Source organism: Scyliorhinus torazame, chromosome 12 (assembly GCF_047496885.1).
Source record: "Scyliorhinus torazame isolate Kashiwa2021f chromosome 12, sScyTor2.1, whole genome shotgun sequence".
Taxonomy (NCBI): Eukaryota; Metazoa; Chordata; class Chondrichthyes; order Carcharhiniformes; family Scyliorhinidae; genus Scyliorhinus; species Scyliorhinus torazame.
Window position 1 is genome coordinate 202,001,841 of NC_092718.1, and position 52,301 is coordinate 202,054,141.

A 52,301-nucleotide genomic window follows, 5' to 3' on the forward strand; every position below is an offset into this window, starting at 1 on the left:
AATCGTGCCCATGGTGCCAGGACCAGGCCGTTGAAGCTCGTGAGTCGCCACTCGCAAGATTTGCGGCACTCGAAACGCCTCACGAGATGTAACGAAATCTCGCAAGACGTTGTGATTTGTATCTCGCCCTCTTTGGGCGTGATCCAGATCTGCATATCCAAATGAGTCATTAGGCTCATTTACATATGCATTTGCAGGATTCTCCCGGTGCCCGAGACATACCGGCCATACCTGGGAAACCTTGCCAGGGCTTTGATAAATACTGGTTTCCACAAACATGGACCAGTTGGAATGGCACCTGTGGGGGTCCCCCAGGCTATTAGACACCTCCGGTGGTTGGGGACAGGGCAGGGTGGCACCCTGGCATTCTCTTTGGCACCTGCGCAACTTGGCACTGTCAGCTTGGCACCCTAGCAGTGCTACCTGGCACACTGTCTGGGTGCCAGGGAGCCTTAGCCAGGTGGAAATTGCCAGGTAGGCTTGCCAGCAGGAGATGACTCAAGTGCAGCCTAGGCGGAGAGAAACTCCCCGAGCTCAAAAAAGCGGCAAAGTGCCATCGAACAGTAGGGTGTTTCTCGGCGTTGCAGACACCAAGAAACACCCCGTTAAGCATGCCCAACATCAGACATAATTTTTTTTCCATTGAACCGCACCCATGGGGACCGCCTCTGAGACACCTTTTGGTCTGCACATATTATTTCTCTTCTCTTTGCTGGTTTTCCCGTGGCATTTTTTACATAACATAAGAACATAAGAACTAGGAGCAGGAGTAGGCATTCTGGCCCTCGAAACTGCTCCACCATTCGATACGATCATGGCTGATCTCATCTCGGCCTCATCTCCGCCTTCCAGCCCGTTCCCCATAACCCTTCACCCCATTACTAATTAAAAACCTATCCATCTCCTCCGTAAATTTGTTTAGTGTCCCGGCGTCCACTGCACTCTGGGGTAGAGAATTCCACAGGTTCATGAACCTTTGAGTGAAGTAATTCTTCCTCATTTCTGTTCTAAATCTGCCACCCCTTAGCCTAAAACTATGGCCCCTTGTTCTAGAACGTTCAACAAGAGGAAACATCTGCGTTACGCCTACCCTGTCAGTCCCCTTTAGCATCTTGTATACCTCAACTAGATCTCTACTCATTCTTCCAAACTCCATAATAAAGCTGTATTTATACTGGTAAGGCAAAAGCTAACTACTGCGGATAGTGAATATTTAAATAACAACAGAAAATGCTGGAAAAACTCAAGCCGGGTCAGGCAGCACCTGTCTAATGAGAAACAGAGTAAAAATAACAGGAATGGGTGAGTTGTCTTGTGAGGAAAAGTTGGAGAGGTTGCTTGTAGTCACTAGAGTTTCGAAGAATAAGTGGCGAATTGGTCAAAACCTTTAAGATCCTGAGGGGTATTGACAGGGAGGATTTGGAGAGAATGTTTCCGCTTGTCAGCGAACCTAGAACCATTTAACAATAAGGGGTCACACATTTAAGACACAGATGAGGAGAAATGTTTTCTCTCAGTAATGTGTGGGTACTCTTCCTCAAAAGGCAGTGGAAACAGAGTCTTTGAATAATTTTAAGGCAGAGCGAGATAGATTCTTGATTAACAAGGGGGTGAAACGTTATCGGGGGAGGGGGTGGGGGGTGGCAGGAATGTGGGGTTGAGGTTACAATCAGATCAGCCATGATCTTATTGAATGGCCTCCATCCACTCCTAATTTGTATATAGCAGACTTTGATGTCATTGCAAAGAGGGGTGTCCAATTACATTGTTCACAGTAGGCTATGGGGGGCATGAAAAGGAGAGTGCGTTTGCTTTTATTATTGTCTGCGATGCAACGCTATGATGGTACCATTGTCATAATAATAAAGGTTTTTGTGTTTATTTGTGGCGAAATTTATTTCTATTACATTCGTTCATTATTTACCCCCCCCCCCCCCCCCCCCCCCCCCCCCGCCACATCCAATTTGGATCCTCAGATATGGCCTTCCAGCTGAAAACATTTGCATTGTTTTACACTCCTTCGATAGCCGATGTACCATCGACAGGTACAAGCACATATCCCATCACAAGCAATCTGTTTTGTAATTTGAAATTTATTTTTGCCACGTTCAATCCAATTAGTCCCATATTACGACAACAGTGCCCACAATTCCATAAAGTATATAATTTTCTACGAGCTGTTTTGGGACATCTTGGAGACTGTAAAAGGTGCTGCATAAATGTAAGTTTTTATTGCCAACATGGTTAATCGAATTAAGGGGTCTCAGCACTGCCTTGTGCTTAGACATTATTATTGGCTGTAGTTCCGTTTTGCATCCAAGTATACATTCGGATAGCACTAGTTGTTCTTTCAGACTTGTACATCAAATCATGTGACTGATCTATTGGTACATAAAACAGTCTGCTGATCTTATTACCCACAATTTATCATGTTATCATTTCAATGTTGTCTTCCCAAAGCTCCCTGTCTTAGATGCAAACCTTTTCATGTCTGCCTCTGGACATGAGGTCCCTGTGGCCTTTATGAAGAGAGGGGAATTCAAAGCACTAACAATTTCCGCACATCAGTTTTTGTTACTTTGCAAAGTTGAGTGGACGGCCCATTAAATACAAGAGTCAAAATCTGGTAAATGTGTTACTTGTTGTCCAACAATAACACAAATAGTCACTACTGGTGTCTCTCTCCCACAGCCATCAAACTATTGACCAAAACAAGTTTTGAGTGGAGGAGAGATTTGGCAAACATCTATCCAAAACCAATATATCATTCGAAGTGTAAAGCTCCCCTACCATCTGCAATCCCTGTTCTGAATTCACCTTTTCAAGCGAGGCCAATCCATATTATAACTCAACAGAAACGTACAATACCATTATGTTTTTCATTTGCCTTTCAATAGGAGGTGGTTCCCTATATCTGGAGAACATTTTCAACATCAATTGCCTGTCAAACATCCATGAGAACTGTTATTCTGTCCACACCTAATTCCTGAAGTTTGCTCTGATTTACCTTTCCTTTTTGACCTTTACTTCCCGTGGATCGAACACAGACAAGCCATTAAAATGTACAGAACTGTTCAAGATCTCCAATATTTATTATTTGCAGCTATCCATGTAACTTAGAAACAAAAAGAGAACAAAGAACAGTACAGCACAAGAACATGCCCTTCGGCCCTCCAAGTCTGCGCGAATCACGTGGCCTGTCTAGACCAACCGCTCGTATCCTATATCCCGTCTGTTCATGTGCCTATCCAGATAAGTCTTAAAGGTCGCTAACGTATCTGCCTCAACCACCTCACTCGGCAGTGCATTCCAGGCCACCACCACCCTCTGTGTAAAAAACTTCCCCCGCACATCTCCACTGAACCTTTCCCCCCTCACCTTGAACTTGTGCCCCCTTGTAATTGTGATTTCCGCCCTGGGAAAAAGCCTCCAACTGTTCATCCCCTCTATACCCCTAATAATTTTATAAACTTCTATCAGGTCGCCCCCTCATCCTCCTTCTCTCCAGGGAGAACAATCCCAGTTTATTCAACCTCTCCTCATAGCTAATACCCTCCATATCAGGCAACATCCTGGTAAACCTTTTCTGTACTCTCTCCAAAGCCTCCACATCCTTCTGGTATTGCGGTAACTAGAATTGGACACAGTATTCCAAATGTGGCCTAACCAACGTTCTATATTATTAACATAATTTTCGAGCTTTCATACTCGATACCCCGTCCTATGAAGGCAAGCATGCCATATGCTTTCTTTATCATCAATTTCACCTGTGCTGCCACTTTTAAGGATCTGTGGTCCTGCACGCCCAGATCTCTCTGAGTCTCTACGCTCCTGATGGTTCTGCCATTCATTTTATAGCTCCCATCTGAATTGGATCTACTAAAATGCATCACCTCGCATTTGTCCGGGTTAAATTCCACCTGCCATTTCTCTTGCCCAATTTTGCAACCTATCTATATCCTTTCGTATTCTCTGACAATCTTCATCACTATCCGCAACTCCTGCAATCTTAGTATCATCCGCAAACTTGCTAATCAGACCCACTACGTTTTCTTCCAAGTCATTTATATGTATTACAAAGAGCAGAGGTCCCAGTACTGATCCCTGCGGAACACTACTAGTTACAGACCTCCATTTGGGAAAACACCCTTCCACTGCTACCCTCTGTCTTCGATGGCCAAGCCAGTTCTGGAACCATCCAGCTAGTTAATCCCTGACCCCATGTGATCTAATCTTTTGCACCAGTCTGCCATGAGGGACCTTATCAAGTGCTTTACTAAAGTCCATATGTAGACAACGGCCTTGGTGACCAGAGAACTCTCAGTTTTGTGTTGAATTGTACCTGGTTCAACAATCCTTGAGCTAGGGAGATTCGTTTAATCTTGCTAAAACCACTGACGTAACTAGAATGCAGGAGACCAGTAACATCCCCATTCTTCAGTGCTATGGCTTGTTCAGGAAGAAGATAGAGCATAAATAAAGCGAGTGAGCTCACCTTAAAAGCTCATGCCATTTTTGGTTCTTTTGCTCATCATCTTCAATCTGTGTCCTCTGGTTCTGGAACCTTCTATCGACCTACTTTGTGTAGAAAGTGGGTGACTTTGAACACACCTGTCAAAAGTCCCTTCAACCTTCTCTTCTGACGGAAGTCCCTTGTTCCTTTTCGTCAATCCTTTCTGCACCCTCTCTGAAGCCATCTCATCCTTCCTGAAGTGTGGTGCGGAGAATTGGGCACAAAACCGCCACTGTGTTTTAGAAAGATTGACCTGTAACACCCCTCATCGACTCTCCATATTACCTCATCAAAAATCTCCATCAATTGAGTCAAACATGATTTTTCTTGAATAAACCTGTGATAATTTTCCTTAACTAATCCACCTGTGTCCCAGTGACTGTTACTTTTGTCACAAATTATCATTTCTAGAAGTTATTTTTAAATCCTTGTGCTCTTGCAATCATTGCACCAGTATCTTTTTACATACAATACTTTCCTATTACCTCGAGTAATACCTTCTCCTTTTTTTCATTAACATTTGTCACTGTTTTCATCCCCCTCTCTTTTGTATCCCCAAGAGCTGTTCGCAAACACTTTTCAACTCTATGTTTTTAAGGGTATGCTATATGTTGTGATATAAACAGCACTGGAGGTGGTGAAAAGATAATTTCCTGCTGCTCATTGTATAGTTCGGGGGGTTGTCTATCTCACAATGATTGCTGTTCTACATTTGGTGTGATTAGGTAAAGCACAACAATTATAGTCAGCAATGCTCATAACTGCAGCCTATTTGTACTTTGTTTAACTTCACTTCTACCATAAAATACAGATGCTGGATTCGACGGTTATGTCCGCAGGATCCGTCTGGTCTTATGACCAGAAAGTCTGCGCCACCCCCGCACCGATGCTCTGCCCGGTGGCGGGCTCGCAGCCGCGCCGCGAAAGCCCACGGCTTTACCTGCAGATACGGCCGCAGAATGGCCGGGTCCGTGGCCGCACAAGCGCACGTCGGCGGCTGTGCCGTACAACATGGCGCCAGCCGCGCGCGGACCCGGCCTGGCAAAAGCTGCCTCCCTGTACCGAGCCTCGCCACACCCGGACCACCCCCCCCAGCAGTCACCCCAGCCCCCGCCGAAGCCCCCCCCTGCCAGCGGAATGGCTCACCCCCCGACTGTGGCGGCGCTGGACACAGTCACAGCCGCCAAGCGTGGTTCCCGAACGTTGTGAGGACACGTGTCCCATGCTGTCGGCCCATCGGGGGCGGAGCACCGGGGGAGTTCTCAGGTGACGTCCTGAGGCCGTGCTGAAGGCATTCGGCGTACTCCTTGAGCATGCCATTTTTGAGGGGGCGCGATTCCAGCGTAAAAATTGATTCTCCGGCCGATTGCCAAGTGTGATTTGGCCGTCGGCAATCGGAGAATCCAGCCCAGAAACTCCTTAAGCTGTCAGTAGGGATGTGACAATGTTGTAATTTCGTTGGATAACATTGAGTCCAACTTGTCCATAATGTAACCTATTGAACATGCAAATGAACAAATAAATCTCAATGGGTGTCAGAGTGAAACACAGAAGGAAATAAACAGGCACCAAGCCAGTGCCAAAGAATTTGGAGGGGGGATGAAAGTTTATCAATAGAAGGAAGTTTTAAAAAGTCTTTTCAAAGTGGGGAGGGAAGTCAATTGGTTGAGTTATTTTAGACGGGAACTCCAGAGAGTCGGATTGAGGTGACTAACGGTTTTATTACTAATAGTGGGCCTGAAAGAGGGGCAAAGGCTCAGCGAGTGGTTGAGATTTGAAATGCACTGCATGAGAGGATGGTGGATGTATATTCAATCACGGCTTTCAAAACGGAATTGGAGAAGCATCTGAAGACAAAACAAAATTGCAGGTTCGCGGAGACTGAGCAAGGAAATAGAATCAGCTCCAAACTGACGGTGATCTGGGTAAGGTGTGTATGTGGGGGGATGAATAGTCAATTAAATTGAATGTAGACAACGGCTAAGTACAGCACATTGGATGGACAAACAAACAACAGGCTCATGGCAGGAATGGTTCTGAAACAGCCACGGCTAAAGTGGGGCGTGAAATCAGAGCCTATGCCAACCATGTCCATTTAATGCAAAAGTCAACATTCACAAAGTTCAATACGAATGTTGAACTACGCAGAAAAATGTCGGAGGAGGTCATGCGTGTAACGCTGGTCAGATCATCCCCTGCGTTCTGAGCATAAGTAAGAAACAGAAGCATGCGATTCCATTCAATAAGACCCTGGTTCGTCTGTGATCTCAATTCCATTTTCCCGCCTGAATCCCATATCCCTTGATTCACCCGGTCCCCAAAACGTGTCGCCGGTTACCAAGACACAAGAGGACATAGCCCAACAATGGAAGGCAAGTCCAGCTGATTCCTCACAGAGATATACAAAATATTAACGGCATCTAAAAGCTGAATCCAAAATATTATTCAGCTGCATTGTGGCAGTAGAGATAACATAGGTTCAACCCAGCAGAAGTGAACTTTCCGAATGGCATCAGGAAGTTCTTCTCTAGTTAGATTGGCCAACACATGAAATGGACGTTCAGAGGTAATGGCGGTGTTAAATCCAGATTAATACTGCGAGGGGGAGGCTGTCACATGCTTTGGGATGAATGAACTAATATAACCAGTAAGCATTTCCTCACCCACAACTCATAAGATCGGCCAATAAAATTACAATGAAACAGCAAATTAGAAAATTTGGCTTGCCAGAATAAAATAATAGTGAAGGGGTTGAGTTTAGAAATCTGTCGTTTTCCCAGCATTCCCCAAGTTTAGTAGATAACGAGCTGATTGGTGTTTTCTTACTGCTGGCCATATCTAATTTATTTTAAATAAGCTGATGCCAATTTGAAAACCTTGGCCTATTTTTATTCTTTCGTGGGATGGGAGTGTTGCAGCCTAGGCCAGCATTTATTGCCCATCTCTAATTTCCCTCGGGAAGGTGGCGGAGAACCGCTTTCCTTGAACCACCGCAGTTCATGTGGCGTAGGTACACCCACAGTGCTGTTAGGGAGGGAGTTCCAGGATTAAGACCCAGTGGTCGTGAAGGAACGGCGATATCCTTCCCCGTCGGGGTGGTGTGTGACTTGGGGGTGAAAATCCAGATGGTGGTATTCCTTTGTGATGCACTATCAATTACCACAAAGACGAGAGTAGTGGAATAGTCGAGGCTTTATTGAGCAAAGATGTTGTGCCTCCTGTAGCTGCCACCAGAATGGCTGCAGCATTGGCGAGCACACACATTTATACGCCACCTACTGGGCGGAGCCGGCAGGCAGGGATTTACCCTTGTACCTCTAGTATATGTGTCTTAGCGTAATACATATAATACTGCTAGTGGTGACTACCACACCTTGCATCTGCTGCCCCTGTTCTTCTCGACGGAATAATGTTACCTGCTCATTAGAATATCATTGGGAAAGGATCTTCAAAGGTAAACTGGCAAAGTGTGGATCTCGCTAAAGGGAAATAACTTTTTTAATGGATAGTCTGAACAGATGGAAAATAACGTGTAATGTTGAACTCAAACAAATAACACTGTGGGAGTGACCCTGCTGATTTATAGAATCAGCATACAGGCTGTCTGCTATTGTTGTCTGAATTGCAATTTATTGCAGGCTTTGCTTTCATTGACCAATTTGATCACATCAGGGAGAGTGACACCTCTCCTCTTGCACCCGAAACAGAGCCTATGCCAACCATGTCCATTCAATGCTCAGCCCCGCAAAGTGCTCTGGGACGTTTGACCACATTGGGCGGCACGGTAGCACAGTGATTAGCACTATTGCTTCACAGCTCCAGGGTCCCAGGTTCGATTCCCGGCTTGGACCTCTGTCTGTGCAGAGTCTGCACGTTCTCCTCGTGTCTGCGCGTGTTTCCTCCGGGTGCTAAGGTGTGCAGGGTAGGTGGATTGGCCATGCTAAATTGCCCTTAGTGTCCAAAACGTTAGGTGGGCTCACATGGGATATGGGGATAGGGTAGAGGTGTGGGCTTAAGTAGGGTGCTCTGTTCAAGGGCCGGAGCAGACTCGATGGGCCGAATGGCCTCCTTCTGCACTGTTGATTCTATGATTCTATAATTATATCAATGCAAGTTGTTGTTGTACGCCTCTACACATTAGCAAGTGAGCCACCAGGAGCTCACGTGGTCTTGTTTTTGTATTCACGAAGCAAGAATTGTAAAAGTGACGGTCACACGATTCATTTTGCTGAGTGCTCGGTTGGTGCGGAGAAACAATTTTCTGCCTGGTTCCGTGGGCTTGTTATCCTGCCGCACCAGAATGTTTTGGTGATGCATCTAAAAAAATTGCCACGTCACCCTGGACAAAGATTTCCCAATATGAAAGGAGCATCTTGGTGTATGTGAAACGTTTGCCCGTCAAAGATTAACACAAAGAAAAACAAGCAGCACGGCTTTTTTTTGGTGAGCTGGCCGTTGTGTTTTGACAGGGTGCCTGGTCGAGCGTGGAGAACTGTGTGTGAACACTCTAACCTGCCTTGTTTATATTCTATCGCAGCGCAAACCGTGGTCAACGTGCGAGTTCAGAGTTTCCCTCTTCACGAGAGTGAAACATAAACCCGTCGTCGCCTTAAAGGGCCCACCACCACCCTGCGGGGTGGTGGGTAGTATACTTACCTCTGACTCAGAAGGTTGTGGGTTCAAGCATCGTCCCTGGGGCACTCCGCGGAGTGCAGTGCTGAGGGAGCGCTGCACCGTCAGAGGTGCTGTGTCCCGGACGACACTGAGGTCTCGTCTGCTCTCCGATGGACGTAGAAGATGCCATCTTAAAGAAAAGCAGGGGAGCTCGCCTGGCAAATATTTATCCTTTAACCACCGCCTAAAAGCAGATTATCGCATTGTCTCATTGCTGTTTTATGGGAGCTTTCTGTGCACAGTTTGCTGCCATGCTTCCCACATTACAACAGTGACTGCATGTAAACTTACGGCGGGATCTTCCGGGCCTTCCCGTCGGCAGGATCCTATGGTGCTATCGAAGACAATCCCCTCCACGCCCCTCCCCCCCATAGTTTCCCTGGCGACGGGCTGGGCGAGCCATGCAAACTGCCATTGACTTCGGCGGGATTGGAAGATTCCACCGGTGGCCAATGGCAAGCAATGTCCGCTGTGGGAAAACCTGGCGGGGAGGGGGGGGGGGCGCTGGGGAGGGGGCTGCTGGGGAGGGGATGGCGAAGCAGGGGGGAGGGGTGCGGGGGCTTGACAACTCCAGCTTTAGTTGATTGTCTGACATTCTGAGGTTATGAGAGATGCTACATAAATACAAGTTTCCTTTTTCTTTCCTGAGCACCTGACCTTCACAAATAAACATTTTTCATCTCCGGATTGTTGCACCGGATTTCCAGGAAGCTGTAGAAACTGCAAAGCCCAATTGGTGACGGCCTCTCTGTACCTGGGTTGATTATGTGATATCCACCCATAAAACCATCAAACAACATCAACCAATGTTGATCACTTATCTCCCTCTGCAGTTCACTCCAAGGCCGGTGTAACCCCCATGGGGTGACCCCCCCCCCCCACCCCCGGGGTGACCCCCCCCCCCCGTTTGCTGCTGCTGACCTCCTCACTCAACGTTCCGCGAGAAAGTCAAGGAACGGTTGCCACCGCCTGGAGAACCCCAGCAAGGACCCTCTCAAGGCAAACTTTATCCTCTCCAAACTTAGAAACCCAGCCATGGCACTAACCCAAGTCTCCACACTTGGGGGCTTCGCGTCCCTCCACATTAACAAGATCCGTCTCCGGGCTACCAAGGAGGCAAAGGCCAGGACTCCGGCCTCTTTCGACTCCTGCACTCCCGGATCTTTTGACACCCCAAATATCGCTATCCCCAGACTCGGGTTTACCTTGGACATAGCCTTTGCAAAGTCTTGCCAAAATTCTTTAAGCGCCAGGCATGCCCAAAACATATGGACATGGTTTGCTGGGATCCCTGAGCACCTCACACACCTGTCCTCCACCCCAAAGAACTTGCTCATTCTTGCCGCTGTCATATGCGCCCGGTGCACCACCTTAAACTGAATCAGGCTAAGCCTGGCACAAGATGAGGAGGAATTGACCCTGTCCAGGCATCCGCCCACAGGCCCTCATCCAGCTCCTCCCCCAGCCAGCTCTCCCTCCGCCGAGGCCTCCTCCGCCTCCTGCAGCTCCTGGTATATATCTGATACCTTTCCATCTCCTACCCACATGCCCGAGACCACCCTGTCCTGTATCCTGCGGGTAGGTAGCAGCGGAAATTCCACCACCTGCTTCTTCAACAAAGCGCGGACTGACAGGTACCTAAAGGTATTCCCCGGGGGGCAAACTGAATTTCTCCTCCAGCGCCTTCAGGCTGGAGAAAGTCCCATCTATAAACAAGTCCCCCATCCTTTTGATACCCGCTCTGTGCCAGCTTAGAAACCCTCCGCCTAGTCTACCCGGGACAAACCTGTGGTTGTTTCGTATCGGGGTCTAGACTGAGGCCCCTAACTTCCCCCCGTGCCTTCTCCACTGACCCCAGATCCTCAGTGTCGCCATCACCACCGGGCGCGTGGTGTACCGTGCCGGCGAGAGCGGCAGCGGTGCCGTTATCAGTGCCCCCAAGCTAGTGTCCCTGCAAGACGCCGCCTCCAGTCGCTTCCACGCCGCTCCCCCCTCTACTACCCATTTCCGAATCAGGGATATGTTCTTTCTGCTAATCTTTAAAGCCAGTGAATTTACCCGGTCTGGGTGCGCTGTGGTGAATTTGGTATACACCCTGTTAGCCAGCAGTATTTCAATCGGGATAAACACAAGGCGACACAATCAGGGATTGGTGGTTGTCAAGGAGACAATGAATGCAGTCACAAGTGGCTCCGAGGAAAAGATGGCAGCCAACAGAGGGCAGTTAGACAAGGTGTTGTGGGGAGCAGGCGGGAAAGAAAACCAATAGCAGATCTTGGAGGATAGGACCATTTTCCAGCCAGATGATTTTTAAAAAAATCATTTATGGGATGCAGGCGTCGCTGACCAGGCCAACATTTATTGCTCACACGTAGTAGCCCTTGAGAAGGTGGTGGTCAGCTGCCTTCTTGAACCACTGTAGTCCCTGGTGAGTAGGTGCACCTACAGTGCTGTTAGGGAGGGAGTTCCAGGATTTTGACCCAGCGACAGTGACACCTCTCCTGGTTTGGGCCTATCTGCAAACTGAGCTGTATTGCGATCAAGTTTTGAACTTCAAATCATTTATCTACGAACTAGAAAGCAGTAGTGGCCCCAACACGACTCCTGCAAATGCCAATAAGATAGGTGTGTGGGTGCAGATCCATGAGGTAGAAGGGTGAGCTGCATTGATAATCGTGGGTACGTGGATGTGGAGATTTGTAAGAAAGCATGGAATGAGAGGGAGAGGTTGCTGGCACGGTAGTGAGGCACCTGAGAGTGCCGCACAGATAGGGTTAGGGTGGATTGCTAGACCAGAGAAGAAAGAGTTAAGGATGCAAGAGGCCATGAAGGGGGTTTGGTAATGGTCCAGCCAACACAAGCGAGAGAGTGTTTTTGAGTGCAAGAGCCACAGACATCATCATGCCCGTTAACCTGTACAGTGGCACTGTTTTGCTCTTTCTTTGCTGTTTGCACTATCAGCTCCCTAATTAATGCAAGTCTGTGTGTGCCTTGCATCCACATTACAGATCAAAGTTGTCGTCTTTTTGAACATTGTTGGTGTTCTGTACCCTCATGTACTGTAGGAAGGAAGCTGATTCTGCAGAAAGCCATTCAGCTTGGGCCCAGATTCTACAACAACATTGTCAAGCGTTCCTCACACCAGAGCAAGAATACCTGTAGCGCAGTTAAAGTTTAAAATTAAGTAGGTTAGGTCAGAACATTCTGACATTGCAGCTATAGTAGTTGGAGAAGTTCAATTGTAAAGGGGCTGCTACCCGAGAAGGGGGTGTTAATGAGCATCCGTACACACCCTCATGCTCCTGTTTAAATTGCATTTTCTGTTCCCTCTGTGCTTCTCCCGGGAGAAGCCACTAGATCCTGGAGAATGAATGGTGTCAGGCTGTTTGACTGCAAGTGCCACCACAGTAGATGTTGATGAATGTTGGCCAAAGATAGAATAAACATATGTATTGATGCACGATCAATTGCACAAAGACTAAAGTTGGGTACAACTGTGGCTTTATTACAGTCAGATGTGTGGCCGCCTGCTGCAGCTGGCGAAATGGCAGGGCACTGGAGGTCATGCATATTTATACAGTTCTCCGTGGGCAGAGCTACCGGCGAACCTGTAGTGCAGGTCCTACCTTACATCTCCTATTACAGTGGTTCACCACATTTCCATTGGGACACTGGAGAGGTGATAAGAAGATAGCAATCAGAAAAGAAGTGTTGCATTTTAAAACCTCTTCTCCTACCCTAGCACAGAGACGCTGTGGCCATTCATAATATCTGCACCATGAATCCAGCACCCATTCTGCGGTCAAGGAAAAGAAAAATTCCTTTCACTACTCAGAGATCCAGAATAAATTCACTCCTTTCCTCACCCCCACCCTCCTTCGGCTGACTTTCCAGAGTCCAGGATGAATTCATTCCCCAACAAAATAATAAGGAAACACATTCTACCCAAGCGACTTTGGGTCAAGTGTGAATTCATTCGCACTGAGGCCGAGGATAAATTCACTCACCGTATCGGGCAAGGGGGGGGGGGGGGGGGGGCATAGGAGGGAAGGCCCCTATCTATACTCCTTGGAATTAGACAAGAATATCAATAAATCAGTCAAATATGACAGGGGGTGAGAACTCCCTGGGTGGACAAAAATGAAAACATCAAAAGAAACTTAACTAATTAAACTAGAATATCATTACCGGGTGGGGTCTCAATTAACTAGCCAATCACTACCCTCCACCTGGATGTACTTAGTTTCAATTGATCCAATTAGCATCAGGGGTAAAGAAATTAGCTCCACTGTCCCTGGTAGACAATAAATAGAAAAATAGAAACTAGGAGCAGAAATATCATAGATTATCATAGAATTTACAGTGCAGAAGGAGGCCATTCGGCCCATCGAGTCTGCACCAGCTCTTGGAAAGAGCACCCCACCCAAGGTCAATACCTCCACCCTCTCCCCATAACCCAGTAACCCCACCCAACACTAAGGGCAATTTTGGACACTAAGGGCAATTTATCATGGCCAATACACCTAACCTGCACATCTTTGGATTGTGGGAGGAAACCGGAGCACCCGGAGGAAACCCACGCACACACGGGGAGAACGTGCAGACTCCGCACAGACAGTGACCCAAGCCGGAATCGATCCTGGGACCCTGGAGCTGTGAAGCAATTGTGCTATCCACAACGCTACCGTGCTGCTCATTTGGAGGGCCATTCGGCCCTTCGAGCCTGCTCTGTCATTCGTCAGATCATGGCTGATCATCCAACTCAGTAGCCAGATTCCACCTTCACTCCATATCCTTTGATCACTTTTGCCCAAAGAGCTATATCCAACTCCTTATCGAAGCACAGAATAATGATTGGCCAATAAATAAAAATATGCTTAGATGGGCTTTTTGGTTGTCATGGAACAGTTTGGGCCAAAGGGTCTGCCTCCGTGTCGTAGATTCTATGATTTTGCGATATGATTCTATGTGGAAGAAAACAGCGACCTTGGAATCCATAGAATCCCTACAGTGCTGAAGGAGGCCAACAGACCCATCTAGCCTGCACTGACCATCTGAAACAGCTCTCCACCTAGGCCCACTCTCCCGCCCTTTCTCTGCAACCCCATCTTACTTACATATCTTTGGACCTTAAGGGGCCTTAATTGAGCATGGTTAATCCACCTAACCTGCACATTTATCTAACCTCCACCTAACCTGCCACCCCTTTGAAATGTGTTTGCTAAGACTTGTGCTTAGAACTCCATATGCAGCATGGAAGTCAAATGAAGAGGTGCTTGAAATTGAAAGGACAAAAATAACTCTTAAAAAGAGAAATCCAGGAAACAAAATGTCAGTATTTTGGCCATTTGATCAGAGCTGAAAGGCTACAGAGATCTGAGGGCAAAGTGGAGGGCAGCAGAAAGAGGGTTGTCCTAGGAGTAGTTCGGTGACGGACACAGAAGTTGCAGATGAGTTACAGCGGATGTGTGAGGATGGCACAAGAGAGGGGAGTGTGACACACCATGACAACAGGTCTCCTGGTAGGAGTAGCCACAAGCAGGACAAGAGGAGGCCTAGAAGACAGGAAAAACCCACTCCACTATCCATAACGCCGAGGAAAAATTCACTCCACTGATCAGGCCAAGCACTTTTAGTTTGCGAATGTGTTTTGCTGCATTCACTTCTGAATCTTTAATGAGTCCAGGGGTGGACTGGTTCAATTGACTCGACTAGTATCAGCAAATTAGTTAAAATGTTCTGCATAGTGTATAAGTGAAATTAAGCTAACATTGCCAGTGGCCCTCGATATCAAGCACGTAATGATGTAACCAAAATGCTTACTTTTTCAAATTAAATTATTTTCAACAAATAATATTCACTAAAGACATCTCATCTGAGCAAAGAATAACGATGTCCATTGCTGTACAATTTTTGGAAATGCGGGCGTGTGTGGAACAATTGAAATAGCTAGAAGTGTAAGAGGATGGAAAATCTTCAACTCCATTTCAAAGTTGAAACCTCATAATATTTGTCTTAATTGGCATTTTGCTAAATCGTCCAAGTAAAAGTGTGTACGTGAGCAATGGAGAGCAGTGCCTTTATATAAAGGTTCCAGAATTCCCATTGGTACCTTTTTTAAAAAATGTATTTTATTACAAACATGTATCAAAACAGGTTGCAGCGAACAATCACCCCGGGAAACATGCTTCCCTACAATCAACTATACAGTCTGTACAAATTTTTCCTCATTTTCACCCCCCTCCCCGCGACGAACAGCTCCTCAAACACGGTCACAAACGTCCCCCACCTTTCCTCAAAACCCCCTGAAGAGGCCCTTAACTCATACTTTATGCACTCTAACCGCAGGAAGTCGTACAGGTCACCCAACCAAGCCGCTACCCCCGGTGGCGATGCCAACCGCCACTCTTGCAAAATCCGCCGCCGTGCAATCAGAGAGGTGAAGGCCACAACATCGGCCTTCCTCCTCTCCATGAGCTCCGGCTTCTCTGAGACCCCAAATATCGCCACCAAAGGGTCCGGGTCCACTCCCTCCTCCACTATCCTGGCTAAGACCGCGAACACTCCCGGCCAGAATCTTCCCAATTTTTCACAACCCCAAAACATGTGCGCGTGATTCGCTGGCCCCCGCCCACACCTCTCACACTCATCTGCTAACCTCTGAAAGAACCCACTCATTCTCGCCCGAGTCATATGCACCCTGTGCACCTCCTTAAACTGTCTCAGGCTCATCCTTGCACATGAGGAGGTCCCGTTTACCCTTCGCAGTGCCTCACTCCATACTCCCCAATTAATCTCCATTCCCAACTTCGCTTCCCATTTTGCCTTGATGTTCACCACCCGCTCGCCTCCCTGCTCCCCCAGCCACTTGTATATATCCCTAATTCTTCCCTCCACTTCCACATCCGGGAGCAGCAGTCGCTGCAGCAGGGTGTAACCCGGCAACCTAGGGAACCTTTCCCGCAAAGTCCCTAACCTCCAGATACCTGAACTCACTACCCCTCGGCAACTCTACCCTCTCCCTTAGCTCCTCCAGACTGGCAAACCCTTCCTCCAAATACAGATCCCTCATCTTGACCAGCCCCACTTCCCTCCACCTCCTGTATACACTATCCTGTTAGGTGGATTGGCCATGATAAATTGCCCTTAGTGTCCAAAATTGCCCTTAGTGTTGGGTGGGGCTACTGGGTTATGGGGATAGGGTGTAGGTGTTGAACATGGATAGGGTGCTCTTTCCAAGAGCCGGTGCATACTCGATGGGCCGAATGGCTTCCTTCTGCACTGTAAATTCTATGATAAATTCTATGATCCCTCCCAGTTCAAACCCATGATTCTCGCACAGCGGCGGTAGCACCAACATCCCTTCCACCCTAAAATGCCTCCTCAACTGATTCCATGGGCGGGATTCTCCGCAATCGGCCCGATGTCCGCTGACCGGCGCCAAAAACGGCGCGAATCAGTCCAGCATTGCACCGCCCCAAAGGTGCGGAATTCTCCGCATCTTGAGGGGCCGAGCCCTCACCTGGAGGGGCTAGGCCCGCGCTGGACTGATTTCCGCCCCGCCAGCTGTCGGGAAAGGCCTTTGGTGCCCTGCCAGCAGGTGCGGGAAGACTTTGACGTGGGGCGCATGCGCGGGAGCGTCAGCAGCTGCTCACGGCATCAGTATTTACCAAAGAGAAGGAATTGGTAGATGTTGAGTCTGGAGAAGGGTGTGTAGATAGCCTGGGTCACATTGAGATCCAAAAAGACGAGGTGTTGGGCGTCTTAAAAAATATTAAGGTAGATAAGTCCCCAGGGCCTGATGGGATCTACCCCAGAATACTGAAGGAGGCTGGAGAGGAAACTGCTGAGGCCTTGACAGAAATCTTTGGATCCTCGCTGTCTTCAGGGGATGTCCCGGAGGACTGGAGAATAGCCAATGTTGTTCCTCTGTTTAAGAAGGGTAGCAAGGATAATCCAGGGAACTACAGGCCGCTGAGCCTTACTTCAGTGGTACGGAAATTACTGGAGAGAATTCTTCGAGACAGGATCTACTCCCATTTGGAAGCAAATGGACGTATTAGTGAGAGGCAGCATGGTTTTGTGAAGGGGAGGTCGTGTCTCATTAACTTGATAGAGTTTTTCGAGTAGGTCACAAAGATGATTGATGCAGGTAGGGCAGTGGATGTTGTCTATATGGACTTCAGTAAGGCCTTTGACAAGGTCCCTCATGGTAGACTAGTACAAAAGGTGAAGTCACATGGGATCAGGGGTGAGCTGGCAAGGTGGATACAGAACTGGCTAGGTCATATAAGGCAGAGAGTAGCAATGGAAGGATGCTTTTCTAATTGGAGGGCTGTGACCAGTGGTGTTCCGCAGGGATCAGTGTTGGGACCTTTGCAGTTTGTAGTATATATAAATGATTTGGAGGAAAATGTAACTGGTCTGATTAGTAAGTTTGCAGACGACACAAAGGTTGGTGGAATTGCGGATAGCGATGAGGACTGTCAGAGGATACAGCAGGATTTAGATTGTTTGGAGGCTTGGGCGGAGAGATGGCAGATGGAGTTTAATCCGGACAAATGAGAGGTAATGCATTTTGGAAGATCTAATGCAGGTAGGGAATATACAGTGAATGGTAGAACCCTCAAGAGTATTGAAAGTCAGAGAGATCTAGGAGTATAGGTCCACAGGTCACTGAAAGGGGCAACACAGGTGGAGAAGGTAGTCAAGAAGGCATACGACATGCTTGCCTTCATTGGCCGGGGCATTGAGTATAAGAATTGGCAAGTCATGTTGCAGCTGTATAGAACCTTAGTTAGGCCACACTTAGTGTTCAATTCTGGTCACCACACTACCAGAAGGATGTGGAGGCTTTAGAGAGGGTGCAGAAGAGATTTACCAGAATGTTGCCTGGTATGGAGGGCATTAGCTATGAGGAGCGGTTGAATAAACTCAGTTTGTTCTCACTGGAACGACGGAGGTTGAGGGGCAACCTGATAGAGGTCTACAAAATTATGGGCCTAGACAGAGTGGATAGTCAGAGGCTTTTCCCCAGGGTAGAGGGGTCAATTACTAGGGGGCATAGGTTTAAGGTGAGAGGGGCAAGGTTTAGAGCAGATGTACAAGGCAAGTTTTTTTACACAGAGGGTAGTGGGTGCCTGGAACTCGCTACCGGAGGAGGTGGTGGAAGCAGGGACGATAGTGACATTTAAGGGGCATCTTGACAAATACATGAATAGGATGGGAATAGAGGGATACGGACCCAGGAAGTGTAGAAGATTGTAGTTTAGTCGGGCAGCATGGTCGGCATGGGCTTGGAGGGCTGAAGGGCCTGTTCCTGTGCTGTACAGTTCTTTGTTCTTTGTTCTTTATCCCCGCGCATGCGCAGTGGAGGGGGTCTCTTCCGCCTCCGCCATAATGGAGAACTAAAGTATCTCTCACATCTACTTTATTTTGTGCAAACAGATTCCCAGGCCTCTTGTAACCTTTCTGCTCTGGAAGAATCGGTAATTTTTTTTGTTTGTTCAGTGTGAGAGGCTGTAGCCGCCCATCCATTGCTTTGAGGGGCCTGTTCCTCAAATCCCGGCTCCAATCTAGTCCTACGCGCCTGACCCTTGGGCACTCGGAGCAGGGCACGGGGAGAGGCATCACAGACTATCTTCTCGTGAGTCTCACCCAGGTGGCTCGGTATAGGTTCAGGATGGATGCGGCCTAAGGAATGCTGCTCTGGAATCTATTCCGCAGCCTTACCCAGGTGGCAATGGAGAAGGAGCACGCTGCACCTGCTGTTATGCTCGAGATCGTCTCTCCCCATGGACTGGCATGGACAACCAGAGAAATATTATCAAGTAATTTTACAAGTTTCCTTCTTACTGTTAAGAATTTAAATAGTATATACAGTGCAGAAACAGGCCATCTGCTTCACCAAACTTCTGTCAATGTTCATGCTCCCCTCAAGCCTTTCCCCATCCTTCATCGAACTATCTCTATTCCTTTCATTCTTGCACGTTTACCTAGCCTCCCTTCAGGTGTTTCTTTCATTTGTATTAGCTGTGTGGATTCAGAGGGTATAGGGCACATTTACCTGTCTCTAATTGACACTGGGACAATCTAAGGCACAGGAGATGGCAGGAGGTTAGGAGCAGCCTAGAATTGCACTCGGTTATTCCTCTCAATGTTCTGCCTTCCCTCCCACCCAGTAGGCAGATGGGGCGATGCAACAGTGGAGGTTGGGAACCGTCTCTGCCAGCTGGCTGCCATTGCAACACCAGATGCTCGGCCACCAGGTTCCTGCATAACTCAATTAGTAGGATGAATCTGAAAGTTGCCACGAAATAAAGAACACATTTTGTGTCAGCGCACCGTGCCGCGAAATGTCAACCTTCAGAGGGAGCGTTCTGACATCAAATGACCTGTGAATGAGATTGGCATTGTAGTTATTTCCCGCCATGTTCTGTCAAGCAAAGTTGCAGTACTCAAATCCAAACTATCTACTCTGGTCACGGGAATCATAAGCTTACGACCAATCTAAGACGGCAATTAGGAATATAGAATCCCTACATGTCAGCAGATGGCCACTCGGCCCATCGATTCTGCATCGGCCCTCTGAAAGAGCACCCCTACCTAGGCCCACTCCCCCAACCCTATCCCCGTAACCCCACCTAACTTGCACATCCCTGGACAACTTAGCGTGGCCAATCCACCTAACCTGCACATCTTCGGACTGTGGGAGGAAGCCGGAGCGCCCGGAGGAATCCCGCGCAGACACGGGGGAAAGTGCACACTCCACACAGTTACCCGTGGGCAGAATTGAACCCGGGTCCCTGGCGCTGTGAGGCATCAGTGCTAACCACCATGCCACCCTTTTTAAAGAAATCTCAAGTTCACACATGGAGTAGCCTGTTTATGATTTCAGCAATGTCTAGCTTGGTTGTGTCATCATCGTCTTCTCTATCGGTGCCTACGGGCACATGAGGCAGACAGAGCACAGCTTCATGTTTGTTCCCATTGCTTGGAATTTCATGGGACAGGTCACTAGCCCGTCGGAACTCAACCCCTTTGGCCACATTATAAACATACGTCCTTTGGCCGTCAAGATCTGGGGTGGGGCTCAAACCTGGGGCAAATGTTATGTAGGCGAAAGAACAGTTTACAGAAAACCATTGACATCAAAAACCAGATGAATGACTAGTTAAACAAAAAAACAAAACATAAACACTACACCAAAGCAGAAATCGACAAACTAGAAACACGAAGGTCAGTCAGAAATGTAAGTTAATGAGCGGGATTTTCCACACCTGCCTACGGCATGATTTGCAGGGTCTTCCAGTCCCACTGCTGTCAATGGGGTTTCCCATTGTTCACACCATGTTATGCTGGTTAGCGAGTGATAATTATTGCATGTTTATAATTAATAGATATAAAATGATGTGATACAACATTCCAACCACCAAACTTGTGTTAGAGATACAAGACAATATTGAAATACAAAGATGAAAAATAATCATTTATTTAATGCTCAGTATTTATACGGTTAGCTCAGTTGGTTGGACTGCTGGTTTGTGATGTGGATTCAATTCCCGTACCGGCTGAGGTTATCCACAAAGGCCCCGCCTTCTCAACTTTGCCCTTTACCTGAGGTGTGGTGACCCCTAAATCACCACCTGTCAGCTCTCCCCCCATCAAAAAAGGGAGAGCAGCCTCGAGAACTATGGCGACTTTAATTTATGTTTGGAGTCACAATATATAAAGACCAAAAAAAAGACAGATCAACACTTTAAAAGGGAGCTTGTATTTAACTTAACAGCCAAGGGGCAGCACGGTGGCTCAGTAGTTAGCACTGCTGCCTCATGGCGCCGAGGTCCCAGGTTCGATACCGGCTCTGGGTCACTGTCCGTGTGGAGTTTGCACATTCTCCCCATGTCTGTGTGGGTCTCACCCGCTCAAACCAAAAATGTGCAGGGTAGGTGGATAGGCCACGCTAAATTGCCTCTTAATTGGAAAAAATGAATTGGGCACTCTAAGTTTATATTTAAAAAACTTAACAACCATCGGGTTTGCTGCTTTCTTGACAATATAATCATTGAAGAAATGATGGGTTATAATTTTCATAGCTGTTCTTATAAACCATTTGTCACAAAAAATCAAACGATCTGCTAACTTTCGTGAGAATCTTACATTTCAAGATGCTCAATTAGGCAAGAAAGCCAGTTATTTCCTGATCTTCTTCGCCTGACCTCTTCTCAAGCCCAACGGCCAGGGACTTACTAACACCTGCCACTCTACAGCAGCCTCGCTCAGCATTGAGCCCCTTTCTGACCTCACAATATGTGCCTATTTAGTCCACAACCCAACAGGGAACATCTCAACAGTGACTTTAACGGAACAGGTTAGGGAGTGCCATGGGGATTGGTTAACGCATTAACAAAATTAATTTCTGAATTTTGACTTACTCTCTGAATGTTTCCAAGTGCCTTTATTAATTAGAGATCCCTGGCCTGTAATCTTGGAGTTTTAGTCAAGTGTTTACTTATTGATTACCACTTTAAATTCAGCTATGAGTGACCACATAAGTCTGGCACACATCAGTTTTTTTTTTCAATTAGAGTACCCAATTCATTTTTTTTCCAATTAAGGGGCAATTTAGCGTGGCCAATCCACCTACCCTGCACATCTTTTGGGTTTGTGCGGGCGAAACCCACACAAGCACGGGGAGAATGTGCAAACTCCACACGGACAGTGACCCAGAGCCGGGATCGAACCCGGGACCTCGGCGCCGTGAGGCTGCAGGGCTAACCCACTGCGCCACCGTGCTGCCCTGGCACACATCAGTTCTACTCTCTCCCTCAATACTGTTTTGTTTAATCCTTCACCTGGGACTGCAGCAGGTGGTAAGGAAACCAACAAGAGGGAAGAACGTACTTGACCTCATCCTCACCAACCTGCCTGCCGTAGGTGTCCAGGACAAGTGAGCAGAAGCGACCACTGCACAGTTCCTGTGGAGACAAAGTCCCATCTTCACATTGAGGATACCCTCCATTGTGTTGTGTGGCACTACCACTGTCTAAAAGAGATAGAATTTGAACTGATCTAACAACTCAAAGCTAGGCATCCATGAGGCGCTGTGGGCCATCAGCAGCAGCAGAATTGTACTCAACCACAATCTGTAACCTCATGGCCAGGCATATCCTCCACTCCACCATTACCATCAAACCAGAAGATCAACCTTGGTTCACTGAAGAATGCAGGAGGGCATGCCAGGAGCAACATCAGGCATACATAAAAATGAGGTGTCAACCTGTTAAAGCTACGACACAAGGCTACATGCATGCAACACAGAACATCATGTGTGCAAACAGTATGAGCAGCAAGTAATAGACAGAGCTGAGCGATTCCACAGCCAACAGATCAGATCTAAGCTCTGCAGTCCTGCCATTTCCAGCCCTGAATGATTAAACAACAATTAAACAACTCACTGGAGGAGGAGGCTCCACAAGTATCTCCATCCTCAATGATGGAGGAGCCAAGCACATCTGTGCAAAAGATAACGCTGAAGCATTTGCAATAATCTTCCACCAGAGGTGTCGAGTGGACGATCCACCTTGGTCTCCTCCAGAGGTCCCCAGCATCACAGATGCCGGTCTTCAGCCAATTCGATTCACTCCATGTGACATCAAGAAATGGCTGAAGGCACTGGTACTGCAAGGGCCCTGACAATATTCCGGCATTAGGCCTGAAGATTTGTGCTCCAGAACTTGTCAATGGGACTCGGGGGCAAACTCCACTGGTTGGAGTCATACTTGGCATAAAGAAAGATAATTGGGTTGTTGGAGGTCAGTCATCTCAGCTCCAGGACATCACTGCAGGAGTTCCTTGACGCAGTTTTCAACAACGCAGACCCAACTATCTTCAGCTGCTTCATCAATGACTTTCTTTCGATCATAAGGCCAGAAGTGGGGATATTCGCGGATGACTGCACAATATTCAGAACCAAGTCAGAAGTATCTGACTTCTCAGATACTGAAGCAGTTCCTGTCCAAATGCAGCAAGACCTGGACAATATACAGGCTTGGGCTAACAAGTGGCAAGTAATATCCATGCCACACAAGTGCCAGGCAATGACCATCTCCAACAAAAGAGGATCTAACCATTGCCCCTTGACATTCAATGGCATTGCCATCGCTGAATTCCCCATTATCCATTGACCATAAACTGAACTGAACTAGCCATATAAATACTGTGACTACCAGAGCAGGTCAAAGGCAAGGAATCCTGTGGCGAGTAACTCACCTCCTGATACCTGCCCCCCCCCCCCCTCCCCCCCCCCCCCCCCCCAGGCTGCCCACCATCTATAAGGCACAAGCCAAGTGTAATGGAATACTCTCCACTTGGCTGGACGAGTGCAGCTCCAACAACACTCAAGAAGCTCAACACCATCCAGGACAAAGCAGCCCGCCTGATTGCTCCTCTTTCCACAAACATTCAATCCTTCCACCACCGATGAACAGTGGCAGCCGTGTGTTCCATGTAGAAGATGCCCTGCAGAAAATTATCAAGTCTCCTTAGGCAGCACCTTCCAAACCCACGACTGCCGCCATCTAGAAGGACAAGAGCAGCAGATACCCGGGAACACCATTGCCTGAATGTTCCCCTCCAGGTCCTTCACCCCTCTGACTTGGAAATATATCACCGGTTCTTCACAGTGGCTGGGTCAGGATCGTGCAATTCCCTTCCTAACAGCACTGTGGGTGTACCTACCCCTCATGGGCTGCAACGGTTCAAGAAGGCAGCGTACCACCACCTTATGAAGTGCATCGAGGGATGGACAATAAATAATGGCCTAGCCAGTGAAGCCCACATCCCATAAATTAATTTTAAAAAATGATTGAATTGAATGCCGGACGTGACTCGAGGAACTGATTGGCCTATTCGTGTTTGTGTGTGGTATGTTCACTACTGTCTGGGGGGTGGCGGGTTTGAGCTCTTCATTCTCTCATGACTGATTTCCCTCTTTGCCACCCCAGCAAGGGGGAGGGGCACAATCCTTTTGGGGTCACCATTCATTTAGAAGCGAACACAACTCCCCACTGGATTGAAACATTGGCACTGCCAACCTTCTCCCAGTGTAAGGAGGGGAAATTAATGGAACGCTGGTGGAAGGGGGGGGGGGGGTTGGGGAAGGCGGGGGGGGGGGGGGGGTAGTATTTTTTATTTCACACATATGTTTAAAATCTGCACTGTTCTAAATAAGCTCCGGTGAAGAGGTCCAGCAAGTTTATGGCGGCGAAAAGGACGGATGATTAATTAAAGGCTGGGGTGAGAGTAGACTGGTTTTAATTAGCCCGTGGTGCCTCCATTCTCACAGAACCTGTTGAATCATTGACTCACTACAACCATTAATACATAGTTGAGGATGAGCAATTTTTACGTTTCATTTCAAGTGAAACATTTTGTTCTCCCCTTTGTCTGCTGACGGTCAAGAACTGTGAGCCTGCTTTTGGCGTCTTGTTTTTTTTTTAACGTTCTGTCGCCTATTGTTTGGGATGAGGAATTTAAGAGGTATGTTCCCCTGGCCCTCTCGTTTCCTGGTGCAGCGAGCGTTTCGGTTAACGGCCGCTGGGTCCGTTGTCTCGGAGTGTCACGTGCCCCGTGGACTAATGTTTATTTAAACCTCAATGATCTGGCCAACAAAGTTGCATCTTTAGAAGCTGAAAAACGTCAGCCGCTCTCCGCCGCCATGGACTACAGACTGCCAAGTTAAGAAATATAATTGAAGGTTAGAGAATCGGTGACCTGATCCAAAACTGTCAGATTTGATGGCATGACAAGGCTAAGACTTTGTGGCACTGCATAACAAGCACGGACACACTGTGTGATCCGGACCTTGCTCTGTTTCCACACACGGAGAGTGAGCCAGCTAATTGACTTCCTTCGATAATGCCTGCTGCTCCACCTCCCCATCACTGCTGCCTTTCAGCTCCTCTGGTTGGCTGGCTGTTGTCTCGATTGGCCTTTTCCCATCACTATCCCTCACGCTCCATTAATTTCTTCGCAGCGGATGGTCAGGATGCTTCGGTCAGGAAACTGGACAGCTGCCTTGAGGGAGCTAATGGATACACATTTTCCCAGAAGCTCCTTTCATGGGATCTGATCCCGAGGTGAAACCTTTGGCAGCAGTGACGGTCTTTAAAAAAACACACACACACAGAAGGTATTAACCTTTCACTCGAAATGCTGATGGGACAGAAAGCCATCACAATAACTGCTTACTCAGTTCTAAAGATGGTGTAACTCCCTGTGCAGACTGATCAGGGGGTAATTTTTTTGGAAAATTAGACTCAAATTGATTGCTTGACGTTGACAGCTTCTGGTGGGTCACTCATTAGGCCAAAATTTCCTTTACCTTTACCCCTGCAAGTGCTTGCTCACTCTGCCTTCATGCCAGTGCATCGCTCTGCAGCCTTCAGCGCTTTGCCCAAGGGGCCATACCTCACGTGTGAGCAGAGAACCTGTCAGTGGGATACTTGGCGACGAGCTTCTTGGATAAGGGCCTGGAGTGGTCAAGGTTGAATCCCACCCCACCCTCCTCCCAGGCACACTGTTCAGCAATAGTCACCACACAGTAAACATGAGCAAAAACTCAATGGCAAAGACCTCCCTTCATATCAGAAGATCTGTTAGGCATTTTAAAGTTAGATACTGTTAACAATTAATGGGCTTCCAAATATCCATTAATAAAAATGATGCATCTAAAGTCTCTGGTGGTTTATTCCGGAAACACTATCTTCAAGGCACCTGATAGTTCTGAATATTTAAATATATATGTATGTGTACAATGTATGATGTGGAGATGCCGGCGTTGGACTGGGGTGAGCACAGTACGAAGTCTTACAACACCAGGTTAAAGTCCAACAGGTTTGTTTCGATGTCACTAGCTTTCGGAGCGCTGCTCCTTCCTCAGGTGAATGAAGAGGTCTGCTCCAGAAACACATATATACAATGCTAGGAATGCGACCATTAGCAGGTGATGTTAGTCACCTGATTAGTCACCTGCTAATGGTCGCATTCCTAGCATTGTTTGGCATCTTTGAATTTGTCTATATATGTGTTTCTGGAGCAGACCTCTTCATTCGCCTGAGGAAGGAGCAGCGCTCCGAAAGCTAGTGACATCGAAACAAACCTGTTGGACTTTAACCTGGTGTTGTAAGACTTCGTACTGTACAATGTATGATTACATACATTACAATAGTGACTAAACTTCAAAAGTAATTCATTGGCACTAAAGTGCTTTGGTATGTCTGGGGGGTGGGGGGGGGGGGGAGGCTGTCAAAGGTGTGATATGAATGCAATATCTGTCAGAATAAATCAGGGAGAGTTTTTTTTGTCTTTGATGGATTTTAACTCTGCTTGATACAGACCAAAAGGAAAGGATGTTGGACGGAATTTTTCCTGTATTTTTTCAAAATTTCGGTCCTGGTTGGGGGGTGGGGTGGGGGAACTCGGGGTGCGTGTGGAAGGGGGGGGGGGCAGGGGGGAACTCACCATATATTCAGCCTCTTCAGAAAAAAACAATGGGCTCCATAAGAGTAACTGCCCAAAGAAGATGAATAACCTTCTTCGTGCAGCCAGGGTAAGTCTGCCTCCTCATGTCACCCAATGCACCTCCTAACACACCAATCTCACTCCCAGCCATCTCAGGGGGTCCCAATACCTGTCCTACTGCTCTCCCCTCTCCCACTCTCCAGTAGATAATCTGTTCCTCATATCCCTGCTCCCACTCACTTCCCACACATGCCAGACTTCATTCATCATCTCACCTGGCAGGACTCCCGCCTACACTCTCCCCGTCTGTCTCATTGCAAGACAAGCTCGAGCAGAACCAGTGGAGCAGGCACAGCCGGCTGGAGTCATGCCTGAGCTGAGATGCCTCACACCCTTTGAGGAGAGAGCCCTTGAGCTCGCCGACGAGGAGCAGGACCACACCTATGCAGAGGGTGAGGTGGGGGGCACCAGACAAAAGTGAGAACCCTCAACACATGCAGCCACGGTGCAAGCCTCACGTGAGGTACCTTTCTCCCATCAGTCTGCCCCGTGATATACTACTACCATCTCGCTTCCCTTGCAGGCCAATCAGTCGACAAGCCCGCACCATCCTCACACCGTCTGGAGACCGCAGACCCGAGCAGCTCCCAGGGTGACATCTCTGAGGCAAGAATGAGGAGGCGTCACAGCTGTCACCCACACCCTTCACCAGTGCAGAGGCTCACAGTCGGTGGGATTCTCGAGTAGGCAGGTTTCAGGGTCACTGACTGGTGAGCACCTCACAGCTGAAGACCCACAGCAAATGGAGGAAGGAAGGTCCTAGGGGTCTGGTACTCGGAGGGACACCGGAGCGCAGGATTCTGCTGAGCCCCTGGTCGATGATGAATCCTGGGTCTTGTTGTCCCAGAGATGCTGGAGCTAAAAAGGCAGAGTCGCGAGAATCAGGAGGGGATGACAGCGTCCCTCCTTGGACTGCAAGGCCAACTGGGAGATGCCCAACGCCTTCTGTCCGAGACGGTGGGGCCGTTACTCCCACGCAACAAGGCCAACACTGCGAAGGTGGCAGCTGCAGTGGAGATCTTGGAGCAGGACGTGTACTCCATGGCAGGGGATGTGCGTTCTACGGTTCAGCTCATGACCTCCAAGGCTGAGGGCTACAACTGCAGGGTGCAATCACTTGTGGGAATCCACGAGTCTTAGTGCCAGAGGACAGCGGAGCTGTGGATCTCACTCCAGCTGCCCCTCTACCCACGGAGGAGCCCAGCGGATATCGGGCACCTGGGTGGAGGAGGTTCGGCAAGAATGCAGCCTGGGCCTTCCTCCCAGGAAACCCGATAGGTGTCCGGTCCATCTGACACTCCCCCTCCCTCTGAGCGACACAGGTCCAGCCCTGCACACCGAGGAAGGCAGCACCGCAACACCCATGCTGCTCGAAGGTAGGCCCAGACCCTCCAGACCCAGGTCCCCTGAGGGACGGAGCAGGAGGAAGAGTAAGAAACAATAGGCACAGAGTGGTCACAGGTGAACGTAGGCAATGGTAGAGATAAGTCACTATTGTAAAAGCGCATTTAGATTAAAAATCACTTTGTTCTCCCATACAGATCCTCCATGATGTCCTGGCATGGCTCCGCAAACCCCGGGCAAACACAGCACTTCCTCCCCGTGCAGTGGGAGAATGGCAGCTCCCACCTCCCACACTGACGGCACAATAAGCCCACGGTGCCCCTAGAATGGACCACTCCCAATGGTTCATCACCCCTTCCCCCACCAACCAACCCCCCCCCCCCCCCCCCAGCAAAGGAGCCCCCTTTAAACCAAGAGGCTCACAGCCTGAAGGGGCGCTGAGATCTGCAGGTGGACCCCTCCCCCCCCCCCCCCCCACAGAGATGCCGGAACTGAACCACAGACCTCCCCCTCCCCCGGCCCCGAGTTGCATGTATCTGGCTTCCCTGCGTCCTCTCCGGTGCCCCCTCTGCAATGGACATCCTGGAATTATGAGCGTTCACCTCCCATCTCCCTTTTGGAAGTGAGGGCGCCAGCTGTTGGAAATCACGTCGGCGACTGATGACTATTCAGTGAAGGGAGAAGGTCCAGTCGGGGGGGGGGGGGGGGGGGGTTGCCAATAATGAGCTGCTAATGTATTTAAATCAGGTTCACGACGTTCCGTTATGTCACCGGAGAGGGGCCCGGAAAACCGGATCTCCACGGCGAGAATAGGGGAATACAGCTAACGCGGGCTGAAATCGCCCCTGTTGTATATTTTGTGGCATCTTTGGTTTATTGGCTTCTCCGTGAGTAGCGGTGCTCTTCAATGTTCAGCCAGCAGGAGGCAGAGTTCAGGTAAAACTGCGATTTAGCATGTGTTGCGCTTCTTTGCTCTGTTTAAGAGCAGAGTTTGCAAGGGTCATCCCGATCTACCCCGGAGACCAGGGCATTATTGCCCCCCCCCCCCCTCCACCCCCTGCCACTTCCTCTTCCACTAGATCATTTCCAATAAAGTATCAAGTGCTATCAGGTATATTAGATTTTAAGCTCATATATGGTTCAACAGACAGTATCAACCCAGCATGGTAGCAGGTTTGATACCTGCTCTTCAATAACTTGATTTGGTAAGTGTTAAAGACACTACAATTGACTTTGCTGTCTCTGGGCACCAATTGGCCAGAAATTCTGCTCAGGGGCGCTATCTTTGCTGGCGGTAGCTGCGTTATGTAGGGACGTTGGAAGAGGAAAGGCAATGATGGCTCTGTGACTGAATGGCCTCTACACTGATGATTAAAACTCACCCCAGCGATGCTCGCCAGGGCCAGGTGCTGACCAGGGCACATGGAAGGCTTTACACAGTCAATACAGAAAAACACTTCCTCTCATGAGGAAAAGCATAACTCGAGTCCATCAAGAGATGATAGTGAGCAGGAGATCTGACAGGCAACGTTCAAGAAACTTCCTTACCCAGAGAGTGGTGAGAATGTAGAACTCACGACCGCAGCAAGTGGCTGAAGTATATAATATGGATGCATTGAAGGGGAAACTGGACAAGCACATGAGGGAGAAGGGAATCGATGGTCACAATGATAAATTTAGACCAGAGGCTTGAGTGGAAGGCCAGCATGGACTGGTCGGGCCGAATGGCCTGTTTGTGTTCCCACATCCTATGGAATCCTTTGTGAAAAATATCCCAGGAAGGAGTCATCACCTTTGGGAAAGAAAGGGAGAAAGATAAAAAAGAAAACAATATACAATAATTTTGAAAGACTCTGATTGAATTTGGCAGCAGAGAAACAGGCCAGTTGGCCACCAGTTTGCTGGTGAACTCGGACGGTACTCATTACATATTATGTTCGAGTGACCTACTAACAGTTCATGAGTTGCACACAGAATCCCTACAAGTGCAGAAGGAGGCCATTAGGCCCATCTAGTCAGCGCCTACCCTCCGAAACAGCGCCTGACCTAGGCCAACCATAACCCCACTTAACCTTTGGATGTGAAGAGTCAATTTAGCATGGCCAACACTCCTAGCCTGCACATCTTTGGACTGTGGGAGGAAATCGGAGCACCCGGAGGAAACCCACGCAGACACGGGGAGAATGTGCAGACTCCGCACAGACAGTCACCCAAGGCCGGAATCGAACCCGGGTCCCTGGCGCTGTGAGGCAGCAGTGCGAGCCACTGTGCCGCCGTGCCGCACCATGTGGCCCATCCATGACTGGCGTGAGGCTCTTTGACTGCTTTGTTCAGGTGTCGCCTTCAGATGCCCCATCTTCGTGTCAGAGATACGGAATAACAGAGGATGTGACCAGCTAGAACAACATCAGGCAGTCTTCCCTTCATTCTGACCTGGATGATTGACACATTTTTCATTTATTATACTTCATTAAGCATATAAAAATAAATTTGCAATTTAAAAAAATATAAATTTAGAGTACCCAATTATAATTTTTTCCAATTAAGGGGCAATTTAGCGTGGCCAATCCACCCACCCTGCGCACCTTTGGGTTGTGGGGGTGAGACCCACGCAGACACGGGGAGAACGTGCAAATCCACATGGACAGCGACCAGGTCCGGGATTGAACCAAGGTCCTCGGTGGCGTGAGGCAGCAGTGCTAACCAGTGCGCCACCGGGCTGCCCCGCATTTGCAATTATATGGCATCTTTGACAGTCTCGGGGGTTTTACAGATAGTGAAATACTTTACAATGCAGTCACTGTGGTAATGTGGGAAACACAGCAGCAAGGTCCCGCCACGAGCAATGGTCAAATCATCAGGTTTTTAATTAGTGATGTTGGTCGAGGGATACCTGTTGGCCAGAGCACTGGAGGGAACTGCCCTGCTCTTCTACAAAATCACGGGCAGTGTCTTCCGGTCCCGCCGATGGCACATCCCCACCATGGGTTTCCCGGTGACGTGGGGTGGATTCGATGGGAAATCCGATTGACAACGACGGGACCAGGAGATCCTGCCGTCAGCCAATGGGCGGGCTGCCTCCCGCCGCGAAGAAGCACGCCGTGGGTCACCAGAGAATCTCAGCCCACATCTCGAGACCTTTAACATTCACCAAAGGAGGCCGACGTTGGCCTGATATCTCATCGGAAAGATGCGACATTCTCTGTTTGAGACTATTAAGTGTTGACACTGGCGCTGAAGGGCCGTTTGGGGTGCTATTTCTCGAGCAATTCATGACACGTTAATGGACCAAAACTCTGCCCACATGAATCTAGAGCAATTCTCATTCCCGCCAATGTCAGATTCACTGGGGCCAGAATTGGCGCTGGAGATCTTGACAAACTGGAGCTGCTTATAAGCACTCACTCACTTCCCACACACTCTCATTCCAGCCAAGCGAAGATGGCTCCACAAAGAGCTGCCCCTGCCCCCCACTCCGATTTGTGGACGCGGAGATTGACCGAATGTTGGGTGCAGTGGAGGAGAGGCAGGACACCCTCTGTCCCAGGGTGGGCCGGAGGCGCCCGCCCGTGGTCATCATCAGGGCCTGTTTGGAGGTGTCCGAGGCACACAGGATGGTGAGCCCCACCAGGCAGACTGGCGCGCAGTCCTGCAGGAAGGTGGATGACCTCCTTAGGGCAGCTCGGGTGAGTCACCACCTCTGTTCTCCTGACATCACTCTCATCCCTCACATCACACCCCCATTCCCCCCCCTAGAGGCCAATCAAAACCCATCTGCCCGCATCTTCCTCACATCCCTCCCTGCACCAAACCCCAACAGCTATGTTGTCCTCTTTGGTCATGTGTCTTGCCCAGATATGCCACCAGCTACAGACCCCCCTCTGAAACTACCCAGTGTAACTTGCCTCCATGTATCTCACCATGTCCTTTATGTATCCACTAGGAAAAAACAGCCCATAATAGAAGGGAGCAGGAAAAAAACCAGAAGGGGCATATGTTAATCATAGAATTTACAGTGCAGAAGGAGGCCATTCGGCCCATCGAGTCTGCACAGGCTCTTGGAAAGAGCACCCTACCCAAGGTCAACACCTCCACCCTATCCCCATAACCCAGTAACCCCACCCAACACTAAGGGCAATTTTGGACACTAAGGGCAATTTATCATGGCCAATCCACCTAACCTGCACATCTTTGGACTGTGGGAGGAAACCGGAGCACCCGGAGGAAACCCACGCACTCACGGGGAGGATGTGCAGACTCCGCACAGACAGTGACCCAAGCTGGAATCGAACCTGGGACCCTGGAGCTGTGAAGCAATTGTGCTATCCACAATGCTACCGTGCTGCCCACTGGACCTCCGGGCAGCCATACTCAGCAGAGGGTGATGGCATTATCTGGGAGGCGCAGGAGAGGGCTATCCCAAGACGGAGATCGGTATGCGACAACCAAGTGAGTCCCTAATTCAAAATGATGTCCCCATAGCAAGTGAGTCACCCCTCTCCCCCAGACCACTCCTTCCCAAGATCTCACCATGTGTCTTGTCTTTTGTCTTGCAGAATCACCATCAGACTAGGCCAGCCTATCCGGGCTACCTCACCCCCAGCCAGAATCCCAACACACCCTGGAGGACCAGTTCTGGGATGACACCAACTTCCCGGCTCTGCATTCACCTGCGGAGAGACAATCACCTCAGTGGGGCATTTTAGTGAAGAGGTTCCTCGGTCACCTTCTGGTGCGCACATCACACATGTTGCAGCACATCAGGTGGAGGTAGGGACTCCTGAGGGTGCGGGTGGTTGGATGGCTGCCCGATCCCAAGTACCAGCTGTAATCCGGACAGATATTGTGCTTCTCGGAAGTATCACTGGTGGAGATGCAGACACAGAGCCAGGATCTACAGGAGGGATTGTCAGCGACATTCCGGGATCTGCAGGTTCAGTTGGAGGATCCAACTGCCTTCAGGTGCAGGAGATCGTGCCAACAATGCGTGGTTCCCACGTCAACACTGAACAGGTGACATCCACGGTGGAAGTCTAGGGTCAAAAGGTCACAGCCATGGGTCAAGACGCCCAAGGCTTGAGGCACACTGCGATCGATGGCTGAGGCTCAGGACAGGGGAGCCCAGTCACAGGGAGACATGTACCGGGCCCACATTGACATTACTACGGCACCCCAGAGCTTTCCCAGTCACAAAGAGTCATGGATGAGGGTGTCACTGACTGACTTCGGCCAGTCACAGAGGGACATGACCGTGAACCAGAGGGACATGACTCACTCGCTGAGGGACGTGGCCCAATCTCTATGCTCCATGGTTGAGGGCATCGAGACTCTGGTTGAGACGAGAGCGGGCCTCCAGGACTGGCAGTGCCAGGTGATGGTGGAGCCTCTAGAGCTCACTCCGGCCTCACCACCATCCCATGGAGCACTCTGGGGGCCATTGAGTACCCTGAGGGAGGATGAAGTGATAGAGCCTGTGCCAGTGCCTCCGGCAGGGGAGATGCTGGAACACCTCAACGCTTCAGAATCCCCCCCCCCCCCCCCCCCCCCCTCGAACCTGACACTGGCACATCTCATGGGCAGCGGGCAGAACAATCACCTCATCACCAGTGACACCCGAAAGTCGGCCGGGCCCATCCAGGCCCAGGGCTCTCCAGAGGACGACTGCCAAAGACACCTCAGGTCAGAGCGTAACATACGCAGGGGGCCACCTCAATATCTGATGTGCTGTCTGGGGTCACACCTAGAAGGAACGGTACGTCAAGTAAAATAAGAAAGCTCGACACCAGTTAAGTTGGCACGGGTGCAGCACATAGATTAGAGTTAGAGGTCAGGGCACAATAATGTAAATGGTCATTGTTAAACACCGTTTACCAATATGCCACCCTGCTTCAACCCTCTGTCTGAAGGGTATGAGGGATGGGGTGGGTCCAGGATGGCATGGGGCTATTGAACATTCCACCTGGGGTCACCTGCAGATACGGCAGGGAATGGGGCCAGAAGTGTGAGGTTGCCTTGTAGAACAGTGAGTCTTTGGCGGCACACATGGTCTGTCATGTCCTCGAAGGACAGGCGCTAACGGTATACGCGCAGCCTGAAGCAGCGCCTCTCCTTGGCAAGTTGGACGGCTGGCTCTCCAGCGTCACTGGGTTTCCAGAGGGACGGCCTGGGTGGGCTTGCAAATGACCAGAGGCTCGGTGAATATTTACAGATGCCCTGCCAGCCATCCCCAGCAAGCGCTATAATTGTAAACAGTTTTTCAAACTTTGTTGACCTTCTCTCTCCCCCTCCAGCAGCCTTGGGCCCAGTCCCCATTTGTAAATACCTGTAGTAAACCGTGCCAGCGTGACCTCCGCCGGAGAGGGGCGGAGCATCGTGGAGGCCCGGAGCATCGTGGGTCAAACCCGCTAATTACATTCAAATGAATGCAAATGCCGGTTTTGCATGCCGCCGCTGGCAGTGGGGGGGGGGGGGGGGGGGGGGGGGGGCGCAAATCCTGATATCGCCACCAGCGAGGGACCAGAGCATGGCGACTGCTGGGCGCAGACCTCGATTTTCGGTGCACACCCGTTTGCCCGCCCAAGCGCGTTTCACGCTTGCTGTGTTGCGAGGCGGTGAATTGCGCCCAGCACCCTGTGGTGGCAGTAATCCTTCAGAACTGCACCGAATTGTCAGCCTGGGTTTTGTGCTCAAGGCTCTTAAAACGAGAAGTGAACCCACCGCCTTCTCCATCAGAGGGGAGATTGTTAACACAGAGCTGGGGCTGACATCACAACCAGATACACATAGGGTTTGGCACCTACTTAAATAAATTATTTCTTAGGAGCTTGAATGGAAACATTTATAACATCTGGTGTACAGTTATTAAACTTTTAATGTTCCAGGGGAGACGGTGGCATAGTGATATTGTTCCTGGACTAGTAAACCAGAAACCCAGCGGAATGCTCGAAGGACCCAGGTTCGAATCCCATCCTGGCAGGTGGTGAAATTTGAATTCATTAGAAATCTGGAATTAAACGTTTAATGATGATCATGAAACCATTGTTGATTGTCGTAAAAACCTATCTGGTTGACTAATGTCCTTTAGGGAAGGAAATCTGCCATCCTTACCTGGTCTGGTCGACATGTGAGTCCAGATCCACAGCAATGTGATTGACTCTTAACTGCCCCCTCAAGGGCAATTAGGGAAGGGCAATAAATGCTGGCCCAGCCTGCGGTGCCCACATTCCCATGAATGATTTTTTAAAAAAATTACTGAGTTTGTCTAAAGACTGTGCTTTCTAAAATCTGATCTAGGACCAGTGTGTCCAGCTTTTTCTATCTTTGTGTGTCACATAGGAGTGTAACATGGTGCCTCAGGAACCATGTATAACCATCGGTCACAACATATAAGACAACTTTTGAAGCTTCAATAAAATGCCTCCCAAAAACTGGGATTGACTCAAGGGCAAGTGTAAAATATGAACTGCCGGTGAATGTAGGTGGTTTCTGTTTGTTGCTCCTCTTGCACAGCCTGCTCTGTGTGGGAATATCCTAAACTTTCATGCATCTTCCTGACATCACAGCCCTCTTCGCCTGCTTGGTTCCATGCACCAACCTATCGGCTGATAATAACCCTAAACATATATTTCTGAGTGAACGATTGAGGCCTGCACCTAAATTGAGGATAGCCTAAACACGCAATTCTGAGCTGAAAAATAGAGGGGCCAACTTATATGCAGGGTATAGGCCTAAACATGCATTTCCGTGTCCAAAAGCAAGAGTTCTCTCAGGCCGGGTTGACTTATACACCAATGATCTACTGTCAGTGTAAATCCATCTGTTTTAGCAAGTACCAGCCTCGCCGAACAGGCACCGGAATGTGGCGACTAGGAGCTTTTCACTTTAACTTCATTGAAGCCTACTTGTGACAATAAGCGATTATTATTATCATTATCAAGTTGCTGACTCACAAATAGGCCTTGATGTTTTGTTTTCCTATTTATCTATCAGCGAGGCAGTAGCGTCACAAACGGCCCTCGTAAAAACTCAAAATGGGACAAATCAGAATGCAATGTAAGTAATCATAAAGAATTTATTTAGTTAGCGCCTTTCACTACCTCAGGGCAGCCCAAAGCGCTTTTTAGCCAATTAAGTGTTTCTGAAGCGTAATCCTGTGGGAAAGATAAAAAAAATAGGGAATGGCTGAAGTTCTAAACAATTGTATGGATAAATATGTGCATTGGGGGAATTGGAGATTCTCCCCTGAAAAATGGGATTCTCTCAAATGTCCGTCCTTGTGACAGACTGTAGGACCAGTTTTGATAACAGCCGAGGACAAATGGGATTTTATTGAGGGAGCATCATTCAGAATTCAACATCCACCGCCCCTGATAGCTGAAACCAGGACAATTTACAAATGCTCGCAGTTTTACTTTTTTAACTACAGTAGCGATTGTGGAATGGACCCGTCACTGAGTAAACTAGTTAATCTGTCTGTAATTGATTCATCTGTTTTTAGACTAAATGCAGTAGCATATGATGGAACCTGCCCTTCATGCTCAAATTAAACAGTTAATGGATCAGCAACCCCTCTCAAGAATTAAACGGACTACAGCCACTGCCATGAGCACAGAGTTTCAATACTTCCGGCTTCTGCAAAGGAAAGAAACGTGATGATGTTATTTAGATTTATGAGCCCAAGAGATACTGCTGATAATTGTGCGAGAATTTCTCGAGATGGGAAAAGGTGAAAAGAAAGATAGAGGCAAGAAGAGATCGAATGCGATTGATTGAGAGGGACTAAGAGAGGGAATTAAGCAGAGCGAAGTGCGAGAAAAGAGAAAAAGGAAACAAGAAAAAAGCAAGTTAACTAAAGAGGGAGAAAGAAAGAATGGGGAATGGAGAGATAATGAGCGAAGCCGAGACAGACGGACAGAGGAAATGAGAAAATGAAAATTGAGACAAGGAGGGAGGAAATGAGAGAGATTGGCACAGAGAGAAAGGATGCTACAATCAAGAATTGGGGAAAATGAATATATGGTAGCTAGGATTTAGGGCGGGGGGAAGTTGGGCATGTGACTGTGGGACTTTATGTGTGTCGGACCGTTTTGTTATTTAGAATGTTAATATGTTAAAATGTTAAAATTATAAATGCCTCAATAAAAGGTTTCTGAAAAAAAAATGAATAGAGGAAAACGGCAGACAGTACGAGTCTAAAACAAGTATGGAATTAAACATATTTAGACAAGTATCGATTGAGATTATGAAAGAAATGGCGATTATGAGGCAGAGGAAATGAAAGTGAGGGAAGAATGGGAGGCAAGAGTGGGGTGGAGAATTTTCAAAAGTTGGCCACCACAGCATGGGGTACAGATTCAAAATGGGGTAAAGCAGAAAATTCAGATGTAAATCTGCTTCTTGAATGGGCCAAGTCTTACAATAGAATCTTAGTTTCATGGTAGTAAAGCAGCAATAGCTATGTTTAAAACTATAGCTTAACAGCGTTGCCCATTTTTATTTGTACAAAGACCAATCAAGGCGGGGATAGGGCGAGGGAGTGGGCCTGGGTAGGGTGCTCCTTCAGAGGGTCGGTGCAGACTCGATGGGCTGAATGGCCTTTTTCTGCACTGTTTCAATTCTATGGTTCTATGGCAAAATGTCGACAATGTCACTAGTAAACTCAGTGTGATCATAATGGTCGAATGGCTACGAGCTTTCTCCGTGTTTCTAAGAAAATACACTTTGGGAAGGATGCGAAGGCATTGCAGAGGGTGCAGCAAGGATGGTTTGAGAAGCACAGGGCACTGATTCTGGTAAGAAAACCAATGGCGATATGGGGAATCATTTTTCTGGCATGCACTGCCTGGGAGTGTGGTGGAGGCAGATTCAATCACGGCATCCAAAAGGGAATTGGGTCATTATCTGAAAAGGAAAACATTGCAGAGCGACAGGGCAAAGGTAGGGGCATTGCTCTGGGTGAATTGCTCTTGCAGAGGGCCAACATGGACATGGGCCGAATGGCCTCCTTCTGTGCTGTAACCATTCTTTGACTCAATGAACCTTTCAATCAATCCAATTTAGATCCATCTTTCCTGCTAAGTTCAAAAGAGTTGCCTCCTGATATTAGAATGACACAGTGGGCCATCCATCTGCACATACGACCTGGCCCAAATAACATCTCTTCCTTATAGTTTCACAAGATTCTTTCACAAGATCCCAGACCCGGCACAGCCGGCTCGAAAGGGAGTGGAAGATGCACAAGAGACAAATATTGGAGGAGCACAGAGTTCTCAGATGGTTGAAGGGCTGGGCAAGATTGCAGAGATAGGGAGGGGTGAGGCTATAAAGGGATTTAAGCCTGGGATGAGAACTCCAAATCACTCTTGAAATGTAATGATTAGAACATTACAGCGCAGTACAGGCCCTTCGGCCCTCGATGTTGCGCCGACCTGTGAAACCACTCTAAAGCCCATCTACACTATTCCCTTATCGTCCATATGTCTATCCAATGACTATTTGAATGCCCTTGGTGTTGGCGAGTCCACTACTGTTGCAGGCAGGGCATTCCACGCCCTTACTACTCTCTGAGTAAAGAACCTACCTCTGACATCTGTCTTATATCTATCTCCCCTCAATTTAAAGCTATGTCCCCTGTTCTGACATAAGTAAAAACAGTGGCCAATTTACCCGCAGGAAGATGTCACAACAGCAGTGAGATAATAGCCAGCGAATCCATTTTTTGATGATGTTGATTGAGGGATGAATATTGATTGGGATTCCAGCAAGAGTCCTCTGTTTTCCATGGGAGCCATGGGATCCTTAAATCCACCCGAGAGGCAGGCAGAGCCCTGGATCTAACGATTAATCTGAAAGGCAGCCCCTCTGAGACATGCAGCACTCCCCCTGTACACCAGCCAAGATATGTGTTCAAGTCCTGGAGTGGGTCTTGAAGTCACATGTGCTATCATGAAGCCAGGCTGATACTAAGCAGTAAAGTTATATTCAACTTCACGAGTAGTAATGAAATCACATCTTGAGGCTGGTTAAGTTACTCTCTCATAACGTCTAATTAAGATTAGCTTTCAAAATGTTGGGAGAAAATCATTAATTGTAATAGGAACTGTTATAGAAATTGAGTGGCACTTGCTTCTGTGAGCCTTGATGCTTCTGTTGTAAGATGTGAGTAGCTCATAGGGCTGATGAAGAGGTTCTGAGTCTGGTACAGTTTAGCAGTGAGACTGGGATTTTCTGGCCCACTGTGGCGAGATTCCCCAGAGGGAATGTGGGAAGCCAGCCAAAACTCCATTGATTTTCAGCATGACCGGATGATCCCAACGGCAGGTGGGAGCTGGAAAATCCCACCTTCCGTGTTTATTAACTACTTGTAATTAAGTGCATATGTACAGTGTACGGTCTAAGCATGGAGCTGTGTCTGTGCTTGCCTCTACACATAAGAACATAAAGAACTAGAAGCAGGAGTAGGCCATCTGGCCCCTCGAGCCTGCTCCACCATTCAATGAGATCATGGCTGATCTTTTGTGGACTCAGCTCCACTTGCCGGCCCGAACACCATAACCCTTAATCCCTTTATTCTTCAAAAAACTATCTATCTTTATCTTAAAAACATTTAATGAAGGAGCCTCTACTGCTTCACTGGGCAAGGAATTCCATAGATTCACAACCCTTTGGGTGAAGAAGTTCCTCCTAAACTCAGTCCTAAATCTACTTCCCCTTATTTTGAGGCTATGCCCCCTAGTTCTGCTTTCACCTGCCATTGGAAACAACCTGCCCGCATCTATCCTATCTATTCCCTTCAGAATCTTATCTGTTTCTATAAGATCCCCCCTCATCCTTCTAAATTCCAACGAGTACAGTCCCAGTCTACTCAACCTCTCCTCGTAATCCAATCCCTTCAGCTCTGGGATTAACCTCGTGAATCTCCTCTGCACACCTTCCAGTGCCAGTACGTCCTTTCTCAAGTAAGGAGACCAAAACTGAACACAATACTCCAGGTGTGGCCTCACTAACACCTTATACAATTGCAGCATAACCTCCCTAGTCTTAAACTCCATCCCTCTAGCAATGAAGGACAAAATTCCATTTGCCTTCTTAATCACCTGTTGCACCTGTAAACCAACTTTTTGCGACTCATGCACTAGCACACCCAGGTCTCTCTGCACAGCAGCATGTTTTAATATTTTATCATTTAAATAATAATCCCTTTTGCTGTTATTCCTACCAAGATGGATAACCTAACATTTGTACACATGTCTCTGTCCAGTGGAAGTCTTCCCTCTAGACTCGGGTCATGTGTTCTTTTACATCACACTGTGGGTGGACCCACGTTAACCCTTTCTACACCAGACCCTTTTACCACAGCTGCCACACTAGCTAACCAGACCACCACATCAAGAATGGCTATTCTCAAGCAGATTCAGGAGAGAAGTGCAAGGACAAGAAAACATTGAAAAGCTTACAGGAGAAGAATTCTGACAGGCGCTAGAAGCTAACTGATCAACGGATAGTGACCCCCCCCCCCCCCCCCCAATCCTCCCTCCCCCACACCACCACCGCCTCCATCATCAACACCTGTATAATGATGTTACCAATTGCCTCTCTGGGGCAAACTACCCAAATGTTTGGTGAGTTATTTACAGACGTGCCTCTCAGACCCCGCAACTGTGACCTTATAATTGACCGGGACTGACTCAAGAAAACAAGCTGCATACCAGCTGCCTTCCTCAGTAAGCCTGACCATCTGACTGTGAAATGTGACTCAGGTGACGTAATATTGGCCAACACCTTTATCAAATATGACCTGCGTTTGATCTCTAGTTTCGCACAAGGGAAACAGTGGATGGAAAAAAAAAAGAACCTCACACGAATGGAGTCTGCCAAGTCTCGGTGTGAGGCTGGTAAACATTCAGTCAGCCAGGTTGATGCGTCCCTGACCCCTAGGTATTGTCAGGTGTTTACTTAAACATACATGCCCCACACATTTTTTGTCACACGGATTTGAGCGTTGTTGAGACAGGAGCAGCCCGCAAGAAAGAATAACACAGTAAAAGAGAAAGTATTTTCCTTCAACTGAAACACTCCCTCCTGTCAAACTGGTGCCGTTTGCAGCCTGGGCCCAGGTTACAGTCTTGCTTGGAAACATAAAACAAAAGCACTGCCCCCCCTGTTGGCCGCCGAGCAGACTACACTGTACAATGGAGCCCTGCAGACAGCAGACCGGCATTTATACAGTTAATGCACCCTTATGACTGAAACACATCACCTGGTCATTATCACATTGCTTGTGGGATCCTGCCCTGTGCCAATTGGCTGTCACGTTTACCACATTGCAACAGCAACGACACTTCAACGAGTATTTCATTGGCTGTCAGGAGCTTTCGGAGATCACGAGGTCACAGTAAGGCGCTATATAAATGGAAGTCAGTTTATTTTCTTCAATGTAGCCAAACGGTCCCGGTTTGATCTCAACCTGCTGCAAAAGCGAAACGCCGCGGGTGCTGGAAATCTAAAATAAAAGTCAAACCTGTTGGAAACCACTCAGTGAGTCAGACAGCATCTGTGGAGAGAGAATTAGAGTTATTATTTCAGGTCTGTTACCTTTCATTTAAACCAGACCTGAAATGTTAACTCTCTCCACAGATGCTGCCTGACCTGCTGAGTATTTCCAGCATTTTCTATTTTTATTTGATCTCAATCTGTGCAGAAAGGCGAATAAAAATACCAGGAGGCCATTCAGCCCCTTCAACCTGTCGTGCTAGCCATTCTATGGCTAAACTGTTACCTAGCTCCCCACACCCAGCCCTGCTGCAAATCCTTCGATGCCTTTGGCGAACAAAATCTATTTTTCAAAGTTGCTAATGCATCCATCGATCGCCGTTTGTGGAACAGTTTCAACCTCCTCCCACCCTTTGTGTGAAGAGGTTTAATCAGTTCACTCCTGAAAGGTCTGACTCTACGCTTTTGATTATAGAATTTACAGTGCAGAAGGAGGCCATTTGGCCCATCGAGTCTGCACCGGCTCTTGGAAAGAGCACCCTACCCAAGGTCAACACCTCCACCCTATCCCTATAACCCAGTAACCCCACTCAACACTAAGGGCAATTTTGGACACTAAGGGCAATTTATCATGGCCAATCCACCTAACCTGCACATCTTTGGACTGTGGGAGGAAACCGGAGCACCCGGAGGAAACCCACGCACACACGGGGAGGATGTGCAGACTCCGCACAGACAGTGACCCAAGCCGGAATCGAACCTGGGACCCTGGAGCTGTGAAGCAATTGTGCTATCCACAATGCTACCGTGCTGCCCAGACTCCCCAACCAATAGAATCAACTTCTCACCCAATCTGTTCCCCTTAATATATTGAAAACCTTGATTAAATCATACCTTACACTTCAAAATTCCAGGGAACACAACCCTAGTTTGTGAAAAGTCACCTCATAATTTAACAGGTATCAGAGTCCAGGTATCATTCTGCACTCCCTCCAATGTTGATGTTAGAATTTTGCCTGGGCAAGTCGACCAGGGAGATCACTAGTCAGTGACCCCTGCGGGAAATTGGGTGTGGGTGACCAACGAAACTCTGCACTTGAAATGTTGCTATTGCTCGCCTATTTTGCAATGTGTTCCAAGTGGTTACAAAATTAAAACAGAACAGCAGAGAAAGAGTTAACCAAAAGGGGAGCAATCCCATGTCATCATTCAGGTTTGGAGATCAGGGGCGGAATTCTCTGTTGCCCGACACCAAAATCGTATTCAGCGATCGGGCGGAGAATCCTAATTCCGACCGAATCGGGGTTGGCGCCGTTTTTCGGATGCTCCGCCCCCTTCAAATCGGCATCATCGAGGCGCGTGCCGCACGCCGTTGCAACGGCGTCAGCGCGTCACTTTGCGGCCCTTCCCCGATGCTCTGCCCCCAATGGGCCAAGTTCCTGGCCGTGTGGTCTGAGTTTTCATAAGCCCAGTGTGGCGGCTGCGGACTGTGTGCTGCGCCGCCACAATCTGCCCAGGCTGCTGGCAGGGGGGGCTTCGGCGAGGGCTGGGGAGACTGGTGGAGGGTGTCCAGGGGGTGGCAAGGGGGTGTCGAGGGACACACTATTTGGCCGGCCGGGTCCATGCGCGGCCGGCGCCATGTTGTACGGCGCGACCGGTGCAGGTCGTCGTCATGCGCATGTGTGGCCACGTTTATGTCGGAAATGTCGGCTGATGGTGTCCATGGCGCAGGATGGCGGATTCCTGAAGATGTGCAGGTGGGTCTCACAGTTGCTGGGTTCCAATCCTGGTACTATGTCGTGTTGGGTGTTCCGCTATACAAACAAACCAACACGGTTATAGATGGTACAACTCTGTTTTATTATTCTTGATAACAACAAATGTTAACTTCTGGCTGTGGTTCGTACTTTACCCGTTAACCTGTGGACCCAGCCCTAACACTATCTTAGAGAGGCACTCACCACATGGTGTATGTCTGAGTGGCACGCTGTGAGCTCTGTTTTATAGTGCGTGTGCTCTCACTGGTGATTGGCTGTGATCTTGCGTGTGTGTTGATTGGTCCGTTGATCTGTCCATCAGTGTGTGTGTGTGATTGCACCATGATATGCTAATGTGGATATCATGACAGGTCTGGCCTCAATCAATCACCTCCGGGTCTGAGTTAGAGTTGTTTTAACCAACCCAGCAGACATATGTACCTAGTTGTGCCAAAGAGACAGAGTGAGAAAGTTATGCCTGTTCATGGAAAAAAACAGTAAGATGTCTTACAACACCAGGTTAAAGTCCAACAGGTTTGTTTCCAATCACTAGCTTTCGGAGCACAGCTCCTTCACCTTTTTAACAATAATTTTCAGGAGGACAAAAGACAACAGAACAAATAACACCCATCCAACCAACACCCAAATCCAGCCAACGTGGCTTACATACACAATTCCCTAATCCTCCTTACCCACTAACTATTTCCCACCTTAACCAACCCCCCCTGCCTCCCTCTTTCCTTTTACTCCACCCCCCCCCCCCCCCCCCCCCCACCCTCTTATATCTGCTGACAGCTTAATTTTCCCCGAAGAAGTCGATAAACGGCTGCCACCTCCGGGCGAACAGTAACATCGATCCCCTCAGGGTGAACTTGATCGTCTCAAGCCTGAGAAACCCGGCCATGTCACAAACCCATACCCCCGACTTCGGGGGTTCCGAGTCTCTCCACACCAATAAGATCCATCTCCGGGCTACCAGGGAGGCAAAGGCCCAAACATCAGCCGCTCTCGCCCCCTGGACTCCCGGGTCTTCCGACACTCTAAAGATCGCAATCTCTGGACTCAGAACCACCTGTACCTTCAATACCGTGCACATGACATCGGCAAATCCTTGCTAAAATTCCCTAAGCTTTGGACATGCCCAAAACATGTGGACATGATTTGCGGGCCCTCCCGCACACTGCCCACACCTATCCTCCACCCCGTCAAGAACCTGCTCACATGGGCCACAGTCATATGCGCCCTGTGGACCAACTTGAATTGTATCAGGCTAAGCCTGGCACACGACGAGGGTGTGTTAACCCTACTCAGGGCATCCTCCCACAACCCCGCCTCTAATTCCTTGCCCAACTCGTCCTCCCATTTTCGCTTTACCTCCCCTATCTGGGTTCCATGAGCTCTTTATACATTTCTGAGACCTTCACCTTCCCCACTCCCATTTTCGACACTACCTTGTCCTGTACTCACTGAGGCGGTAGGTGCGGAAAGGTCGCAAACTGCCTCTGTGCAAAGTCCCTCACCTGCAGGTAGCGGAACCCATTCCCCCCCGGGCAGCTCAAACCCCTCCTCCAAGCACGGAAAGCTGCCGTCAACAAACAGGTCCACAAGCCGCTCGATCCCAGCTCGCTGCCACCTCCGAAACCCCCCCCATCCAGCCTCCCCAGTACAAACCGGTGGTTACCACAAATGGGTGTCCGTACCGACACCCCCTCCACTCTACTGTGCTTCCGCCACTGTCCCCACACCCTCAAGGCCGCCACTACCACTGGGCTTGTTGAGTATTGAGCCAGCGAGAACGCAGAGGTGTCGTTACCAGTGCCCCTAAACTTGTGCCTCTATATGAGGCCGTCTCCACCATTTTAAGTAATTTCTATCTGTATCGTGTGTGTTACAAATAAGATTAAGTTTAAGTTTAAGCTCAAGCTCAATTTTATGTTTCGTATTTACGTGTTAAGAAAGAGTTAAAGACTCCAGGTTTAGTTTCATTTCTAACTTTGCCTGCAGTCATAGAATTAAACCATCAAATCATAGAATCCCTACAGTGTAGGATGCCATTCGGCCCACTGAGACTGCACTGACCCTCCAAAAGAGCACTCTCCCTAGGTCCAATCTCCGTAACCCCACCTAGGGGCAGCTTAACGTAGCCAATCCACCTAACCTACTCATCTTTGGACTACGGGAGGAAACTGGAGGAAACCCAGGCAGACAAGGAAAGAATGTGAAAACTCTGCACAGACACCCATTCTGGGTCGGAATTGAAGCCAGGTCTCTGGTACGGTGAGGCAGCAGTGCTAACCACTGTGCCACAATTCCACACATTGTAATGAGGTTTTATAAGCCCTAAAACAAACTCAGGGGCATAAAAAAATCCATGCTGTTGCTTAGCAACCAGGGGCCACACTGAACCAGCAAGAGCACTGAGGAGTCAGTTTTTGGAACCAGGTAACACAGAGGCAAGGAGCATTGCACAGAGACTGCCAGTACAGGCAGGGCAATACAGAGGGACAGAAAACAAGTTCAAGAAACTAACGAAGAGAGTCCCAGAAACCAGGCACTGAGACAGAGAAGCATGCTGGGAAGCCTGTGAAGTCAAAGGAACAACAAACAGGAATCTGAACCAGGTCCTGTTCAGTGAAGTGAAAGAGAAAGCATTGTTTAGAATTTTTCATAGAATTTACAGTGCAGAAGGAGGCCATTCGGCCCATCGAGTCTGCTTGGAAAGAGCACCCTACCCAAGGTCAACACCTCCACCCTATCCCCATAACCCAGTAACCCCACCCAACACGAAGGACAATTTTGGACACTAAGGGCAATTTATCATCACCAATCCACCTAACCTCCACATCTTTGCACTGTGGGAGGGAACCGGAGCACCCGGAGGAAACCCACGCACACACGGGGAGGATGTGCAGACTCCGCACAGACAGTGACCCAAGCCGGAATCGAACCTGGGATCCTGGAGCTGTGAAGCAATTGTGCTATCCACAGTGCTACCGTGCTGCCCCAACTTTAGGAGAAGATTCCAAAGCGAGTTCTTCGAGAGAAGAGCTTAGAGACCCTCGTGTGAAAGACAGAATTTCAGCGAGAGCAATTGGTTCACGGTGGTAACAAGATTATGAGGACAATTGATGTGAAATTCAGAAAAATTTAATTGACATCTATCACATAGCTTCAAAGTGTCTGACTCTATTTCACTGATTGGTTTACATGGACTATGTATTAATGAGAACATTAGGATACAAGTTAAATTTTGGAACTTATGTTATCCTTACAGATCTGTGTATATCTGTAAAGGTACAGCTGGGGTGAAGGAGCAGTGGGCATTATAGTTAACCTTTACTTGTTTAATAAATCTTTTTATTCTTTTGATAAAAGTTCATCAACAGTCCCGTGACAGTTCATCCACGTATCTAAGCAAAAAATAAAAGTTAGGCTGCGGGACTCCCCATCTGCGGGAACCTCTGCCTCGCTGGCAACGCACTCACGCGCGCGAATTTTCTGAAGCATGGGGGGCCCACAATGGGAAACCTCATTGGTCGGCTGCGGGAACGGAGAATCCCGCTACCGGTGCGCCGTGCCGGAAAACGGGGTTGGCGGGACGGAGAATCCCGCCCAGGATCTAAGAAGCCAGGTTCCGTCCTGGAGTATGACTTGTCCGGTAGTAACATCAGCCGGGATCATAACAACAGCTAAACACTAATCAACAGGATTCACTGAGGCCAATTTGGTACATCCCATTCACTGCCTTGGCTATGATCAGCAAAGGCAGCATTTAAATATAGAGCCTTCCCCGCCTCGATTGTGCTAACTCTCTCGAGTCCAGAAGTTGATAAAATTTACATTTTGAAATGCATTCTTGAAACGTTCATTTAAATTCTTGTGGCTGATATGAGAGCATAATGTCGGTTGGTAATGTGTAGTTGGTAGTTGGTAGACAGTTTGGTATTTGGAATGTTGAATCACCTTCTCTCTTCAAACCCACATCACCTGCGACCCCTCACATAAGTAACATTTGTGCCATGCAAGTGCCAGGCAATTACCACCTCCAATTAGAAAGGATCTAACCGTCACCCTTTGACATTCAATGGCATTACCACCACTGAATTCCCCCACTATCAACATTCTGGGGGTTACCATTGACCAGAAACTGAAGTGGACCAGCCATACTGTGGCTACCAGAGCAGGTCAAAGTCTAGACATCTTGCAATGAGCAACTCACCTCCTGACTCCCCAAAGCCTGTCTACCATCTACAAGGCACAAGTCAGGAGTGAAATGAAAATGAAAATCGCTTATTGTCACAAGTAGGCTTCAATGAAGTTACTGTGAAAAGCCCCTAGTCGCCACATTCCGGCGCCTGTTCGGGGAGGCTGCTACGGAAATTGAACCGTGCTGCTGGCCTGCCTTGGTCTGCTTTAAAAGCCAGCTATTTAGCCCAGTGAGCTAAACCAGCCCCTTTGTGATGGAATACTCTCCACTTGCTGGATGAGTGTAGCTCCAACAACACTCAAGAAGCACAACACCATCCCTTAAGGTAGCAGGGCAGGTGGATAAAGTGGTTAAGAAGGTATATGGTTGGCATCGCCACCTGGGGTAGTGGCTTGGTTGGGTGACCTGTACCACTTCCTGGGTTGGAGAAGATAAAGTATGAATTAAGGGGCTCTGCAGAGGGGTTTGACAAAAAAGGTGGGGGATGTTTGTGACCGTGTTTGATGAGCTGTTCGTCGCAGGGTGAGGGGGAGGGGGGAAGGGGAGCTGAAAAGGGAAAAGGTTTGTACAATCTGTACAGTTGATTGCTGGGAAGTATGTTTCCCGGGGTGTTTATTTGTTGTAACTTGGTTTGATACATGTTTGTAATAAAATACATTTTTTAAAAAGCAGGCACATGGTATACTTGCCTTTATTAGCACAGGTGAACCGAAGTCGGCCCATCGGAGGCGGAGCATCGAGGAGGCCCCGGAGAATACTGGGTCGGGCCCGCTAATGACATGCAAACAGTGTTTACTGTGCATGCGTTCTGGACCGCATTGACCCCGCTGTCGAGGTGACGGAGAATTGCGATTTGGTGTCAAATCGGTGCTCGCCACGATTTTAACGTCAGAACCTATTCCCCTCCCAATCGCGTTTCGCGATTTTGCCGTCAGCCAACGGAGAATCCCACTCTTCGTCATTCCTTCACTATCGCTGGGTCAAAATCCTGCAATTTTGTCCCTAACAGGTCCCACCAAAAAAATAACAGTCTTTGAAAACGAAAGGTCTTGAAAACGAAAGGTCTTGACGAGAACTATTCAACATCTTCCACTGTTATGTTTTTAACATTTGTCTTTTGGGTACAGTACTTTCATGGATTGCTCTATTGTTGTTCTTTTGTCAGTAATCAAATCTTCGACAGCATATGCTTGGGCATCAGACTGGTTAAAGGTATCTGAGTTATGCTGCAATGTTTCACATCAGTGTGCACCCGCAGTTACTGTACTTCATTGCCCAATGTTACTGAAGTGAAAGAGAATCTGTTCCTACTAATATGCTCATCGGGGGAGGGGGCCTGGTTGCTCAATTGGAGAGATGGCGACATGTGAACCAGACTAATGCCAACAGCACGGGCTTCAATCTAGACAGAGGAGTCCCAGCTGGGACCTGTATTGTGACCTATAAACAGTTTGCTTTAACAATAAATAGTTTTCATTATACTCTCGTACCTCTATGCAGCAACCCCCCTCCTCCCCTCCTCCTCCTGGATAGAGAGCTCAAACAGATGACATGTCTGCAAGAAGCATTAGAGTGTCACCTCTTCCTGTCCAAATGTGTGACCTCCAATTTCCAATGAGACCCAGGCTTTGGGAGCTCCCCCACTGAGACCTATCCTCTCCAGTGCACACTGAGACCTATCTTCTGCTGAAGCACTCCCTCCGAACATCCACACCTGGAGACCTGGCACATGTGTGTGCTGGCCATTCCGACATGCCCTGCGGTGGACATAGACAAGAACAGCCATGGATACCTGGGGCCTGAAAAGGAAATCACGCGCCTCCAGTAAGAGTGTGTGCAACGCCCAATCAGGCCAGTATTACCAATCTGGAAAATTCAATAGTTTGGTGCGGAAACTCTTTAAGTTGACCAACCTGGTAAAGGAACGATGGTGCTGTTTGATGGGCGGTGTGAGGGGACAGTGTCTCTTTCAGCATTAATACTGGGCGGCACAGTAGCACACCGGTTAGCACTGTTGCTTCACAGCACCAGGGTCCCAGGTTCGATTCCCAGCTTGGGTCACTGTCTGTGCGGAGTCTGCACATTCTCCCTGTGCCTGCGTCGCTTTCCTCCGGGTGCTCCGGTTTCCTCCCACGAGTCTCGAAAGACGTGCTTGTTCGGTGAATTGGACATTCTGAATTCTCCCTCAGTGTACCCGAACAGGCGCCGGAGTGTGGCGACTAGGGGCTTTTCACAGTAACTTCATTGCAGTGTTAATGCCTAATTAGTGCCTACTTGTGGCACTAATAAAGATTATTATTAAATCCCAGCTTCGCCAAAAAGGCAGCAACATCGCTGACACCATGTGCGCAGATTGGTGCAATGGCGCTTTTCCGAGTGGGAATCCGAGTGGGATAGTGACATCAGCTGTCTCACAAATATGCCCAAATAAGCCCAATCTAAAATTCCACAGTTAGTTGCTCCCAGGGACTGCCTGAGGGCAATTTGAGGGTACTTTTTTTTCCATCAACTGGGGAATTTTCTCTGAAACTTGAAAGAAATGACTGGCTTATCCTTTATAATGTTTTTTGCTGTTGCATACTTTAAGTGGGACCCTGAAGTCTGAGTGTTTAACCATGCCATGTGTGTGGGATCAGAGTCACATGCAGGTCATTTAGCAACTCATAAAATTGTCTCAGTAACCCTGGGTGGCAGCAATCGCCCCCGACTACAGCGGTGACTCACTGACTCACTAAAATACAACCAATTCATATGCAAGTGACTGATTACGCCACCACCTGCACCCTTCACCGGTCAGACCTGGTCAATGAAAGGCAGCAGTGAATATCTCGCACAGATTTTATCTGCCCGCTCCTCAACGTTTCTCGACCAGGCTAGGAGGGAACGGGATCGACGTACATCAACATCTCTCTGCGCCAGTAGGCTATGTTTCCCCTCAGTTTGGCACCCAAACTGGATCACAATTTCCACAGCCTTCCGGTGCAAACTTCGAGCTTCAATGCCACCGCGAAGACCAACAATACAATAAACAATGCAGAATGGGCCGCGCACATCCGGGAATGGCCTCCCAGCCACCAGAGGGCGAAAACATATAACGCCGCTTCAAAGTGAATGCCCATTCCAGTCCCAGAAAAAAAGGGGAAGGTTGAATTTAATTAATGAAGCAGTTAACGTTGTTTAGCCTAGATTACATCATTTTCCGCCACTAGCTATTCAGGCACAAAATATGTGGTACTTTCCTGCTCTGGCCCGCAGTACAGGAAATTGACAAGTGCTCCTATTCCAGGAAATATTTAACATTTGCCAATTTTTCAATCGGCCCAAAGCTTTTCTTTAAAAAAATCAGTTATGGGGCACACTTTGTTGATGTGCTGCCTTTTTTAAACAATGGGGGGTTGAAACCAGGCAACACGTTTGATTGGATGGTACACATTGACTGTTTTTATCTTTTGGTGACACTTTTGGGAGAGAATGCGGCCTTGAAACCTGGGAAAACAAAACGCAGCGATTGTTTAATCAATACACCATGCAGAGTTACATCGCCACTGGACGCTTGGGCTCAATATTCCCACATAACTGAGGTTTATATATTTTTTAAATTGAGGCCAATTGAAGGCTCAAGGCCTCTGGCAGATGCCACCAACTTTTGAAACGAGTTGGTGAGAATCAACAAGCTTGGTTTTTCAATCATTTAATCTCCACCCCCACCCCCTTACAATTTATGTGGCCATGTATTATAACCCAACATTTAATCTGGGTGTTCAGAGTCAACCACTGGGCTCACGTGTAAACCAGGGCTGGTGTCCTTTGGTGAAGGACAATTAAAAAAATGTTAAGTTCTTACACCAATTGACTTCCGGTTGCGGCTATGCGGAGCTAAGTCGCACATTCGGCGGCTCCCGCAAAAACGGACTTTTGGGCTCTTTTCAGGGCCCCCAACGGCACTTTTTTGACGTTTCCCAGTGTGGGAAGGAGTCTGCAACAGCTCCCATCAGTATATGGCTCCAACTAGGAGCGGGGCGACAAAAAGGTGGTGGTGGACCCGAAGACGGTGCGAGGGAAGAAGGACAAAATGGCGGCGGGCGGAGACCAGGCAGCGTGGATGCAGTGGGCGGAAGAGCAGCAGGAGGGTATCCAGCGCTGCTTCAGAGAGATTAAAACGGACCTGCTAGAGCCGATGAAGGCGTCTATTGATAAGCTGCTGGAGACACAGACGGCCCAGGGAGTGGCGATCCGCGAGGCCCGACAAAAGATCTCTGACAATGAGGACGAGATCTTAGGCCTGGCGGTAAAGGTGGCGCTCCGCTCCTGCCATTTCTTGTGGAGCACCTTTGTTCAGGCCGAGAAGTTGGACACAGATTGAGGGTCGGGACGGGCGATTGGGGACTGCGGTTGATGTGCTATGTTTATTTTTGTTTCGAGGGGGGGGCCTTTGTATTGCTCCGGGTTTCTTTTTCTTTGTGTTTTTTCTCTTTTGGGTCGGTGAGGGTGGCTGGGGCGGGTTGGGCACTGTTTTGGTTGGTCGGGGGGGGCTCTTGGAGGTGAGATGGGGCCCCGCGGGGGAGGGGGAGGCCCGAGTCAGGGGTATGGGGACCGGACCAGTAAAAGGAGCTGCTTCAGAGGTGGCGGGGTTTGGTGGGTGGAGTGCAGGCTTTTTCCCACGCTGAAGACTGGAGGGGGCGGGGCCGGGGCAGGGAAGCGAGGGTTGTTTCCCGCGCTTAGAACAGAAGGG

The 52,301-nt window shown here is 48.6% G+C and overlaps 2 long non-coding RNA genes across 2 annotated transcripts; one reads left to right on the forward strand and one right to left on the reverse strand.

Annotated features, from left to right (window-relative positions):
- Nucleotides 1–24,631: 24,631 nt before the first annotated feature.
- Nucleotides 24,632–32,822, reverse strand: LOC140387282 (uncharacterized). Its single transcript, XR_011933831.1, has 3 exons — nt 32,645–32,822; nt 29,663–29,906; nt 24,632–25,352 (listed from the first exon to the last, which is right to left on the reverse strand). It is a non-coding gene; the product is annotated as an uncharacterized lncRNA (long non-coding RNA).
- A 171-nt stretch (nt 32,823–32,993) lies between these two features.
- Nucleotides 32,994–35,149, forward strand: LOC140387283 (uncharacterized). Its single transcript, XR_011933832.1, has 2 exons — nt 32,994–33,127; nt 34,996–35,149. It is a non-coding gene; the product is annotated as an uncharacterized lncRNA (long non-coding RNA).
- The last annotated feature ends 17,152 nt before the right edge of the window (nt 35,150–52,301 follow it).